At 42.2% G+C, this 72,089-nt stretch overlaps 4 protein-coding genes and 1 pseudogene across 4 annotated transcripts; 1 reads left to right on the top strand and 4 right to left on the bottom strand.

The window, feature by feature from the left end:
- Positions 1-18,393: 18,393 nt before the first annotated feature.
- LOC147444791 (uncharacterized) lies at positions 18,394-20,968 on the bottom strand. The gene is made up of 2 exons (XM_086527325.1): positions 19,391-20,968; positions 18,394-19,250 (listed from the first exon to the last, which is right to left on the bottom strand). The coding sequence occupies exons 1-2, from the start codon at positions 19,665-19,667 to the stop codon at positions 19,051-19,053; spliced, it is 477 nt and encodes a 158-aa protein (XP_086383451.1). The 5' UTR covers positions 19,668-20,968; the 3' UTR covers positions 18,394-19,050.
- Positions 20,969-22,065, bottom strand: LOC147444790 (uncharacterized). Its single transcript, XM_086527327.1, has 4 exons — positions 21,980-22,065; positions 21,525-21,613; positions 21,236-21,250; positions 20,969-21,171 (listed from the first exon to the last, which is right to left on the bottom strand). The coding sequence occupies exons 1-4, from the start codon at positions 22,063-22,065 to the stop codon at positions 20,969-20,971; spliced, it is 393 nt and encodes a 130-aa protein (XP_086383453.1).
- A 684-nt stretch (positions 22,066-22,749) lies between these two features.
- Positions 22,750-24,272, bottom strand: LOC147444789 (putative alpha,alpha-trehalose-phosphate synthase [UDP-forming] 7). Its single transcript, XM_086527326.1, has 3 exons — positions 23,400-24,272; positions 23,270-23,285; positions 22,750-23,111 (listed from the first exon to the last, which is right to left on the bottom strand). Exons 1-3 carry the CDS (start codon positions 23,472-23,474, stop codon positions 22,750-22,752), a joined length of 453 nt encoding a protein of 150 aa, XP_086383452.1. The 5' UTR covers positions 23,475-24,272.
- A 2,226-nt stretch (positions 24,273-26,498) lies between these two features.
- LOC147444788 (uncharacterized) lies at positions 26,499-28,406 on the top strand (annotated as a pseudogene).
- Positions 28,407-38,431: 10,025 nt separating this feature from the next.
- LOC147444787 (uncharacterized) lies at positions 38,432-39,608 on the bottom strand. The gene has a single exon (XM_086527942.1). It carries the CDS (start codon positions 39,606-39,608, stop codon positions 39,096-39,098), a length of 513 nt encoding a protein of 170 aa, XP_086384068.1. The 3' UTR covers positions 38,432-39,095.
- Between the last annotated feature and the right edge of the window lie 32,481 nt (positions 39,609-72,089).

Raw genomic sequence — 72,089 nt, 5'->3', positions numbered from 1 at the left:
GGGGTGTAGCCTAATTGTCTCCATCTTCAATGCTTGGTTCTTAGAGAGAGGTGGGACATAGGCTGGGGGGGGGGGGGGGGGGGGGAGGGTAAATAGGAGGAGAGAGATGTCATAAAAGAGGGAGGGACCCCCAAAAAAAAACGCGCATGCTTAAAAACCCAAAAAATTGAAAAATTTTTAAAAGTTCCAAAGTTGACCCATTTGCCTCCAAAACTGCCCCAAACATAAACTAACTTTAAAAAGTCAATTTTTCCCCCCAAAATCCACTTTTCTCTCTCTCCCTCATTACTTTTCTCTCCCACACTCTCCCTCCTCCCATTCTCTCTCTACAGTCAAGGCAGCCATAGCCAAAAGCTTTCCACCACTCTCTTCCTGTCTCTCCATAGCTCCCCCTTCTCTCACACCTCCATCAACCCTCTACAGTCCCACACTCCATAGCCCACAGCTCCACTATCCTCTCTACCTCTCACTCTTCTCTTTCTCTATCTCCACTGTCAAAGCCACCATAGCCACCATAGGCAGCTCACCTCACCCTCCCCTCAGCTCCTCATTCTCTCTCCACAGTACTCAACTCTTTCAAATCCCTTCCTAAGCCCAACTTCCCAAGCATGTCCACGCATAGACGGCCCAAACCAGAGATAGAGGAGATTGTGTTGCACAACACAAAAGACTCAGAGGGGGTATGGATCCCACAAGTGTTCAAGAAGGGTGCATGGATCTACATGCAACCGTCACGTGTTGGACCTCATCGCGTACGGTGTCGAGGCGTATTGGAACGTCATTGGAAGGGCCGGCTATTGACATTCAAAGAAACAAAGTCCGGAATGGTGGCCATCGTGCAACACGTCTACAGTGCAGCTGAGCTCCACCTCAAGAGAGCTTCTACTCAATTTGCACCTCATTGTAAGTTTTCATGGTTTAGCTATCCCATGCATATGTCATGTTTACGTTTATGTGATCATTATGTTGAACTAAGGACATTTGTAAAGATGTTTTTCCATCCATCTTAGTTGAGGAGCGGCCGCTTGAGTGCCTCTCAGGCACGTTCATGGTTGTGCATGCTCACATTGGGGAGCTTATGTTTCCTAATGTTTCATCGAAAAAACTTACCGAGCAGCGAATATTCATGTACTCCCACAAGTACGTGGTGCCGAAGTCAAGCCAAAGCTATGGTAGGTTAGAAGCCGTGGAGACACCCTCATTGCAGAGTGCAGAATGGCCAACTCCAGACCATTGGGCTTTGCTTTCTTTCAAGCACAAGGTGTTGCAAGATTTCCAAGGGTCCCTAAAGTTTGGTAAGGCAACCAGATCGGTGGGTCTCAGTTGGCATTGTCCCATTCATTTGTTTGTGCATGCATTCCGCTCTCTACCGATTGTAGAAACACCAACAATGTTTGTTTGCAAAGAAGTTGACATAGATGCAATGGACACCATTCTAGGTGTCAATTGGGGCTATGTTGACGGTTTGCATGATGGTGACCGTTATAAGTGCAATGTGTCCCCCACACAGCTTCGCCTTCGGTATTTGAAAGCAAGGTGCACCTTGTATGCACGGTTTAGCTATGAGAGGTGGATGCACAAACGTGGAAAATGGATACCCTTGCAGCTGACAGCCGAAGAGATTCAATCCTTTGAAATTCGTGTCCGCATGCCCAATAACGAGGTGGAGGTGGTTGCAGTGAATCCGCATTGGACTCTTGCCAATCTTCGGGAACACTTTGTCATAATGGGATTCGAGGATGTCGGTAATGCAAGTTTCAAACTAGAACAACGCAAGGTCTGCTTTGTGCTTCCTTAGCTACCTTTTCTTATTTTCTGTGGGTTTTTGTATTTTGATTGCCCATTTTTGGTTGTATAGATTGGAAGGCGGATGGAGGCCACTATGCTTGTTTACAAAGATTGGGCTACATACAAAATCATCTTGTCTAAGTGAATTGGCTTGTAACTTTAATCGTTTATATATTGGATATTTTATTAAAGATTTTGAAAAGTTTTAAGGTGTTGTACTTGATTTTGTACTTGAGTTTTAAGGTGGTGTAAATTTATTTTTTAAATCCATATTTTTTATTTTTTTTGAGATCGAATACGTCTATATAAGGAGGACCACCTCCTCATTTCACCATTTTCATCCCAGCATTGCAGAGAGACCTAGCATACCCAATCACGCAAAGAGAAGACATGGCTGCTACTAGTGCTTTAGATGCATTCCTTACTGAGGTTGGGCATGCAAATCGCCCTGAGCTTCAAGCATTTTTCACAACCCAACCCGATTTGGAAACCACCTTGACCCTCCACTCTCAATCTCTTGAGCACATTACTTCATACATTTCCACGTGCATGGGGAGATTCATTGTTGAGTTACCAAACCGACCAGGGCAATGGGTCCCTGAAGGCCTTCTCCACCACATCTACCAAGGGGACAGGCCATTTCATCAGCGGCTTGCACGCTTTGCCACCATAGCACAACCCGCCGGACAATATGTGCGGCTTGAAGCTGATGATGTGTGAGCAATGCGTAACGGAAGGATCGGAAACACTTTTTTCTCTGTTCAGGCCATAATGATCTTCCTCCTTCCTTAGTGCCCAGCAGGCCCTGACGTAGTGCTACTTCACTTGCAGATCGGCGGGGTACTGGCTGATGTGAAGGACCCCAAGCCCGCGGCCATTGACTCATCCGCAGAGGAGAGGACGCTTGCCTTGACCTACCCTGTAGGGATTCAAGGCCTCTTGGAGGCCTCTCCATCAGTCGGTTCATCCTCGGGACCGCCAGAAGGAACCACCACTCGGGATGCCATCCCTGAGGTAGAGATTACCGGCCCGCTTCTCCTCCATTGTGGTGGGTGGGGAGGAGTTTGTGTTTATGCACGATCTGGAGAAATCCTTTGAGCTTCGCATGGATGAGTGTTTCGCCATTCTCGATGCCCATGGAAAGTTTGAGCTTGATACCACCACCTCCCATGACGATGATCTCCTACTGCCCATGGGGAATACTTTGGCGGACACAGTGGCGATCGCACAAGCCGAGGTGGCAGCGGCCAAGCAGGCCAAGGTCTCTGAGGAGGATTTTGTGGCCGTGCAAGCCATGTGTTTGGCTAAACGCGCAAGAGTGGATTCACCACCACCTGCTGCAACACCTGTTTTGCTTGATCCAAAGGGGAAGTCAAGCGTGGATCTTTACTTGCACCCGGATGCCGATGAGGAGGATCGTAGACAAGAGGTATAGATGCTAACTTACATTTGATTGTTACAAATGATTTTGTTAATGTTATATCATAATTCTGTGCCATATCTCAGAAAACCTATGTTCTGCAGGATGTTCTGGAGGTTGACGCCTGGGCGCAACGGTCAGGGGGGAGGAGGACGCCGTTCGGACCTCAAGCGGCACTTTCTCACTACCTCGACACACTTCCCACTAGTGTCGTGGTGTTTGTCCATGCCGACTACTCTCCCAATGGTCGCTACAACATTTTTGCTCTTCGTTCACTCTCCAAGGCGTTGTGTTTAACAACACTTGCCCAAACGGCCAACCTTGTAGTGCTTGTAAAGAAAGATTTTGCAATATCCACTTTCGGTGTAAACTTTCGCGGGCGCCTTATTGCCCATGTCGGCATGAACCAAGCTGTAGGGGTTAATGACACCCAAGAAATCACAACCACTTTACTTAACAGGGAGCCACCCCAAAAGGCCAAGCGCCAGAAAATTGTAATTAGAAAGATCCTAAAGCAAAAGCCGGATATCATGTAAAGCATTGATTTCTTTAATGAAACTACTTTTTGTTATCTATGACTCTCTTTCTTGCAAGGTTTTGAATTTCTTATATGTTGGGCTTCCATTGTGTATGAGAAGCACCATAATTTTTGCTATGACTACTAAAGGGTTTGGCAGGCATTAAAATTTAAAAAATGTATACTTTGTTATTTCTAGGCTTCCAAAGTTATGTATATGCCTAGTAAAGGGCTTGGAAGTGCCTAAACAATGCTGCCACAAGGGCGCGCATTAGGGCTTGCCATCAGCAGATGAAGTGTGCAAATGCGCGCCCTTGTGGCAGATGAATTTGGACACATCTAAGAGCATACCCAAGTACAAAACAGAGTTTCAAGGCATTAATACCCAGTTGCAAAAGAGAAACACATGGATACCCAAGTAACCTTAAGCCCATCTTGCCCCAAATACCTAAAGATGTATTAACAAACCACAAAACTGTGGCAATATCTAAACCCTCATTGGAGAATAGGAGCATATCCAGTTACAAAACAGAGTGAGAAGACAATAATACCCAGCTGCAAAACAGGAAGACATGGATACCCAGGTAACCTTAAGCCCATCTTGCCCCAGATACCTAAAGTTGTATTAACAAACCACAAGAGTAAAATTTGTGGCAATATCTAAGCCCTTTCTGGAGTTTAGGACTGACATGGACTAAGGGGGGATGAATTCCAGCAGCATCTATGCTAATTGAAGCATTGAAGCAAACAAAACATACTTATTGCTTGTCAAAATTGTCTGGAAACCACTGGAGAGTGTCAGCAAAGCACTAGGAGAGGCTTCCACAAGGGCGCGCATTATGTCCATCCATAGGCCTCTGGAAGCCCCAAATGCGCGCCCTTGTGGCAGCCAACTTGGGGGCATTCCAAGCCATTTTGAACACTTTGTAGATGTTTTTGCCATGCAATAGTGAGTCACATAGCATGGATACATCAGGAAGTGCATGCCCCACTTAGCCAAGGTGCTAAACGTAGACAATTTTTCACAATAACAAGCTAATGGCTACATACATACAATAGAAGGTAGACAAAACTTGAACCACTGCTACATTGCATGGTGCAGAATTAAAACAATACATTGCGCACTGTGGTATACAATAAAAGACGCTTATATTCAAATTCTTCCCAATACAATGCACAGAGTGGGATATAGAATCAAAAGACGCTTGTATTCAAATTCTTCACAATCTTGGAGTTTTGTAAATACAAAAAGGTTGATGCCTAATTACAAGCTACTCCTCATGGCACAAACGGCGAGCAAGCTGCATATCCTTGGGCATAATGGTTACACGCTTTGCATGGATGGCACAGAGGTTAGAATCCTCGAATATGCCAGTTAAATATTGCTCTGCTGCCTCTTGGACTGCCTCTATGGCCACGGCGCCCATCCGAAACTAAGTGTTGTACAATTGCAAAACCTCCCTGCATAGCCTTGCAAAAGGGGCCCTCCGAATCAAGAGCTCAGTGCTCTTTTGATAGTGTTGAATCTCTGCAAAAGCACGGCTACGCTTTCGTACCTTCTGAGGTCGACGTGGAGGTGCATTTTTGGCACAAGTCAGGGCAGCTTGCTTCCTCTACTTGTAGACAATGCTCTTTCTCTTTTTTTTCTGCACAAGCACTTTCAACACCTCATAATCGGATTCCACCCACTCTCCATCTGATTCGTGCTCTTCACTATCAACCGGATGTGATGGTGTAGGTCCACTCCCTTTAGGAAGTGTCTTACCCCCAATAGACATGTGAGCCTGATAAGTTTGTATTTGGACGCCAACCCATGGGGCGTCTTCATCCGTTTGTGTCTCTTCGGAGCCTTCTGACGGCTGCTTTTGGATGTTTGTTTCTTTGCCATGGTCGCTCTCATCTTCCCTCTTGACATCAGAATCGTTGGAGTCCGATGAATAGACAACAAGACGATGCTTCCGTCTCTCTTTTGCTGTTGTAGAGGACTGGCCATGCTGATTTGAAGCTCCAGCTTCTTCTGTGTGGACTTCACCTTGAGCTTGTGAAGTTCCAGCTTCTGTTGCTGTACCTTTGAGTCCTTGGCCATCCGGCCCCTCTGGATATGCAATCCTAGCCGTTTGTTTTGTTCGTGCCATGGTTGCACCTAGTAGGGAAGATGACAAAATGAGCCCCTTCAACCTTTAAATAGGTTTTTTTGAGATTTGGGCGCTTTCACACTATGCGGCCAATTGAGTGAAACTCAAATAAAGCAATTGAATTGAACAACTAAACCAGGATCATGCGGATGGCTGACGCGACGCCCAAACGTTGCCTTTTTGATATTTAGTTGCACGCCAAGCTTCGTGGCCGAGGGACGCTCGCGAGCGTTTCCACTTCTCGGATGCTGCAGTACGGGAAGAGTTGCGTAACTGCTTTGCTAACATCTATTCTCTTGATTTCTCAATAGTACGAGTTATCCCAAAGATGTGCCTAAAAAACCAATTAAACATCTCTTGGAGGTAGTTGGAGTGTGAACTACCACCACCATGCCGAGTATTCTTGAAGTAGACTCCTTTTGCTCGATAGTGGGACTTCTCCATGCCTTGTGTACTCCATATATCAAGCGAACCATAGCGGTCCATGAAGTATGCACCATGCGCATAGAGAATGTGCTAAAACAACCAAAAAGGAGATAAGCGAATAGAAAAGTTACATTTTCAAACATTGCATATGTATTAAGTCCGTTAAACAAACCATGTAGTGTGTAATCTTGCTTTCAGACCATCCGTCCTTAGCGGCCTTTGTGAATTCATAAAGCACCTTCTTGAACTCCTCTCGCTGCTCAACAGTGGTGCTTGAAAGATTCATCAATTGCACAACATTTTGAAAGGATGACCATACTAGCTTACGTTGGTTAGCAACCTCCACATTGGGATCTTTGTCCATCGTGCATGAACACAAATCTTTCCACAACTCCCACCGCTTCTCACTTGCTAGATCGACACTTGCCTTGGATACCTGCATTGGAGACTTTGACATCTTCTTGAAAAATCGACATGCTTTGGCTCCATTCATGGAAACCTTCTGTGCCACCTCATATGTCTTCTCCCTACAAGTCTCTGCTACAATGTTCACCCTTGATCTGTGACACCCAATCTCATTAAGGAGCTTCTCCACCCCCTGCAAGGAGTCTTTTGACCGTTGAAGAGGCTTCATTGTGAAAGCATAATCAATGTGATGCTTTAAGATCCTATCAAATATTCGCATAAACGCATGCAATGTGCAAAAGTGAACATTGTTGAGGGAGAAGGGAATTATGGGGTTCCACCCAGGATCTTTGCTATCCCTATTGGGCACCTGCAACATATCACATGAAAGAACCGAACTTTGCCACTCCCTATTTATATGGTCATCATTATCATTGTCCTGACCTTCCACTTGAGTTTCTCGACTTGTCTTGTGCCCTTTCGTACAGAATGGACAGGGAAGTAAAGAATTTGCACCTTGTTTGCATCCAAGAATGCACTTTGTGGTCTTTAGATCACCACCTAAATGCCATTCAACATCAAACTCCCCACGTCCTGGAACCATGAGCTTCTCACCATTTATTTGAGCTTTAATGACCTCTGTGACCCATGGGATTCTACTGAAAATCCATGCAAGGACTTCATGTGTCTCTTTCGGAACTTCAATTTCACCAAGCCACCATATATCCTTCTCTGATTGCACACTAAAAGAGGGCTTTGTCGCTTCACTCGAACTGCAAGATTGCTTGGCATAAGCTAGGGCTTCATTCATAAGCGTGATGCTCATTCTCTCCAACTTTCTCCCTTTAACAATTACACACTCATCCAACTTCAGCACGAACACAAGCTTGCCTTCAAGAACTGCCAACAACATAAAGCCTTAGAATGCATGTTATGACACATCATAGAGCATGTAGGTAACTCTAAACTAACCTGCATCACTCAAATTGTAGAAAACAGCCATGGACTGCTGTAATCGTATCAAGTCCACAAAGATATTGTTGAATTTGGTGTAAACAAATCCTTCGGTCTGCAACACACTGTTAGAAACAGCACCGCTTCCCTTCCCGCGGCTTTTCCTTCCTTGTGATTTGTTACGGAGCGGCTGAAGAGGCATCGTGTCTTCAATATACAAGTAGTCCCCTAATCGGTGAACAACATCTTCATTTGACACCTTCTTGGCAATCTGCACTCTATGAGGAAGTGGGAATAGGTTTTTCGTGACTCCTCGACTTCTTAATGCATCTTTTAACACTTGATGTATTGCTTGATAGCCCTTGGTACTAATCCCAACAGCATCACAAATATCCTGAACATCTAGATCAGTGACAATATTAGAAAAATCTCTAAGAACTCTCTTAGTGATTGCGTCTTTCAAGTGTTTTGCCTCTGGAGCATCAAGCATCCCAATAAAATCCTCTTTGTTGAAACAAGAACGAAGTAAAGTAGCCCTAGCTGACGCATTGTCGCCGCCGCACGTTTCTGGGACGAAGTTCCTATTGCCCAAAACAACAATGATGAGCCGTATTAAACTTAAACAACATGAGGGATAGAACCTGTTACCTCATAGCTGTCACCCTTCGTTTTCTTGCACCTCCACGTGGTGCAAGAGTCTGAATTTCGGACAACTCTCGTTTCCTCACCCTACCTCCCATGGCAGTACTCTTCATGTGTGAAAGAGTATCCTCAAGCTTTTTAATTACATTTTCCTTGGTTCTGATGGTGCTCTTTGCCTCCTCAAGCGCACTAGTAGCTGTTTGCATCTGAGCTTGAAGATTGTGGAAACTCCCATTGAGCAGTAGCCCAACAAACCTTGCTCTCCATTTCCAACGTATTGCAACAGTGATGGAATGTTTGTAAAAGACGGATGAACATTGAGAGAAGGATCCTTTGGATACAAGCATCCGTCTGTCCAGAGATCCACATTCTTCTCCCCTTGAGCGCGGCGTTCGTTGGCTGAAGGTAATGTACCCAAGCATGTTTTCTTTGTTGGAACATACTCTTGAGGTAGGCGTAGGAAAAGCCCTGGAGACCTACCGCGTGAAGAGCTTGCTGGGACATTGGTCACGTCATCAAGAGGAATTGTAGGATGGAGAGATGGAGCTTGAAGGATGGAGAGATAGAGCTTGTAGGATGGAGAGATGGAGCTTGAAGGATGGAGAGATAGAGCTTGTAGGATGGAGAGATGGAGCTTGAAGGATGGAGAGATGGGTGCGTAGGTGCAGCAGCAGGTGCAGGTGCAAGGGGGATGGGTGTAGGAGAGGAGCTTAGATTAGGAGAGAGAGTTTTCAATTTTGGGGGGAATTTTCTAAAAGTTTGGAGGGAGTCAAAAAATGTTGAATTTTGAGTAATTTAACTTAAAAAACTTTTTTTTATTATGTGTATATGTTGGGGGTACTTTTTAGGGGGGAATAGATTTTTTTTGAAAGTTTTTGAAAAAAGTCATTTTTTTGACCTCTTTGACCCACGGATTTGCTTAGGTGGCATGGGAGAGTTAAGAGGCCACTTACAAGTTGGCCAAAAAGGTAGAGAGAGAAGACCCCCTACCCCCTACTTTTCAAATGGTTTACCCCTCCCTTCCCTACTTTTTAAATGGTTACCCCCCCCCCCCCCTTCCCCCTACCTTTTTAGGGGTCAAAGGTGGAGGAGACCCTACCAAAATAGCCCCATTCAAAGCCTTTGTCCCCCTTAATCTTGACAGGCTTCCTTTAAATTAGGGATTCTTACAAGGCCCATGGAGAGTCCATTTTTTTCCTAATGTAGTTGGTCAGTACCAAGCGAATAAGGTAAGGTCACCTGGTCCGATGTGCCCTATTCGCTTAGTACTGACCAAAAGAAGGGTTAAGTGATGTCTGCTAGTACAGAGGTCAATACTAAGCAAATAAGGGGAAGGTAACCCCTGCTTATTGCGGATTTAGGGCTTTCTTTTGCAAAATACGCCTTTTGATTTTATAAGAAAGAAACAAAATTACAACTGAACACCGGGTTTGAGTTAGAAAACACTTCAGACTTTACAAAGAGTGGCCTATTAATTTCCATGGGGTTTAGGGTTTAGGGGTTTAGGGGTTTAGGGTTCACAGCCAGCTTATCTCTTCGCAAAGCATGTTTGCAAAGTTAATGGCCTCCTCATATTTACTGGCTAGCTCAAGCACTTCATCCTTCATTTCTTGAAGCCAACTAATGATTGCCTCCATAGAGCCATTCTCGACGAGCAATCGCTGCATGTCTTCAGGCCTTCTTGCTTCCAGAGAGTTTTTAAGGATTGAGACCCTCTGCCTGACGATCAACATTTGCTGCAGCTTCAGGCTAGCATCCTGCACAGAGCATTTAGCAAGTAAGCTCTTCAAACTAGGAGCTTGGAAATTGGGAGCAGAAAGCAAAGAATTACTAGCAACTTACCTCAAGAATAGACTCCCATGTTGACAGCAGCCACTCCCGAGCTGTGTCAGTCGAGAACACTAAAGGTAACATCGGGGGAGGGCCAAGGGGGGACCTCATGAGGAGGGCCCGGATGCGGTGTTGCTGGCGCTGCGGGAGTATACCTTGGAAAGGCATCGCCACTATTCTAAGCTTCTTTTAGTTGTTTTACAAAACCCTGAGGGAGGTTCTGAAACAACTGCTTCTTAAATAGACTTTCAGACAAGCCTAAAAAGCAAAGCCTGGGCATGAGGTTTTATGAGAGGGTGGTACTGCCATGAGGTTTCATGAGAGGTGGACGTGGGAGAGAGAATCAATGGTATCATCCCCCCGATATTAGGGAAGGTGATCGGAGGGAACGACATGACAGTTAGAACCACATCGATTTAAGATCTCCTTCACATTGCTATTTTGTATAAGCGGATGCAAACCTGTTCGCTTGCTTGTACACTTTTCTGAGGTCACCACCCAGCGAATAAGGTTATTTTTTGCAAGGGCTGCAAACCTGTTCGCCTGGTAGTGATCTCAGAAAATGTAAGTGATATCTGCTATTACTATTTTTGAAGTCACTACCGAGCAAATAAGGCAAGACAAACTCTTTCCTATGCACCTATTCACTCGGTAGTGACCACAGAACATATAAGTCATGTCTACCATTACTATTTTCTGAGGTCACTACCGAGCGAATAAGGCAAGGCAACTCTTTCCTATCCATCTTTTCGCTTGGTACTGACCTTTCCTTAAATCTGAAGTCCCTTGTGCTGACAAATGAATTGTCTTTTGGTGTTATTGTATTTGTAGAGATGCCTCGTGTTAAGGCATGTGCTAGGAGGGCAACAGGTGAATATTTGAATGCTCAAGCAAGAAGACGCCGATATGAGGCGCACAGAGGTGTACTGCAAGAGCTGTGCAGGATAGAACGACACGTTCAACCTGCTATTCCACGTCTCCCTTTCCAGCGAGTAGTGCGGGATATTTGCGAGCAGTGGAGAGTCATCATGCGATGGGCCAGCAGTGCACTCCTCTGCCTTCAAGAAATTGTTGAGGACTACCTCGTGGAATTCTTCAGCGATGGATATATCATGGCTGCCCATGCAAACCGGGTCACTATCATGCTGTGGGATTTTGATACTCTTCGTAGGCTTCGTTTCCTACGATGGGCTGCTTCAGACAGTACCAATCCGGGATAGTAGAACCATGGATATTCTCAACATCCCCCCTCTCCATCCTCGTGCAAGACAGACAGAGCCATCTAGGGCTGAAACAAACAGCAGAAGGACCCGATCACGGGTCGAGAGAAACGACACAGATGGGCAGGCTGAGATAGCCGTAGAGGGCCAAGAGCAAGCCAGAGTGGACCCCGAGGCAGTCATGGAAGAAACAGAGACAGTTATCGAGGATCCAGCTAGACACCAAAATGAGCAAGTCATGGAGGATCCGCAGCCCACCGTGGATGATGAGGGACAAGAGCAGGTCAGGGTGGAGCTTGAGGCATCTATGGAGCAACCAATATTGAAGGAAAATGATCTAGAGCCTGAGGCAGCCAGGGAGCCAGCTCAAGAAAGGGAAGCGCAAGGCTCTGCATCAGAAGGGCCATCCAACATATCGGATGAGTCAATTATTTTAGAGCAAATCAACGAAGAGAATGAAGAGGAGTTGAGAATTTTGTTGAGCTCAGCGCCTCTGCATGCGCACATACAGCTGCCTACAAGGTCAGAGGAGGCCTGCATTACCAACCTCGATAGAGTAGACTTCATGTGCATGCGCAATTTCATCGACTCGCTCGCAACAAATGAGGTCGTCAATGTTGCTTTGTGGTAATTCTCATTCTCTTTAATTCTTATGCTCATTAAAGGGGTCTCTACCGAGACATGAGTCAATACCAAGCAAGACAGTGGGTAATGAAATTGAATTTTGGTACTACTCGCTCGGTATTGACCCATGTCTCTGTGGCCGGTGCCAAGTTTTTCTTTATAATGGTTCACTACCTTAAAGACATGGGTCAATACCAAGCGTGTCAGTTGTTTATGGAATTGGAATCCGTCGTTGACTCGCTCAGTATTGAACCATTTCTTTAAGGTTGTCGTCAAGTTCTTCATTTCAGCCAAGACAATGGTCAATACCAAGCGAATCAGTGTCGTATGGAATTCGATAGCTGTCCCACTCGCTCGGTATTGACTCACTTGGTGTTCAAGTCTAATTTTTGCCTTTTGTTCATGTTAGCCACGCTGTCTCGCTTCTGCCCCCTGAGGTTCAAGAGAAAGTATGCGTAATAGATCTGCTGATATCGCCTTATCTGCAGAACAACTCAGTTTTCTTTTTGAGTCTGATGAACTGGTTTAGCAGAGTCAACTTTGATCTAGCGCGCTTTCTGGTCACTGCGTACAATCAATCGTGAGTATTTTCTTGCCTTGTAAAAAACATCTTGCATTGCAAATCTCTCCTCATCTTTGATGGTGTCTTTGTAGTGATCATTGGAGTCTGATGTTATTTGACATGGAAGCTAAGATTGTTTACTACGTAAACTCCGGGCAAAGCAGGGCGTATCACGGTCGTGTAAAAACGTAAGGTCCATTTGGGTACATTTGGAAAGCAGTGTAGTGTCTCTTTGGAATGTGTTGCTGACTCAAGTGGTTATGTATGTAGTGCCGCGAAAAAACTTGTATGTTGTGTAGAGCATCTTTTGTTAGAACATGATCTAGGAAATGTAGTCAAGCACGAACCGGTAACCGTTCCCACGCAGACTGATGACTATAGCTATGGCTGACGAACCTGTTTAAATGTCGTGTTGCTCATCAGTCAAATTATGGATATACCGAACGTAAGTAATCTGTTGTTTTATTGTTTGCTACAACGTACGTATGAAGCAACAGATGTCTGTATCACGCTTCTACAGGAACTTCGATTACATAACTACACCAACAACGATATGCGACATTTTTATGTAACGGCCATCCAACATATTATAATATCGGTAAACAAACGCACAAGAGAGGAAGCGGCGAGAGCTGACGAGTTCGAAGAGGCTCGCATTAACGAAATGACCCAACGCCACAATCAGACTCAAGAAGAAGTTCGAAATATGCAAGAAGCAATATACCAATATTATGCGGACGCCGCAGAAGTAGAGGAATGGGCTGCACGTCAACGGCAAGAGCAAGAACAGCGGGAAGCTTCACAGGTGCAAGAAGCATGGGAAGCCATGGAAGAGACCCATGATTTCAAGCGACACGAAAGGATGCCCGAGACCAGTGTCCCCAGAGGCAGAGGTAGCAGCAACCGGAGCAGAGGGCAAGGGACGAGAGGCACAAATCGGGGGAGAGGACAGTGGACGAGTGGCACAAACCGGGGGAGAGGACAGTGGCTGGGAAAGGGAGCAAATTACTCTTGACAGATACAACACAATATGTAAAGTTTTGAAACATTGAAAATGTACATTTTTCAAACATTGTTTGACCGCCAAAAAATATCTCTGCATTAGTCATTTTGAAGAGTACATCATGGTTTGCATGGCATCAAAGCTCTTTGCGTGCACAAGGTATGTGACCTAGCTTCCGGTGGAAGCAATTAAGTGAAGTATATTTGTTATGGACTCCTTGCACAATGTTGTTTTCTCCTTGCGCCTTGGAATCTGAAAAGAAGAAAAAGTTAGATTCAATCATAGTGTATTAAAGACAATCAAAATTTATCGATTTAGTAAGCACCTTTCTATTGTTGAGACTGAATGCATACAATTCCAGCAAAAGTGGAAGTTCTTCACATGTAAGATCTATCCTGAGCTGTGCCAGAGTTGTGCTTGACATTGTCTCCATCACAGTAAGTAGGCTGTCTCGAAAGTAGAACTCCATTGATAAAGGTTTGTTCTCGAGGCTGTTCTCTGTATCTTGGTCGAGTGGAATAAGCTGCCCACTAAGAAGATGATATCTAATATAGTAAAACGATACTAAGAAATTTTGAGAGCTTATAATGAACTTGCAAATTATGGACTTCTTTTGCAAAATACAGATTTTGTTCTGTGATTGTTTCCTATCCCAGTTATCATCTAAAAAGTCCAAACAGCTCTCAGACTTGCAAATGAACATTGTTGCGGTAGTTCTTATTTGCTCATCGAAGAAAAAATCTGCAAACACTTCAAGAGGCATAAAAAGTGCGAGCCGAACTATTTTTGTGGCAATTGAATACTTGAGGGACTTTTGTATATCCTGAAACAACTTATTCATGAAGCTTTCACTAGTTTGCGAAGTAGGCAGGGACCAATCCTTGCTGTCAAAGGATGGAAGTGACAAAGGAGCTACACGACCCCAACCAATGGAAGTTCTCGGTTCCACATATGACATATCATAAAAGAAAATTCCATTATCTGCAAGTTCCTTGTGTTGTCTTCCTCGGTACATTTGCTCACCAATAAATGCATGGAAAGCATAAAAAATCCCAACTATACTCTCAACTGGTTGTCAATCTGTCCTATTCGATGGATAAATATCTGAAACATACCAAAGATGATATCCACCACTTAATATTCGAATATAATCATGCACTAAGCGAGATGCTAAAATAACTTACAGTTGGGTCGATGCCTTGGAAAACTTGGAGGAGATGTTTGCAACCTTAAGTCTGCAAGCTGGAAAGCATGTTGTATGAGGACCTCTTTCACCCGCTTGCTTTGTGCACACACTTTAAACTCTTTAACTTGACCCTTGAAAGCCTCCACGAAATCATTGCGTTGCCTCCTCTTCCTCCTCCTAGTTTGCAGTAGAACCCAACTTCCGATAGTTATACGAGATGGAATTCATGCTTGATCGTCTGTAGTATAACTGTTAAAAATGCTAACAGAGTCAATGGTAGTGCTAGGCCTTCGAGAAGTAGACATGGTTTGCAGTAGAATGAATACACAGAAAGGTTAGCGCAAATATAAAAAAGGGAAGAAGTTTTGAGAGGGAAGTACAGCTACTCAAAGTCATATTTGGGCAGTAACAAAGTACTAGATAGAGTCTTCAATGAAAGTTCTGAAATTCTTTGGTACATAGTTAGTACGACTTACGGCATTTATGCCTTGAAAGCGTGAAATTGTGCAATTTGATGAACCAAAATAAAATTTCCTCCCTTTTTTTAAAAAGAGCTTGACTCCAAAATGTCGATTTTCAACATAACGTTAGCCTGTTCCTCATTGGTCGAGCGCCACTCTCTCTCTAGAACTGAAAGGCCCAAAAGTGAGTCCAACTTTCTCCTAATGTATTACATTTATTATATCAAAGAGTCATGTTCTTGCCTAGATACCATATGCAGGCATTCGAAGAGGCATTTTATACAGGCATTTTCACCTACGACAGCAAGATATACGGCCCAACTATCACTCTGGGGAATGTAAGATATGAATCCTATCTTAAGTTGATAAAGCCACGAGGCTTCCATTAGCAATGGACATAAGAAGATAGCCGAGGTGGCGAGTCAAAGCAGACAAAGATCATGTCGGGGACGACCTGAACGCGGAAGCGGGGAGTGTTGACCTGCAAATCAACCGCATCCGAAATCCCATTTTTCTTGTATTATGTATACAATGAGCTTAATTGTAATTAATTCTTCAGGCTCCAGATAATTTTCGGATCATATGTCATTGTATTTGCTAGTTAGTCTGGCATGAACAATACTTGAAAAAGAGAGAGAAATAGAGAAATTGACAACAATTGACGACCAGATTTACATGGAGCAAGTCCCTCCTCCAAAAGGCTTTTGTATTATACCTTCTCCCATCAAGAGAGACTTTGTACAATACAATCTTTGTGTTCCTTGATAAAACCTCGTTGGTGCAATGAAGATGGAAAGCTTCATGCACCAATTTATGGTTGAAAACCACAATTACTTGTCCTATCCTCGGTCCCAAGACCTCACACACTTTCAAAAATGGTGAGAGCTAGCAGGGAATGAGGCAAATTGAAGAGGAAGAGTTGAAGATTGGTGATACAGATTTCTTAAATGAAGAAGAGATGGAATGTTTCCGAGAAATGTTGAAGAAGCATGGGAAGGCTTTTGCTTTTCAACCAGGTGAGATTGGGTGTGTGGACGCAAGTGTGGTAGCTCCGATGGTAGTATTCACTGTTCCACATCTACCTTGGAATTTGCGGCCTATTCCTGTTTCGAAAGCTCATCTTCCAAAACTGGTGGATTTTCTTAATGAAAAGATTAAGGTGGGTATTTTGGAACCTTCTTGTGCATGCATCGATATACAGTAATGGATGACATCGATATACTACGAAAGTATATCGATACGAAAGTATATCGATGAGGATCTTGCCAAGGGATTCATACGTCATTCAAATTCTGTGCTTTGTGTGCTCCAAGGACCCTAGGGTGCAGCACCTACTCTAAGCTTGTGAGATAGAAGCCTACATCGACACACTCTTGGACTATGGATGTAAATTCAACCAAGAGCCAAGCTCCAATGCATGCTCATCTCCTCTACCATGCTAATTACTAAGCTAAGCTATGCTAATAAGAGTGATTATGTGAGGAGAAATACTTATTTCTCGTAGTACTACTCCTTTTTCCTCTCAATCTTTATCTCCAACAATATCATGAGGTACTGCGAGACATGCCTAGCTAGGTATAGTGGGTATATATATACCGTCATGAATTTAGAAAGGTCTAAACTCACAAGCAAAAGAGGATGATGAAAGAAACAAACATAAAGATAACTCAATCAAAACAAAATATAAATACAAACATATGGAAATCAAATAGAAAAAAGGGTTATAAAACAAAATGAAATAATTAAAAACAAAAACAACAAAACAAAACCAAAACCAAAGAATAAATAAATTTACAACACAGAGCAAGTCAAACCAAGAGATTCTTATATAGTAAAAGCCAAACCAAATGAGACTAAAAAGAAAAAAGAAAAATTATTGATTAGTATTACTAACAATACACATACACAATATGACACTAGACCAAGCTATACAAATCTTTTCAAGAGTCTTTTGTTAATATGAATATCCTTAAACTGAATGTGTTGAAAGGTGATGAAAATTTTGACGTCAAGGCGTTAACGGGGAGGGAAGCTCTCAAGTACTCCGTACAGTAGTCGAAAGGCTTGGTCATCAAGGATTGATATATACATGATGGTTTATAATCTCAGATTTGTGTAATATTTAGGTTTCTATCAAGAAGGGAATCTCTCTCTCTCTCTCTCTCTCTCTCTCCATTAGCCTCGAAGAACTCGCCCATCCCGTAGAAGATCCTCGCTGCGAGAGCTTGCCGCGACCCGGATCGGCTCGGACAGTTTTCAACCATCACGATAGCCCATTCAATTTTAGATTTAGCCTCATTTCAGCATGCGACTTTGCATGCATTTACGGCCTTGGCGTCGGCAGGAGATCAGCCCTTCATAGCCATGCAGCAAATTACCATGCGCACAGTGAAATACCTAACATACTACAGGTAGGAGAGAATAAGAAAAAGAAGAAGAAAGACAAGAGACTGTTTGCAATATCTAAAGCACATACCTGCGAAACGCAGGACAAATCTTAAGAGAGATTCCAATAGACTATATGTTGATTCTAGTTTATCAGACCTTGGTTAACTCGGAGGTTTAAAACGGGGATACGCGAATTTTTGAATGCGTAATGGATGACAGTACTTACAATTCAATGATGGACTACGTATTTGGCAAGTTTGTCAACTGAAAGTAGGCTGCTCGGAGTTGTCCAAATCGGCGAAGCCCATCTCAATATCAGTTCAAAAGCTAAATAATCATCGCAAGATACCCATGGTTGAGAATGTAGCATCTTTTCATGCAATACATATATAGTCCAAGGATACTGTGACTCCTCAGGGGAAGCGTGTTCTATAGCATATTATAGCACTAATTAACAGTGCGGTTTCAAAACATTTTGACGCGTTCTTTTCAAGAAGATTCCTCAATAGGATTAAATTGACATAATGATAGTTGTATCAAAGCAATATGAAATCCATTTTGCCAACTTTCCTTACCTACAGTACTCTACTGACCAAAGGTTGTGTAACTTGGCAGACCTAATGCGGTTACGAGCACCATCTCAAGGAGAAAACCGCACGTTACTTTGCAAGCATTTACAAGAATGTGATTTATCATCTCTTCCAAACTGATTGGTATCAGATTGCAGTTGAACCTCCAACTACGCATTCAAAAGCACCAAGACAAACATCTAAAAGCGCTGTACGGCCGTTTGATCATACTTGCGGGCACGCAAACATATTTAAAAAACATCCTATGTGTAAATAAACAATCAAGTTCACTACATTACATTTTTATTCTCATTTATACATACAGCATAGTATATCAAAATCAAATACATCGTCAAAGTGAGGTTATTCTATACTAAGCCTGAAGCATAATAATATAATGTAATATGTGGGCACCATAAGATCCCCCATGTGTACTATATTATCCGATATTGGGTAGCGTCTATACAACACCAATCACAAGGTTCTCTTGACACAAATACGTATTGTATAGGAAAAAATACGTGTAGGAAAAACACAGCATGGCTTTTTGCATAGAAGCTAGTTCCTATTTGAGAGCGGTTGTCTGTTCCTCACGTTCATGGCAAGGTTTTGCCGTTGCCAGTGTCCCGAAGGATCAAAATCGCTACTCCTCATCTGCAACGCTGATAATGAGCTTTTGTGAATTCTCTTTGGCAGACAAGCTCTTCACAAACACCGTTGAATTGTAGGAGAGCCAATGGCCATTCATATCACCCTCACCACACATGTTCTGTGGATTCACTTCACAAACATCATCGGCATCATTAATGTTGGTGTTACACGCATTTGAAAGCTCGGCTATTATCTAAGGGCCTCCACCACCATCAACATCAATCTTTGCATGAACATAATCCTGCTTACTGCATGAATCAGTTGTGCAGTTACTTTCTCCGTGAATTTTCAATATTGGTGTCCCCAAGCTTCTCAACACCGTTGCTGATTTCTGCATCATCGACCAAAATTGCATCCTCTTTACCATCATTGCGGAAATGAGCTGAAACATTCGCATTCATAATAAGCTGATGCTGGCCATCTTTACCAAACACATCTTGCACTGTGTGATCATGGTCGTTGACATAAGCTGAAAAGTTAACGCCCTTGTGAGTTCAGTATTCAAATGTTCATTAGCAGGAAGCTGGTCTGCTGACGCACTATCATCATCCCAACCTGGTAAGTTCCCAAGAACATTGTCAGCAAAGCTTGAAATGTATTGACTATTACCTGTAACATCTGCTACAAAGTTCTCATTGTCCGCCGTATAATCATCAGCTAGATAGAGTGTTGCCGAAGCTTGATCCATAGGTGTAGCACCCTCCACTTCACCCTCATGATTGGCCAGCTCCATGAATGCCTCATGTTGCTGATCCTCTCTTTCCAATGCTTGGTCACAAGCTTGTTGCTCTTCTTGATCGACACGAGATTGCTCTAAACTAGCCTGCTTCACGGGTTCCTGATTCGTTTGTGATTGATCGTCATCAGCCCCCATTAGCAGTAACATATTGGTGAAAGAGGTATCATGTTGTTCCGCATTTGCAACAGAGCTTGAAAGCGCCTGAAGTGCATGACAATGCACCAATGGCAGTATGGGTATGCCACCCTCCCTCCTTTAGCTTATTAAATGAAGGTGGACGAGACAAAGCAAGTAGCCCATGCTGCTGATGTATGTCTACTACGATCTCCATTATCATGGTTATGGGGATGGCCATTCATGCTTAACTAGTTTGTCGCACTCGATGAAGCTCGAGGATACTCTTTTTTTTTTTTGGCTGATTATGTCATTTGCTTCTGTGGCTGCGATGAGAGTTTTCCTTTTTGTAACCTTTCTTTACGGGGATCTGATTGGCAAGTGCTTTTACTTAACCTTGTGATATCACAGAAAGGCCAGCAACAACGACATGCCCGATCCAACACCTTGAGAGATTGTGTAGCCATATGATGGTCCAGATTGTGGAGCCGATGCTTTTCGTGTTGCATCTAAATAATGCCCACCGAGCTTATCATTGCCAAGTATATTTACTGGCGGAATATTTAAATTCTAGGGAGCAGCCCTACAGAGGGCTGCACACCATATAGAATGCCGAGATATGTGTTGCTCACGACAGATGAAATGAGCCATAAACAGCGCATCACTTCATCCTGGAGCTGGTGATAAAATGGGACCATGTGGAAGCTGCATGGAAGAGTGTGCTGCTTTTACATCTAAGCCTGGATTTGGCAATGGGGCTTGTGCAGCCGATGGAGATGCTCCTGGACCATAATACCCGCGTTGAGGTAATGCACCCATCCACCGAGCCAAAGCTTATACAGGAGCACAACTTGAACTGGTGGAAGAAAATGAGGTGTTGCTGCATTATCTGGCACCTCCTTCTGAGGCCTGGACAAAGTTTTAGAAGACAACTCATTTTCTCGCTCTTCATCCTCTCTGCTAATATGAGTAGCTACATGCTCTTTTTGCAAACGATCATGCACCTGCAGCTCTCCATCTTCATCCTCTCTGCTAATATGAGTAGCTACATGCTCCTTTTGCAAACGATCATGCACCTGCTGCTCCCCATCTTCATTCACTTCTTGCTTTTACCCATCTAATTTCTTTGTAAGCTTTAATGAAAACCCCCTTGCAACATCCATTGCCTTAACAGCAACTTCCAACTTTAAATTTTGTTTCGAGTGTTTTTCCACATGGTTCTACCCAATATGCACTGTGGACGTAATCGAAGAGTTGTCGCTCAATGTGAACGAAAGTCGCCCATTGCTGCATCAAAGACATGCGCAACAGCGCAATGGTGAAATGTTGGCATCTCAATGGGGATAAGCCTTGCAAGCCCCTAATTTCTTCCACCCTTGGGACTCAAATGGCCGAGAATTGCTGACGATCTCACTCTGGGCGATGTGAATGGGAGGGGGGATGGCATTGAGGGTCTGCCTGCTTCCTCCAGTCCGAATGGACAAGCACTCCGAATGTAGCCTTGGGAGCACAACACCCTTACAACGGCATTGCGTGTCTACAAAAATTAGCTCATCATGATGCAGCTAACTATGGCTGAATTAAATATTAGACAGGCTAACCTGATGTTTGCTGCCCTGCAAAGAATTGGTTATAGCTTCTGATCATTGTCATCAGTTGAGCTGGAGTTCACGGAACTTTGCCCTGGGCTTGGCCATGTCACGCTGTATGGATGTGTCAACACTTTGCAGATCATTAGGAGCTGTCAGAGCTTGCAACATCTTCACCACCTCCACTGTGCCTTCAAGGTAGTACTTAGCTATGCTTGGTTTTTGTCCGACTGTACATGCGAAGACCTCAGCCAATGGTATTTGTGGGAAGCTTTCCATGGCATGCGCAATGCTTTCAAACATGTCCTCATCTGATCTATCATCTCCAATGCACCAAACTCAGGTGGCTTCCCACGCTTTGCCATAGAGAGCAACAGCTCTTCGGCCACCCTACACAAAAGCGAGCCGTAAGTAATCTTATACAGAACAAATGCAAGGTGTTTTTCTTATTGCCTGAGGCTTCATGTCCACAATGTGAAGACTACTTTTCACAGCTACAGGCTTGTTTGCAAGCATGCTCTCTAAATGATTGCAAAGCTCCTTTGCTTGCCATGTCCCAAAATCGGAATCAGCATCTTGATAGTGCAATACCAAAGCACTTTCTTTGGCCTCTAACTAGACTCATTTGTGCTCTCCGTGTATCGTTTTAATACAGGTACGCAAATTGGAAGCCTCTATTCTCCATCTTGACGCTGTCTGCATAAATTACACATCTCCACAATGAAAGCACCTTATTCTACCCTTCTAAAGACATACCTGCTGAAATATCCATGCTCTGCAGATAAGCTAGACAAATTGGCACGGAGAGAACCAATCATGCAGGACATGCCAGCTTCGTCCATTGGCTATAAACACTAGATTATTGGGGTCCGAGCATAGAGCATTAAGCACGGCTATGATCTCTGAGCTGGGGGTTTTACCATAGAGTTGCAAGGAACCATTGTGCCATCATAATCTAGTAATACCACTCAATTTGTTGTCCTCTTGTATGCCGATATGATGTGCTCAACTGAGAGCTTTCGGAAGCTTGACCCAGTGCGACGATCCTAAAGCCAAAGCCAAGCCCAATGTCATAGCACTGATGCTGTGCATGGCCCTTGCATGTCCTCTCTAGGTCAGTCATGAAACTGCGAACCCAATATGCCATGCCATGAGTGCTTACATATCTGTAGTGCGTCTAGTGCGGCATTTCCTTTCCTGTAGCGGGCATCATAAGAGCTGATTGTATACCCTCTGCAGAATCATTTACGTTCCATGGGTTAACCCTTATGGCTCCAGCTAGGGAAGGGAAGCATCCAATAAATTCTGATGTAGCTAGAGCACTCTGTCTGAAAAAGGAGGAGGTGTCGTCGGTATGGCTGTCTTGTCTACACAGTATATTCGTAAGGGACGAGATTCAATCCGTCCCTTACGGCCGTAACAATACAACCCTTGGCAACAGTGTAATATGCAATCCTCTCCGTATGTGTCGACTTGTCGCACGATCAGGACCACAGGCTTGTAATCATCAACACCAAACTTTTCATTTAAGCGGCGTAAATTTCCACTTGGATTTCAAAAGTTTCGTGTCCATTCGCAGGATTTGGGACCTGCACGAGCACCAGCTTCCTCCTCCAAGATGGATTTTGCATAAGAAGTTGCTCCACTGCAAGAAGCTTCAAATTGATGCCTTGAAAGATGTCAAGGTCATCCATCCTAAGAATCACCGTCTTGCCATTGAGCTGTACCTTGAGCTCGCATATCTTGGCCTTTGTTTCGGCCACTTCTGGTGTGCCCATGCGTCTCTCCATGTGGATGCCCACGGGCATAATCCTTATACTGACAGTTCTGTCAAAATACTCCAAAGCTATGCAACCCCTCTTGCGTCTTGAAATGAAGACCCAGCATTCTACTACAGCAAGAGAGAAAATGTCACACATAGTCGAATGTGTGGAAACCAATCAAATCTGAATTGAGAAGTCCCCTTAAGATCTCTTTCCTCAGATGGAGAGTTCTATAGATTTCTGAAGAAGGAGATGGTGTATGCAAAAAAAAGACAAGATTCACCTTGTAGGATCTTTTCCTCATAAAAGTAGGTAGGGCCATGAGATGGTAGTCATGGACCCAAATAAAACTTTATTCAGGGTTGACCACTTCCATCACTTTGTCTGCAAACATCTTGTTCATAGAGACATACGTTTGCCACAGGGTGCGATCGAAACGGAGACCGTGCTCTGATGCGATGGGCAACATATAGTGGAAAAGAGGCCATAGCTGGTGTTTGTAGAACCCATCAAAATAGTTGTGTTTGAGATCCAAGGGCACAAACACAGGCAAACAACTGAACGTTTCAAGCAATGTGGACGCAGCCTCCGCTTGATGAGTGAGCTCAATGTCTACATGCAGGCAGCCAATATAAAGAAGCTCTGAACTCTTGGGCAGCCATTTCCGAGCTGCAAATAGAGGGAGCTCTCATCCCATGTGAATGACCACGATCTGGTTGTGGCGCCTTTTGAGCGTGCACAGGGAGTGTGTTGGTGACAACGATGGTTTGGTCTTGCGGTACTCTTGGCGAAGAGGGGAAGGGGAGATGTGTGCCATTGGAGGTGGCATTCACATCACTCATATCTGAGAGAACTCCTGCCTTGGCCATCACTTTGGGGAAGCTCTTCATACTTGAGAGAGCAATGGAGTGGCTTGCTGTCAAATCCAGAAAGCTTACGATTCAAAAGATCTCTTTTGCTCTTTTCTCAATGTATTCTTGGATTGTACATGCTGCGCGTATACAGCAGTCAAAGACTTCAGTAGATCCCATCTTAGATAGGACACCATGCTTAGCCTGCATGCTGTCCAAAGCTTTGCGGAGGACAGTGTCTTTTCTCTTGCAGCCGGACTGACAATCTTATTGCGGAGAAAAAGGTATTTACCCACATCCGTATCTTGCCTAATGCGCCATGCCTCAAAATGCAAGCATGAGATACTAAATTACACTGGAGAAATTTCACAGGGGCGTGGATGCTACGCCAATGAGCCTTGCTCACAGTGTTCGGGAAAAATGTGTCTTAGTTCACATTCGTGCCGTTTGGCAAAGTGATTTTGCCCTTTGGAGTGGTCTCCTAAAGGAAGATGGTAGAGGTGAATATTTGGTCAAAAAGGAGGTATGCGTTAATGCCTAGCAAGAAGTAGGAAAATCCCCTTATTAAATCTCTGCAGAAAAGAGATTTCCCTTTTTGTATATAAGTGAAGAGGAAGTGTGATTTTATATATATATATATATATATATATATATATATATATATATATATATATATATATATGTGAGTGTGTGTGCACCATGTATAATGTCACATGTGAGAAAGACAAAGGCCTCTGGAGAATTGAGATTGAAGGGTCGGGACTCGCCGCTCAGATTCAAATTTCAGAGATAAACAAAATTTTATCAAATTCAAATATGTATTGTCAATTTGTCCATCATCCATGCCACAATGCACATGGACTGAAAATTACAACTCACATCTGGTGAGTGTTAATATTGTCATTAAGTTATGGCGCTACCTTACAGCCCAAATTTCAAAATGAAAATAACTTTTAACTTTTTCGTTAATTCACACCATCGCCAAAGCCTGCAGCCCAACTTCCCATCGCCCATCTGCTCCTCATCATCACAATCAGCCTCTCTGTGCAGGCGTTTAGCTTTCACAGTTTACTCATCTCCGAAGCTCTCTCTCTTACACACACACACATGAGTCCACATGACAATCATCCACGTAGCGAACGGTGGAGCGAAACCTGAACTGCGAACGGTGGACCGTGGAGCGAGCTCAATCTAGAGTCTAGACATCTCGACTCTCAGCCTCTCAGGAGTCAGGAGTCAACTCGAGCCTGCTGCAGCCTGCCTCGCATACATACACACAGAGAGAGAGAGAGAGAGAGAGAGCTAATAACTAGCTGTAGCCTGCTATCATCACGATTCACGACCACCGTCCTGGGTCCGTCCACAGATTACTGCTCGAAGCTCAGTGCTTAACCGTAACAGTACGACAGCCAACTACACGCCATCGTGAGTATTGACTCTCAGCCACCAGCGTTTTTGGCCAGTGCTGCATGCTGCATCAAGTCACGGGAAGAGCTAGGAGTGCTCACTGCTCAGCACGAGGCGGAGCCGGAGGAGCAACTGCGTACAACGTTGAGCCTTGAGGGCAGCAGGCGGAGGCGGAGGACTCAGGAGGCAAGTCAGGACTCAGGCGAGCTGCTTCAGTGCTCCAGCTTTTGTAAAACGGGTTCGGCAGATTCCAGAAGGTGCAATTTTGCAAAGTTCAAACAATGAAATTTTATATTTTCTTGAATTTGTCGAGAGAAAATTTTAGAAAATTAAATTTATGTTTTGGATTTTTGCGCTATTCTACAAAATTTCTTTTCTTGAATTTGTAGAGAGGCATTTTGGGACGGCTTTTCTCTATTTTGGGACGGCATTTCTCTTTTTTCCCTTGCCTTCAATCGGCAAATTTTCAAAATTGAAAACCACACGTCGCATGATATTACATTTTTTCCGAACATTGTAGGTATCCTATGTGGCTACCCTCTTCTCCTTAGTGAACTTTAGCATTTTGTCAAGCTTGACAACACCACAATTTACAAAGGAAAAAATCTAAGTGTCTGTTCTTGTCAAGCTTGACAACACCTCAAAGAAAAAACATGCCCTCTTTTGCTAAAACTATCAAAATGCTAAATAATATTATAGATTTGCATACATATTACACAAATTTTGGTCTATATTAAGTATTCATTTTTAGATGGTTTATTAGTTTTGATTTTATTCAAATTTTAATCTCTTCAAATGTGAAATTTTAATTGTTTTACAAGTGGAGCAAGATGTTTATAAACTAAATGATTTGTTGTGGTGCTTTTGTATAGTGCCATGGATCGAAAGAGTAATCAACGTTCTTTGGTGCAATATGGAACCTTGACAAAGATAGCTTCAAAAAAGGCAAGAATTGATGAGAAAGCCGGTAAGAAATCTTCCACCATTGTTATTGATGTTGATAAGGAGTCGGATAAGAAAAAGGTTCGTAGAAAGCTATGGCAAGATGAATGGTTGGACCGATTTAAACCTTGGCTTGTGTATGATGATAAAAAGGTAAGGCTTTTTTGCACGTATTGCTCGGAGTATCCACATGCTCGATGTAGTTATTCTAAGAAAGGATCTAAAAATTTCAAAACAAGAAACCTTCTTAGCCATGCACGCACACAATGCCATAGGAATGCACGAAATGCATTAGTGTTTGGAAAATCGGCTATGCAAAAGGGTTTGAAGAAGATGCATGCAACTCAAGAAGACTCCTTGCTTAACTTGTTCAAAGCGGCTTACTTTATTGGGAGAAACAATTTGCCAATTTTATTATATCCTTCTTTGCTTGCTTTAATGAAGGATTTGGATGTGAAATCGATGACAAGCCTCTATAATGATGATAAAGCTTGCTCTGAAATGTTGCAATGTATTGCAAATTCCATAATGCATGAATCATTAGAAAAGGTACGGGAGAGTCCATGGTTTGGAGTGGTGGTGGATGAGTCCATGGATATTTCCATTCATCACCATTTGTTTATGTACCTTTCTTATTTAGAGAATGGATCTATGCCTTGCAATGCATTTTATGGCATTATTCACACCAATGATAGCACCGCAAAGGGGATTTTGATACCATCATGCTTGAATTAGAGAAGTCTAATTTGGACCTCTCAAAATTAATTGCATTTGGATCCGATGGTTGCAACACAATGGTGGGTAGAAAAAAAGGAGTGGCTACACTCCTTAAAAAGGTGAGTCCAATGTTAGCGTCTATACATTGCGTTGCGCACCGCACAAATCTAGCCACATCCGACACAAGTAAGAAAATTGCTTTTGCAAAAAGAATTGATGTTCTTGTGAATGGCATAGCTAACTATTTTATAAGTAGTTCTAATCGAATGGATGCCTTGAAATGTTTACAAGAGAAATTTGATTGTGAGGTAATTAAAATGCAACGTATCTTTGAGATACGTTGGCTTAGTCGTCATGCTTGCATTACAGAAATTTGTAAGTCAATGGATGCTTTGCTTGTCGCTTTGGAGAAGAAACGCAAAGATTTGTATGATTTTTTGAGCACTTTTGAATGCTTGTATGCTATGCATTTTCTTGCTGATATCTTGCAAAAGGTAACGGACTTGAGCTTGAGATTTCAAAAGGACTATGTAGATGTGACCACCATTCATGGAATAGTCACAAGCACAATCCTATGTATTAAGGATGAGTACTTGGATGAGCGTGTCATAGACTTGAATGCGGCTCAAAGAGGTATTGGTGGATACCCTATCATGCCTGATTATGGTGCAAGCAATGGTTATATGCATGCTTTGAGGACCTCCTTGAAGGGAGACATGTTCTTTGGTCAAAAAATCACAAGGGATGTTGAAGGTGTGGATTTGCATAAAGCTTTAGATTTTCAATTCAAGTATGCAAAAAACTTTGTGAATGCCTTGAAAAGCGCTTTGTTGATAATTCCATTTTGAATGCAATCAAAATATTGGTTCCATCTCAACATCCTATGCATGAGAGATTGCTCAAGGATTACGGGAATGATGAATGTGATAAGATTTCTTTATTCTATGGTTTTGCCAAAAGGGTTGGAAGTGTGTCATTTGCTCCTATTCTTGATGGGGAGGCTTTCAAGGTTGAGTTTAGGAAATTCAAACGCCAAGCCGGCATTCATTTTTCCAAAATGAGCCTTGTTGAAATGGCTTCTTTGCTTGCAAATAATGCCACTTGGAAAGATGTTTTCCCTAATATATTAAAGCTTTCTCATATTGCTCTTGTACAATGTTGTAGTAGTGCAATTTGTGAGAGGGGATTTAGTGCTCGCACTAAAATCAAAACAACATGGAGGAATCGACTAGAGATAGAGAGCTTGAATGCATTGATGACAATTGCCATTGAAGGTAGAGATGATTTGGACCTTTCAAATGCAATGGAGCTTTGGAAAAGTGATACAAATAGACATCTCTTCACTCAAGGAGGGATGTCAACCATTGATGTATGACTTGATGTGGATGCAAGACTCCTTTTTGTGCAAGCACATGTATGGGCATGGTTATGTCTTTTTGGCCAACGAACACCTTGAAATTTTGTGGATGGTAGTATTTTTGATGTGGATGCTTTGAGACTCCTTTTTGTGGAAGCACATGTATGAGCTTGGTTATGTCTTTTTGTCGACCAAATGATGTTCAAGCACCCTTTTGTGGAAGATAGTATTGTTTCGAAGAGAACCTTTTGGAGGTATTGGTATTTTGAGCCTCTTTCATGACTAGAAGGCTTGGAACATTTTGAACCTCTCTTGGAATACTCTCCATCTTTTCAAGAGGTTTTTCTACTTCTCAAGCCCACCCTTGATAATGTTATCTTTCTTTTATAAAGTTGATTTTGGTTGTGCTAACACTTTTTGTGATTGTCATGTTTCATCTTGATGAGTTTTTGTTGAAAGTCTTTTTGAAAGTCATTACAGGGATGAAAATAAGGTAGCTCTTTGCTACAAGGGAAAAAGCTTGGAAACAAGGTGTACTACTTATTTTATATCAAATGGATTTTCAAAGGACTTCAAAACTCAAGTAAGCTTTTGAAAATGTTATGTTACTAAAGTCAATTTTTAAACTTTCTTCAGAGAACTTTTTGATTAGTATCTTTGAGTACTATTGTCTTGTCTTGTCACTTACATTTTAGGTTACATTTTCCTTTCCTTCTTTAAGTATTTAACTCAAAATTTAGAGAATGAAACATATACTTTTTGTCACTTACTTTTTAGGTTACATTTTCCTTTCCTTGTTTAAGTATTTAACTCAAAATTAGAGAATGAAACATAAACTTTTTGTTGGTTTTCCTAGTCCAGAACCACTAGATCACTTATGATATCATGTTATACATATTTTTAGGTTTAATTTTGCTCTTGTAAAGCCCTAAACCTTGGGAAATTCTTAAAAGTAAGAAGAAAGGAAATATGCCCTTTCACTTTTGGTCCAAGAGGAAAAGGAACCCTCATTTTTTGAGCCAAAGGGAAGCTTCCCTTTCAAATTTACAAATGCCTCTTTGAAAAATTTGGGTAGGGAAATTTGTCATGTTGGGAATTTGGTTTTTCCCGAACACTGCTTGCTCATTACCTCTATTAGCCACTACAAGTAGGTACGAGCACTTCTTTCATGTGTGAATGGTACGACTAACGGCATATTGCTACTGCTGATTATATTGGGTTCCCACTACACCTCAATTCAATAACTCGTAGTTTGAACCTCTTTCTCTACCAAAAAAAAACCACTGCGCTATCCTTTGATCCAGAGTTGCATTTTTGAAAGAGATTTTTACTTCGCATACATCGTACAGCTGTGCTACCCTTTGACCCATGGTTGTACTTGGAAAGCAACCTTTCCTCCTTATATGTCGGCAATAGCCTAAAGCTCAAGACTTTGCTACGTATACGGTGAAAGCAACCCTGAGCTTTTTCGGTGTGGCCATGTTGGATATGTTGCAATCAATGTCCTCAAAGAGACAATATACACTCTCTTTGCTAAGCCAATGCTTTAACACTCCCTCTCTGAGACATTTTGGACAAAAAGCTAATTGGAAATTCAGCATATGCATTGGTCCCCCATGTAGAAAGCTCATGTACATATCAATCAAAGTACCATCCACACCAGGTGACTTTACATTGGTAGTACCACGTTTTCCCTCAACATTACTAAGATTCTTCGTTGCGCAACTCCTTAACTCATGATTGCGTTTGCAAAGAGACTTTCACTCCGCATATGTTGGCGCTAGCGAGAGGGAACCTCGTTAACCGGGCGATTGCTCAGATACTTTGTATATTTCGGGCTTTTGGAGTATTTGATCGTTCGGTTAGGGTAGGTGCCAATCCACAATTGGCGTGGGTGCCTTGGTTTGTTGAGATCTCTCATTAGAAACTTGATTGGTCTTCTACCGATTCCTCGGAAGGAACTCCCTGTTGGAATTTCTGTTGTTTTCCTTTGTTCTCTCGTTGGGACTAGAGCACTCTTCACCTTCTTGGAATTAGATCATTGGCGGAACACTAGTTCCCCTGTTGTATTTAGTACTAGTGACCATGTGGGATGCAAGAAAAGAACTAGGCTCTTCGTTGCAAGCTACAACATGCCTCGACTAACAACCCCATGGTGAATTTTTCACTCCCTTCTGTCAATGTCTTGCGCAAAGTCGAAGATCTCCAAAGAGCAGGAGAAGTGACTCTATTTGAAAACAACATTTCCTCCAAGCCATCTAACAATAGCATTTGCTTCGTGTCATCTGAAAGTAGCCTACAACTTTTTCGTCGTGGCCATATTAGGCATATCTTGTAGTCAAAGTGTTTCAAGAGATGGTACTTTGTACAAAAAGGGCATAAAGAATTGTGGACTTTTTTCATAGGGGCATTGCATTTGGTATATATACCAGCTAAGGTGCTTCGAAGGAAAGGCAACCTCTTGTAACAAGCTCTGGTTGGCAATCTCTGTAATATGCAGCAGAAGTGTTTGATGGTGAATGCTCAGGATGAGTGTTGAATGCGTTATCAAGGTCCCTTTTATTTCATGAGAGACGTGCAAAGACTACAGCGAGACGAGAGAATGATACTGTGAGTGATAGAGAGAAGACTTAACACCAGATGGGGTCCCAAATCCCCGTTCCAAGGGGGGCCCCTCTCTATCACTAGAGAGGTATTTTCTTTAGATTGCACAAATGCTGATACAATGGTCCTAGATGCTAAGATTCTGATGGGATCTTGCGGTAGAAGCTTGGTTTTGGAAGGCTAAGGGCTGAAATACAAAAAAAATGCTAGGATAACTGATGGGATCTGCAATCGACAACGAGGCTATGGGCCAATTTGCTAATGCTAATGTTGACGAAAGCTAAAAACTGAAACACGCTAGCTGATCTGAGCGTTGGATCTCAAAAGGCCGGTTGATCTGACGCTAAATCTGAAAATGCTAGCTGATCTGACGTTGAATTTGAAAACGCTTGTTGATATGATGTCTTGGTGAAAAACTGAAAAATGCTAGCTGGTATGAGACTGAAATCTGAAAACGCTGGGTTGAATTTAAAACGCTAGCTGGTTTGAGATTAAAATCTAAAAATGCTGGGCTAACTGATACCTGGGTTGAATTTTGAAAACGTTGGTTGAACTAGTGTAAAAACGCTAGATGGTGCTGAGGTGCTGCAGGTACTTGGTATTGGTATTGCGGATACTAGCTTATGTTCGAGAAGTGACCCCTAGGGTTGCTTATATGGGGAATTAAAGTTGGACCGGGCAATCTCATAGCAAATCCCACAATTTCTAAAAATGTTACTAATGAGTTAATAAACTCACTTATAAGAGGTTCTTCACATGGAGATAAATCCCTAGGCTAGGTGCTAGTGCAACTATATGGGAATACTCCCCAATGCCTATTCCTAGTAGACACTGGCTGTGATCATTTTGTTGTGCTACTAATTGCTCTTTGCTTGTTTTGGTGTCCTTGACCGCTTTGAGTGATCCCTCCCCGAGCTAGTAGGGTGGTAACTCGGCTAGTTTTCTTCTGATAGACTGTTTCTTTGGATCTGCCAACTATATGGGAATACTCCCCAATGCCTATTCCTAGTAGACACTGGCTGTGATCATTTTGTTGTGCTACTAATTGCTCTTTGCTTGTTTTGGTGTCCTTGACCGCTTTGAGTGATCCCTCCCCGAGCTAGTAGGGTGGTAACTCGGCTAGTTTTCTTCTGATAGACTGTTTCTTTGGATCTGCCAACAAAGATGACATAGCTTCTGCATGAAGTGTAAGTTGGAGAATGATTAGTCGAAAAGTATTATTTTGCAAGAAAGGTTTACAAAATACTTGAGCCGGTTCGTGGTGCTTCTTCTCCTTTTTTGCAACAGGGAACGTAGATGCAACTCACTAGAGAAAGTAGCTACAACTATTTTCTGTTTGTGCTTCAGTCTAGTAAACGCTAGAGTGTCTAGGCTCTGCCACTATGTCAAAGTGCACCGACTTGTGTGGCGACAAAAGAATAAGGATTACTTGGGAAGCTCGGTTTCCTTCAAACTGCTACGAGAAATTGGAAAAAAAGCATATATTATAGTATAACAAAATGACATATTAAACTGCACGGTGAATTGCAAGCGTGTCTTTTAAGCTGATTAATGTAATTTTCTTTCTCTATTGATTTCATTGGACAATGTTATTTTTTGTTGTTGCGAAGGTAATATAATAGGTTATTGCCCTTTGTGTCTTGTTTGTGAGAAGGGGAAGGAGAAAAAGGAGATTTACGCATTGGTAGAGCTATTTCACTTGCGATGGCTACATCGAGCTCCACAAAAGTAAGAGAAGAAAAAGAAAAGGCCATTGACTTTAGCATATTAAGTTTTGTTACACATCTAAAATTTGGGAACTGAGGAATTTACTCTTTGCCAATAAATACAAAATCTCTCTTTCACTATGAGCATATTAGTTAGTTAGTTGAATGCTTTTTGGCTCAAGATGTATGTTCATGATTTCCTTTGGAGTATTGATAGCTTGATCGATGAAATAACTTATTTGATCATGACTTTCTCTAGAAGCATCGATAGATTGATTGATCATGATTTTTTCTGGAAGTATCAATATATTGATTGATCAAATGATTTGTTGGACAATTGAATAGATTATGCTCCAATCTTTCTTCCTTTCTTCTTCTTGTTAATATTTGATGGAGTACCTGTTAATATTTGATGGAGGTACTCGCAAGGTTGAGTACGTCATCACATTATTTCAATGCAAGAACTCAAAGTGTGAGTCTGACGCTAGAAGTGTGAGAGGTACAATACGTTGATTTCTTTTAAAGTTGTGAAAATGTAAGCTACATGGATGTAATTAGCTTATGGTTTTCCCATTTTCTCTGGGGTAGTAGGAGCAAGAATTGTGATGGAAGATCTTGTAGTTGGTCAGTAGTGTCGCGATCAACTCGTTGACAAAGTGACTGCCTCGATCACTAGTGATCTCAAGGGGGCACCCAAACCTGTAAAATATTGGTATCCTGAACGAAGATCTATCTTTGTGTAATATCGTGCCCCGTGGAGTTGATCAAACAACTCATCCACTCAAGGTAGAGGATACTTGTTCTTGATGGTTATCGCGTTTAATCCCCGATAATCTACGCACATGCGCATTGAACCTTCCTTTTATCGTAGCTTAACTAAAAAGTCTTCTACGTATATCCTTTAGTCAGCCCTCAAACATGAAATACTTTGCTCTCGCGATTAAACATCTTAATTGACTGGAGAGAATTGAGAAGCTTGCCCATGGTATTAATAGTTGACCTCTAGTGCCTCTTCACCATTAAACTAGCTACCCCATATGTGTTTATTTTTTTACCTTCACAATTGCTTATGCGTTTGACTATATTCCAGTTTAATGTTTTGCTGCTAACAAATTGTTTAATATTCTGTTACCAATCAATTTGTGGGCCTACAACTGTCGATGCTTTTTAATTGTATATGAGAATGCAATTACTGTGCCAATTTTGGTTGATCTTGCAGTGATTGAAGAAGGCAAGGGACATTCAATTTCAAATGCGCTTCCACCTCGACGAACGGGCTTCATCTCGATAGCTTCCGAGGACGGAATCTACATCAACAAGGGGGACACGTTAACCCTCACGGGCACCCTATCACCATCGATGGACGTCTTTTATTTAATTGGTTGAGTCATGGACCGAGCTTGTCGGTCCAATAGGTGTATAGGTGATCGCTGATGAGAGGTGCACCACGTATCTTGTTTTTACATTAGTTTTACAATGACCGACCACGGTGGACGCCCATGTGTGAATGGGTCAGACTTGTATAAAAGGTCCATTTTGACCTAAAAACCTCATTCTTTGAGGTGCATGCTAAGAAGTGCTCTTGCTCCATCTTTTGTTTTCTTCTCTTTCGTGTGCTCATGTGTGTTTGTGTATGTGTGTATGCTTGAGAGAGAGAGAGAGAGAGAGAGAGAGAGAGAGGGAGAGGGAGAGAGTGTGTGCCATTGAGCATTGCGGCGGCATCGACGACGGTGAGACGGTTGAGTACGGCGAGGTGGCGGCTCCTTCTTCTTCACGACGAGGAATCCATCACGAAGGCGAGAGTAGAGCGGTGAGTGACACACCCTTGCTTTCTTGAGCTTGTTAGATTAATTTAGTTGTGTGTTTGTAGCCATTTGTTGTTCGCACACAGTGTACGGCAAGTCCCTTGCTTTGACAGTGCGACAGATATGCACATTTTTCATGTTAACCCTCACGGACACCCTATCACCATCGGCGGATGTCTTTTATTTAATATGTTGAGTCATGGACCGGGCTTGTTGGTCCAATAGGTGTGTAGGTGATCGCCGATGAGAGGCGCACCATGTATCTTGTTTTTACATTAGTTTTACGATGACCTGCCACGGTGGGCGTCCATGTGTGAATGGGTCAGACTTGTATAAAAGGTCCATTTTGACTTAAAAACCTCATTCTTTGAGGTGCATGCTAAGAAGTGCTCTTGCTCCATCTCTTGTCTTCTTCTCTTTCGTGTGCTCATGTGTGTTTGTGTGTGTGTGTGTATGCTTGAGAGAGAGAGAGAGAGAGAGAGAGAGAGAGAGAGAGAGAGAGAGAGAGTGTGCGTGCGATTGAACATTGCGGCGGCATCGACGGCGGTGAAGTGGTTGGGCGCGGCTAGGAGGCGGCTCCTTCTTCTTCATGGCGAGGAATCCATCACAAAGGCAAGCGTAGAGCGGTGAGTGACACACCCTTGCTTTCTTGAGCTTGCTAGATTAGTTTAGTTGTGTGCTTCTAGCCATTTGTGGCTCACACACAGTGTACGGCAAGTCCCTTTACAACTAATTATGCGTTTGATTATATTGCAATTTAATGTTTTGCTGCTAACAAATTGTTTAATATTCTGTTACCAATCAATTTGTGGGCCTACAACTGCCTATGCTTTTTAATTTTATATGAGAATGCAATTACTATGCCAATTTTGGTTGATCTTGCAGTGATTGAAGAAAGCAAAGGACATTCAATCTCAAATGTGCTTCCACCTCGACGAACGGGCTTCATCTCGATACTTCCGAGGACGGAATCTACATCAGGAAGGGGGGCATGTTAACCCTCACGGACACCCTATCACCTTCCACGGACGTCTTTTAATTAATTGGTTGAGTCATGGACCGGGCTTGTCGGTCCAATAGGTGTGTAGGTGATCGCCAATGAGAGGCGCACCACGTATCTTGTTTTTACATTAGTTTTACAATGATCGGCCACGGTGGGCGCCCATGTGTGAATGGGTCAGACTTGTATAAAAGGTCCATTTTGACCTAAAAACCTCATTCTTTGAGGTGCATGCTAAGAAGTGCTCTTGCTCCATCTCTTGTCTTCTTCTCTTTCGTGTACTCATGTGTGTTTGTGTATGTGTGTATGCTTGAGAGAGAGAGTGTGTGTGTGCGCGTGTGCGCGATTGAGCATTGCGACGACATCGACGGTGGTGAGGCGGTTGAGCGTGGCGAGGCGGTGTCTCCTTTTTCTTCACGACAAGGAATCCATCACGAAGGCGAGCATAGAGCGGTGAGTGACACACCCTTGCTCTCTTGAGCTTGCTAGATTAGTTTAGTTGTGTGCTTGCAGCCATTTGTGGCTCGCACACAGTGTATGGAAAGTCCCTTGATTTGACAGTGCGACAGATGTGCACAGCTAGGATGAAAATGGAAACAAAAGGAAAATGAATGTCACGCTTCCTCGAGTATCAGGTTTTTTCCATTATATATCCCAACTAGGGCAAAAATAAATTTGATCCGAATATATTTTGTCTCAATTTTGGACCCCATCATGCTAATGGCTCTTATACGGTAAACAAAAAATATAATCTTTGCTTCCCCTTCCACCCTAAACACACACAAATCTTCAATTCTTGAAATAGTATACTCCAGCTAAAACTTTAAATAGTCATGCATAGAGTCGTCCTAATAACATTATCTATGAAGAGAAGAGGAATATGAAAGTCTTTACTGCTCTTCAAAAATATGCTCAAACTCTCATTAGGATCTTGCATGATCGGCATTTACCATCTGGTATATTTTGTTGCTTTTGGTCTTTTACTATCTCTAGTTTGACTCTTCCCTTGGTATACTTTGCTGAAATGAAAGGTTTTAACTGCTATGACCTACGTTCGATAAGAAGGAGTGGCTTAGGTTCTTTTTGCTTAGTGATACATTGCTTGGGTAACTACGATAGTTTAAATTATCTTCCCATTCATAACATGCGAGCTTAATGCATGAATAGAGTTTTTCATGGATTTCCCTATAGATATATTTTACCAATATTATTCACATGGCCACTTTTTCTAGTTGAACATATTGAGCTAAGGGATGGGATGTTTATTTGTGTATTGGTTTTTTATTATTCCTTTCAGCTCTAAATTCTAAATAACGTTCAAAATTGACCTTAACATTGGCTTTTATACAACTAACTTGGTCATGCATTTCTGGGTTCTTTGATGACATTCGAATTTTAGGCTTTGAAATTGAGGTAGATAAAATTGAATTCACTATTTTCAATTTTCTTTTTGCGAAACCAGATGCTTACCAACCTTGGTTGATGGATTGTATAGGTATTTTCCGCCTTAAAACAAAGGTATAGCTTGATGAAAACCGTGATTTACTCACAGAAAGGATAAAAGAAGAGAGATGCTTCATTAAAAAATCCTAATTTTGTTTTAAGAAAACTATGATATAAATTTCTAGAAAATTGAATCATTCTTGACCTTGGTTAAATAATTTGGTTTTTCATTGTCTTCCTAGAGATGGAGTCACATGATAGCAATATATTTCTAATGAATACATATGTCGACATTAATTTGGAAATGAGCATACATGTTGTCATTTTCTTACATAAGTGACTGAGAGGAATTTGAACATCTGATTTTCTCTAAGCTCCATGAGGATCAAAAAAAATTTAGGGGATTCCTATTATGATAGATCTTGTTACTACTCTGAGAGCAATGGAACCTCGTTGATGATCAATTTCACTATCTTCTAGAAAAATAAAATTAGTTCCAAGAATATTCTTTTAAAAAATATATACAAAAAAGAGAGGGAAGGATGTAGAGGCCCTCTAAAGAGATTTCAAAGACTCATGAATTCACTTCATACATTGTTTTAAACTTTTAAGATAGCATCTAGTTTAATTATTATTAAGTAGAACAAAGATAACAAATGATAAGTTCTTTGACACTTGTAATATATATATATAATTGTAGATGAGGATCTATCTTTGCTTTAAAAAGTTGCAGATAGTTACAGTCCGTCTTTGAAGATGAAGACCTATTTCATTCTTAGTCTATTTTGAATATCCTAATGTATATGATGATTGAAATGAGTTCTCATTCTAACTATTTTGTACAAGAATGATTCATATACTGAAGATTTTTTTGTGCAAACTCTTTCCAGATATCTAGAGCTTGTTATCTTTTGAACATAGTGTTCTTTTTTGTACATGTATTATCTTAAACGGCAAAACACTCTCTCTCTCTCTCTCTCTCTCTCTCTCTCTCTCTCTCTCTGTGCAACAACTAAACACTTCACTCAGTGCTCTATGAGAATCCCTTATGTTTTTTAGAAAGAAAAAGAGACTACACACAACAACTATGCACTATAACTATATTTACTCAAACAAGCGTAATTACAAAAACTGTGGTTAGGGTACACTTAATCATATTGTACGTGTCAAAACTGTTAACAAAAAAAAGTGGAGCATGTGCCCAATGGCATTCCCCTTTTGAAATAAAAAAGGCAAAAGTATATGCAATTAGAGTGACTAGTCTATTCTAGCTACGCATGTGTTTGTTGTGTGCCATGTAGAATGAAAAAGGTAGGAGCTTCGTCTTACGTCTTGTTGTGTGCCATGTCTTGCTTCATCCTATGCTTGTAGCATCTATCTTCTTACTACCCTGGTAGTTGCTTGTGACAACTTTCTTACCTATTATTGTCTGATGGACGACTCACTCTAGCACCATTGCTATGACATTGGCACAACAATATTCACCAAGCTACTAATTAAATGCCTTCTTAGTTCATCATATTTGACATGAAAGAGAAGAGATTTTCTAAAATCAAGAACAATCCCAAGCAACCTCAAAAGATCTTTACTACAAAGCTTGAGCTCAAGGACCTATTGCTAAAGAGGAAGAGATAGAGTTGACATTGAAAAAGATGCGTAACAGCGAGGTTTGTTACAAACTCATGCCAGAAATGATCCAACGATCCAAATGCTATTCACAAGATCTCAAGGTGATTCGGACTACACCGCAAGTAACTTGTAACAAAACAATATTCAACAAGTCATGCAATATTTGATAGGTCTCAGGCTGCAAGATGACCCCATCTACACTGAAAGTTCCTTGCAACAACACTATATTTGGCACATCATTTATCCTATGGTGAAACACACAAATGACCGAGAGGATGTTCTGAACACGGTTCAGACTGCCCATAAAGAAAAAGTGGTAGGGGTGTTCATCCCCCTTGGCAAGCAAAGATTGGTGGAAAGCAAAGTTGCTCATATCCGGACCCACCAAAAGATCAATGGGCGACATCTCCCCCCCGGAAACATCGTGTGTCCGCCTACTTTTGTAGGAACAAATGAGGGCTACACTTGGATCGCTGACACGCTTGAGGAAAGCGAGGCTGTAGCCGGAGAATCCTACGAAGTCCAGACTATTCAGGGTTGGGAGTACCTTCCACCTTTACTATGCACTTGCGCAGTCTGCTGAATGCAGCCTTATATACATCTCCAGGAGCAATCCAGATTTGATGCTATCCTTTCTTCAATGTGGGTCTACCATCGCACTGGAATGCTCAAAGCTTGTTTTTTGTAAGCAGCAGAAAGCATCGACTTCGGGACTATTTTTAAGGGCTCAATGATTCTATTCAAGACCTGTGAGGGTATCTTAGAAAGGTCAAGACAGACCTCAGCCAAGCAGCTTGAGACTGGGTATTTTAAGAGGCTCATTCCTTTGCACGTACTTGAAGTTGAAACACGCCTGATTTCATCTGTTGTCATTGCCACACGCTTGCGGACATCAGCTAAAGTCCATGGCAAGGCTATATCGATGTCATTCATGAGTGTTTGGTTAGTTATGGATGGTTCGCCTGGCAGAAGCAATACCTGGGACAAGCACCACTGAACAACAAGATGAAAGACACAATACTCTTGAAGGGTAAATCGAGATCTGTCTAAATTTTGCACAAGATGAATGAAGGCCAGCTCTGAAAGATGCATGTAACATTCCAAAGACAAGTGTGAATCATGGACAATCCAATTGCTAAGTCGCTGCATCAAGCATCTCATGCTAGGATGGCAAAGCTGTTGATCCACAGCACAAGTGTAGGCCCTGGCTATGTCGCCCCCGTCATCCAGATCTTTGTACACAAACGAGAAATGGCAAGCTCCTCTAATTTAGGGTTAAGGAAAAACCTTCCTGCAGAGACGACCTTCATGATGGAGAAGAGCCCAGTGAAGCTGCTATCTTGGAAAGTCCCCGTGTAGAAGAACTCCATACAGATGCGCATGGTTGAAGAATCAATCGCAGGAAGGGAGACGCGCGACAGCTTGGTTTCGGCCATGCCGGATGTAAGGAGCATGCTCTGCAGCGTCGTCGGGGAGCGGGCGGCAACCAGCATGCGCAAAGCAGGTACCTCTTCCTCTTCCTCCCCGCACACGAACACCATGTCGGAAAACCTCTCGTCTCTCAGCATCCTGCGCATATCTTCCTCCAGCGAACCCATGGCCTCTCTCTGCACAAAAAAAGAATCTATAGCCCAATTTATACAGGACCGTTGATTGTGGGTTCAATTGCTCTCCGCTGCCCTCAAAGAGTGTATAGCTGAATAAAAAACAACGGAAAATTACAAAAATACCCCTGTAATTTGTGGAAATTCCCAAAGTACCCTTAAATTTGAAAAATTCCCACAATACCCCCCATATTTCGTCAAAAATTCCCAAAATGCCTTTCGAATTTTCCAAAATTCCCAAAATACTCCCGGATAGGAGACTAAACATCTCCAAAGACAAAAAAATTTGTAGCTCTTCATAAGAAGATTGATTGTCTATCATTGTAAGATGTTAAAACTAGAATTTGAGCCGGTTATGTAGGCTTTGACGATGAATCGCTTCATTATTTTTAGAAAAAAATGCCTTTTTTTGCTATTTAATTCATGAGAGATTATGTGTTAAGCAGTCAAAAATGGATCTCCATTGTCAAAAGGAATAAACTCTAAAATATCCAGAGCAATCCACCCAAACCAGACACAAGGGTATTTTGGGAATTTTTGAAATTTGAGAGGTATTTCCACAAATTAGAGGGGTATTTTGGTAATTTTTCCAAAAAACAACTAGTACGTGACCCGCTCGTTGCTACGGGTCACTTGTGTCTCTTGTGTCCTCTCCCTCTCCCTCTCTTTTGCTAACCATGAGCTTGCTCTTCAAGCCTTAATCTGATGCATCAGAATGCATACTTGCATAGCCCGGTCTTGCAGTGCACCACGATGTATATAGTATGTGATTCATCCTTCACATGGAGAAGAGAAGCATTAGTAGCTCTATTCAAACCACACTTGGCATATATGTCGACCACAGATTCACCAAGCCAGGTGTTACATTTCAATTGTACCCGTATATTAATCTCATCATGAAATCAACTTCTTGTATTGTGTCACATGCCTTCAAAATGCAAGTGAAGGTGATCACATGTGGAGAGAGGTCACGACTCTGTGTACACTAAAAACATCCCAAAGGTGCCTACCTTTAAACATAACCTGCAATAACTTCACTCCAAGAGACAACATTCCTAGATAGGAAGCTCATAAGAAAGTTGATGTGTTTTGCAAATCACACTACTTGGCATAGACTTCAAGCAAAGCTGAATCAAGCCCAACGTGAATTGAATACTACGCTTTTATTGTCGATTCGTTAAAAACTATGCTCATATTGCTGTTCCCATGACAGATCAACTGAAAGCCAAGGAGGAGACCTTTCAGTGGGGACTAGAACAATAACAAAGTTTTGACAAGCTTAAGGACACATTAGCCACAGCTCCTGTTTTGGCTATTGTGGATCCCTTAAAGCCATTCGTTTTGGAAATGGATGCTAGTAATCGTGCTATTGGAGCAGTTCTTCTGTATGAGGGAAGACCAATTGCATTTGAAAGCAAGAAGCTTGATTCAACACAACAAAACTATTTGGCTTATGAAAGAGAGCTCTATGCAATAGTGTCTGCTTTAAAGACGTGGCGACATTATTTGTATGGTGCACAGTTTGAGATTGTGTTTGACCATGAAAGCATTAAGTGGTTCACACAACAAACTGATTTGAAGGGTCAAAAGGCCAGGTGGGCTGAGATTATTCAGGAGTATGATGCCAAGCTACGATATCGCAAAGGGCGGTACAATGTGGTGGCAGATGCTCTCAGCCAAATGCCAGAGATCAACTCTCTTCTTTTTACGGAATTACGGAGTGAGTTTCTGGAATCTCTCAAAGGCAAGTGCAAGCATGATACTGCATACTCCAAGGTGTGGAGCTATGTTCAAAAGAGGGATCCTTCTCACTCCAATGCTGGTAGTGGTTTTGTTTCCTCCACACCCAGTTCTCCTCTTTCGAGTGATGAATTGCAGAGATGGAAGAATTTTTCCATAGACAATGGGTACCTACTCCACAAGGGGAGAGTATGTGTACCGAGGGACGAAGACATTCGGCACCAAATTCTTTATGAATGTCATGATAGTCCAAGTGCAGGGCACCCGGGAATTAAGAAAATGTATGTTCTCGTAAGACGACAGTTTTACTGGCCAGGTTTACATGGATATGTTCAAGACTATGTCTTGCATTGCCAAAAATGTCAAGTTAATAAAGCAGAGCGCCTGAAAGCAGGAGGACTCTCACATCCTTTAGAGATTCTCAATGGTAAATGGGAAAGTATCTCTATGGATTTTATTGTGGGTTTACCAACCACTATTCGAGGACATAACTCAGTATGGGTGATCGTAGACCGATTGACTAAACTTTGTCGGTTTATTCCAACCAAGTCAACCATTAAGACTCCAGAGTTAGCTAAGTTATTTGTGGACAATCTTTACAGGTTGTATGGATTGCCAAGTAACATTGTGAGTGACCGTGATCCCAAGTTTAACAGACATTTTTGGAGGGCTGTTTTTAAACGATTGGATACACAACTCAACTTAAGTACGACTGATCATCCTGAAACAGATGGTCAGACTGAATGAGTCAACCAAGTGCTAGAGGTTATGCTACGAGCATACGTTAGCAAGAAGCAATCAGATTGGGAAGATTATCTTCCTATTCTTGAGTTTGCTTATAGCATGTTACAACAGGCTTTAGTTTGTTCATGCTTATGTATGGTTTTCAACCTAGATCACCCGTTATGGTGGGGTTGGCAACTAAGAAGCTCCAATAGGTCAAGGATTTTCTCCAAGATCACATGGAAATGCTGAGACTTGCTTGTCAAAATGTTCGGCAAGCACAAGATCGGTATAAGAAGCATGCTGATGAGAAGCGTCGGCAAGTTACCTTCACGAAAGGGGAAGAGGTATTTTTGCGTGTGCCAGAGCATTCAGAAAGTCTGAAGACTGGGCCTACACCCAAATTATCTCCACGTTATTGTGGGCCATTCAAGATACTCAAGCGAGTTGGTGATAGGGCCTACAAACTTTCGTTACCTGCGCACTCTCGTATCCATCCAGTATTTCATGTAAGTCATTTACGTAAACGCTTACATGGGGACGACAATGTTATCGACCAATAGATATTGGTTGATTTCACTGAACCTCCCACCCAACCGCATGAACCTGAACGCATTTTGGATTTTCATGAACTGCGCACTCGTCATCGTGTACGTAGCCAAGCTTTAGTCAAGTGGAAATATTGACCTGAGGAAGGTGCCAGTTGGGAAAACATTAGTGTTCTTAAGAAGAAATTACCCACTTTTGTTTTCGAGGACGGAAATGCTTCTCCAAGGGGGGAGTAATGTCACGCCAAGGGCCAAACCATGGAGTCAGGGACTTGGGGCTGCCAGTGGGAAGGGGTTCAAAGGGGCAGGTTGCCTATTAAAAGGGAGGTTGGGCGGTGGACTCAGTATCAGGCAGTCCCATGGTTCTACACAAAACATCTTGCATACGCTGTCGCCAAATAGCAAAGTTTGTGCCATCAAACTTTTTGATGTAGTACTCTTCTTTTTCAGAAGCACTACTTGCAGCCATGATTTGAGAATGTAGCCAAAAAACTTTATGACGAATATCCTGGGATAATTTCGGAAGAGTTTCCCCTAGAACATGAGCAAAAACCCAAACCAAAAGTAGTAGATCACTATGTAAGAATAGCCAAATATGCCAAGAACGCATAAAATGGACTCATGGGAAAAATTCGGAAGAGTCTCCTTTGTACGGAGAGTAAAATCTCAAACCCAAGAGACCAAAAGTAAGCACATAAACTACTGAAAAACAATCGGTGGGCATAAACTGCTCAAAACTACTGCTGTGTGACCGCCAACTCGGCATCAAAAGCATAAAAAACCGTCCAATTACATATCCTATGGTGAGGGTACCGTAAGTGGGGAACTCTAGCTACTTGTATAACCGAAGGTATCTCAACATTTGAGAATACCCCAGTTCAAAGAAAACCTTATGCAAACGACCCTCCAAAAGGCTAAGCACAAGCCTCTCTATCTTATTGCAGTGATAGCGAGAACCATGTACATAAATGTCCTACCATGGGACAGAGTCGACTCGACTAGTGCATGGAGGCTACAAGAGGTTGTCAAGCTCTTGGAAAACACACTCAATCCTTACCTACTCAAAACTACACTCAACTGCATGTCAGGCAACAAAAGCTAGTAGTTACACCGCAAGCAAATCGCATCATTTCACCAAGCAAACGAAGTCTAAACACAACCAAACTTATAGAAAGGATAGAGAATAGCTAATAGCATATCTCTATGGTCTCAAATCCACCTTTTGACCACTTACCAAAAATGCGATTATTATCTACAGAGCAGATTTGACCTAACTATTTCCGGTCCCGAATACACTCATAAGCTTAGCGGTGCAGCTCTAATACCCCTCCTATACTTAAAATGCACTTTAGATTCTTAAAACTTGAGTTATGATTAGATTAAGAAGAGGATTAGTCACAACAAAACCATTGATTTATCGCGAGAAACTTACAATGTCATAGAGAGCTTTCACCTGCAAACGCAATGGAATAGACGACACTCCAAACAGACCATTCGCGAGGGAGATACGAGCTCGAGAAGAAGTAGGAGAGTACACAGTACACAGAGACAGCAACGTGATTATTATCCAAAAGAACTCTGTAGGTTTTTACAAAAAAAATGGCTTTTATACCTTAGCCAAGGTCTAAAAATGTCACTCTAGCTCATCTCTAGGTAGAAAGGGACTAGGGAAACTTAATTGTATTGATAAACTGGAAGCTCATAGCCCCGACTACTGATTTTACAATCACGTGAAGGAGTATCAAAATTACATGTGGCTCAAGACGGGATTTGTTAAAAAATAAAAGTCATTACAATATGTAGACTCAATGGGCGGTTTGATAATTTGTTAGCCTTGCCGCTAACATTCCCCCCCTCCTATTGTGGGTCGTCCGTGACACAGCTAACTTATGGCGAGGTAGTGCTCGGGTTTGCAGCTTCAACGCTTTGAGGGCTTCATAATATTTATTGCGCATCTTCTTGTCCGCCTCTATCAAAAATTGCATGTTAATTGGGTGGCTGAGCTCCACGGCTGTGTAGGCCACAAACCTAGCACGAAGGTTACTCAAACCATGGGACCAAAAATGTTGGATCTCAATGTGAAGAATCCAGTGTAAAATGCTTCCTCAAAAGTTTGCATGTAGTAGGACGGAAGAAACATGACTCTGGCAAAAATTCCATAGAGCACTTCATCACTTGGTTGGCTAGATAGGTCATAGCATAAACCTTGATTATCTTCCAGGAATGCCATCCAAGGTGCATCACTTTGCTCTGCTTGATGAAAGGTTTGTATGCATGTGAGTAGCATCTTGGCAATTTTGACAAGCATTATACATGCCAGATCTGGAATTCTCTTGAACATTTCCATTGCATCTTTCAGTGTCTTGATCAAGTAATCTTCATTTGGCTGATCTTTAGGTGGAGCAAGCCTAGGGTAGTTGAGCCACGTTGGATGTTCTGGTGGCTACCCCAGCTTCTGACTCTCGGCATAGGACACAGGCAAGCTTTGCATTGAACCTGGGTGTGTTCACGCACAATTGTGTCCATTAGTACATTTTAGAGAGAAAATGCATCTGATTGTTGTGTTTGACTTTTGATGAGCCAAATTCAACTTCTGAAACCAAATTATCACAACTAGAAGCCATACATACCATATGCAATAAAAAAAGTCACTTTGGCAAAAATTTGCAAGCTGGGATAATAATCGCGATTATTATCTATTTGGGCTTTTTGGCAGTTTTTTGGCATTTTGGCAGTGCAACTAGGTTCTAGGCCTTGAAAATAAGTAGGATTTGGCTTTTGAAGAAATTTGGATGCAAAATGACCGAGTTTCAATCACTTTTCGGCTTTAACGCCTTGAAAATGACCAAGTGATGGTGAGGATTATATTTTGTCCCAAACTTGGTGTATGGGCTTGTGTCATCATGCTAGAGGTATCTGGATGCAAAAATTTGCAAGTTGACCCCATTTTGATCATGGAGATAATAATCGCGATTATTATCTATTGACGGATTTTATCAAGTTTTTTGCAATTTTTGGTCATAGAGTGGTTGTACATGATGTTCTCATGCCCTGAATTCATTGGTATCACTTTTTGAAAAAATGGTTCTATTATATTCACATAATCCTACTGGCTCGTATTATATTTTATTCATTACTGCACTAGATTCCTTGGAATCCTGTCATTTGCTCCTAAGGACCTTGCCTATATCAACGACTTTTAAAAGGCATAGAGGGATTCAATCACGACCACCTAGGAGTTCTAACCAAACAAATGCTCCCGTAACTATGTGACTCAACGCACGTTGCTGACTTCAGAGGGGATTCGGCTATCAAAATAAAAAAGAAGTTGGACTCTCGTTGCTGCCTCCTGCTTCGTCCCCATCCCCGCCTTTGATTGTTGCTTCGTCTCCATCCTCGCCTCCGCCTCCGGATTCTTCCTTGCCTTCGACCCTGCTTCGTCCCCCCTCCTCTTCAATTTTTTTTGGTTTCAGTGCCGACCGAGTACAGCATCGCCCCGCCACAAAGATCTCTCTAGATTCTCTTTACTTTTTTATTTTTTCGAGCAGGGTATTCCCTACTTGAACCAATTTTTGGTTTTGTGCAGAAAGTTAGCGTTTTTTGGCCCCAAGAGTAAAGAAAAAGTGATTTTTCCATCTAAAGTGGATATAAGGGCTTTATACAACATGTGCAAGTGATGTATGATGAAAAAATGTGAGTTTGGTCAAAATTTGGGCTCGGAGATAATAATCGCGATTATTATTTAGGCTTACAATTTTTCACCTAATCAACTTTTTTATGATCTACATATGTTTAATAGCTCTAGAAAGTAATATTTGGGTCTTGGTGATATCCTTTCCCGCTGTCGAGTAGCCTTCTTTCCACCGGTTGTTTGACATTGACTGTTTTTGTCTCTGACACTTGTGATGGTCTTCTTCCCCTCATTTTTTGATATGAGTAGGTCCCATAGGTTGTCCCTAGCTCCCCTGTCAAGCTCTATTGAATTTTGTGCCCATTTGTGATTGTATGCCAAAAATGACGCTTTGTAGTCCTCCGAGCCGTTTTTGATTGCCATAGGCATCAAACCTAGAGTTTGTTGATTTCCACCATAGTACATTGTTTATTTGACCTATGGGGAAGCTTTTTGTGAAGTCAAAACTCAATTCCGACAGCGGGCCAAAACCTAGATTATTATCTATAGACCTCCCTGGACCTCTATCAAACAGTCATTTGACCATATGGGAATGTTCTATAGGCCTTCGCTAGAGTCCCATTGAATTTTGGTTCGCTTTGGTGCAACGGGCTGGTCGTTATGATAAATTTTCTGTCGCTTTGTTTCGGGAAGGTTCTACTAACCTAGGGTTTTTCTCGACTCCCTAAACCTCGAATGCATGATTAGAAATGCTCATTAGTATGTTAGGAACTTACTCCTCATGTCTCGTGTGAGAGTGTGTAGTGTGTAGGTCGCTAGAAGCTGCAGAAGTCACTCACCAAGAAGGTCTCGTAGGCTCTCTCCAAAGTGGGCAAGTGAAAATGAGACTACTTTTGGCCTAGTTGGTTTATACATGCCCAAACTTCTCGACTCAATTTCTCTCAAACCTCATAGTTAGTCCTACTAGATTGTGAAGTATACTTTTCTTTCGAAAATTTCTCAATTCAGATTCCATTTGCTCCTTTTGCAACGATTTTGCGAAATCAGCCTTTGTAGGCCTAACTTGGGCTTCCCGTCATCATCCCCCGCATTTTTTGAGATTTGACATACTTGTGCGTCTTTCCTTCTTGATCATGAAAGTATCTTCCATTTCTTGATCTGAGCTTGTTTGACATTTATTTATTATTTTTAACCCTTTTATTAGGTAAATTAAAAGAAAATTACAAAATCAACTTAAAAAATAGAAATCCCATCCCAAAAATATCCAAACACTTCTAAATACTTGACTTCGCCATATTTTTGTGGATTTCTCCATTTTCATCACTTATTTGGCCGAAAAACACACAAAAATAGCAAAAATTGCAGTCTCTTTTGGTATTTCTTTGATATTTACATTATTTACACACACCTAGGGGTTATCATATTGCAATGTCCCCATTCTTACAAACATAAGAGCGTTTTCAATGGTATTTCACAGAAAAATCATACGTTAACATTCAAAACTTCCAAACATTGCCCTTTTCTAGGAGTCCTCGTACTCTTGGGTCCGCATTTAGAATGCCCCCCCCCCCCTTCTTCTAACTGGAGTCCACCGGAACGACTGTGTATACGTCCAAAGTATGTTGTGCATTGGTTAAGAAGTCGTGACTATGCAAAGCCCTGATTGGCTCTACCATGCTATTGATGTCAATGCATGTCAAAACAATATGCTGTGCAAAAGAAGGGTCTTGAGCAGATTGCTCAAAGGTGTTTGATGGTGAGGTTTCAAACCTCATCACTTGAGGTAATTGGACTCCAAAAATCTTACGAGTTCTTCTCTCTCTCCTGCGTTAGCTGCTCTCTCTGTCTCTCTGCACACGACTTGCGTGCACACACGTCTACTATCGCTCACCGAACCTGGGTTCGCGAACCTCCTCTTCAACTAGTATTAGAGCCTCATGCAAATTCCTCGCTAGTTGTTCGTCGCAAATAGCTGAATATTTTAGCCCTATATCCTTGAGAAGCCTTCTTTCACATTTTGGGAAGTTTTCATCGCGGGAAGTCTCTCCGGCAAGCGAGTTTCCTCTCCAACTCTCTTATTACAGTTCGTTTCTTCACATCAAGTGCATTTTAGAAATTGCACCTCTAAGTATGCTTCACTCTTGACTAGGAGCATGGTTTTTATGTAAAAGAATTGTGGAAATTACCGGAAATTTGCGAATAGCAAGTGTTTTTGGTCCAATTTTTGTACAAATTTGGGTATTAGCAAGTCAAATATTAGTAGTGAAAATTGGGCATTTTCATGCACTTAGCTTCCCCATGTATCAATTTGTGGTTTGCACCTTGAAATTGTAAAAATCCCCAAAATTTGGGCAAAAAATTCGAAAATTCAGCGTGCTGTAATTTTTTGCAGAAAATTTCAGAAATTAATAATTTTTTTCAGAATTTTACAAAATTTAAAGGGGAGCCTTTAAAAGGCTTGTATTACCTTTGTGGCACGCGTTTTTGCAAAAATTTTGCAAAAATCATTGAAAATTTAATTCTAGTTTCTTTTTACAGAAATTCAATTTTCCGTTTTTTTTGTGCGCAAAAGTGATACAATGGCCTCTTCCTCTTTGGACGTGAAGAATCTCTTCGAAATCAAGAGACTCGAGGGCACTGTATTCAATTTGTGGAAAAAAAGAATGCAGGGTATTCTTTTCTTTAAAGATTGCGATGGTGCACTGCAAGATGCAAAACTTGAAGCTATGATAGATTAATCTAACAAGAATGCCATTGTGTATGTAAAAATGGCTGTTTTGGATCAAATTTTGGTAGACCTCAAGGGTTTTAACACTGCCTATGCTCAGTATTTTAGATAATCCTATGCACGGTGTAGAGGATCCCTATTTTACCCTACGACACCGTTCCAGAATGGATGACTAATCCATTTGGCACTTGAGAGCCTTAGCTACCGCAAGCATGTCTACGCATTAGTCCGTATCAATCTTCCATAGTAGAGTGACAAGCTCTATCTGGTGTTCGGGAGACGTCGTCTCCGCAAACATGATCCTAAGCATGCATACTTATTAACATTTGTGCATAATAAAGAAAAAAAAGATTTCCAAAGGTGACAAGAGAGCCATTCGCTCACGCATATGAAAAAAACTTTGTTGGCATTTTTCTTTTAACTATGTTCTTCCCAGATCATGTAACTACTATAATGGCATGTATCTTTGCAGATATTTATAATGGAGAAACACTTTTTGTGTACATGATGTCTCTGTGCAATAATTCAATAGTTTTTGGTTGTGGTCCACAAAAGGGCTACATGAGTCACAATTACCACGCTACTGGTTTGAAGGTTTAGATGAGCTACACCCATCTAAACCTCTCAATGCAGCAACAAAGAAGAGAGAGAGAGAGAGAGAGGGAGAGAGGTAGAGAGGGAGAGAGGTAGAGAGGGAGAGAAAGAGGGAGGGAGAATGGGGGAAGAGAGGGAGAATAGAGGGAGAGAGAGAGAGAGAGAGGTAGAGAGGGAGAATGGGGGAAAGAGAGAGGGAGGGAGAATGGGGGAAGAGAGGGAGAGAGAGAGAAAGAGGGAATAGAGGGAGAGAAAGAGAGGGAAGAGAGATAGAGAGGGAATATATATATATATATATATATATATATATATATATATATATATATATATATATATATATATATATATATATATATAGAGAGAGAGAGAGAGAGAGAATAGAGAGGGTAAGAGGGAATAGAGGGAGAGAGGGATAGAGAGATAGATAGGGAATAGAGGGAGAAAGGGAGAGGGAGAGAGAGAGAGAGAGAGAGAGAGAGAGAGAGAGAGAGAGAGAGAATAGAGGGAGAGAGAGATAGATAGGGAATAGAGAGAGAGAGAGAGAGAGAGAGAGAGAGAGAGAGGGTGGGAATAGAGGGAGAGAGGGATAGAGAGATAGATAGGGAATAGAGAGAGAGAGAGAGAGAGAGAGAGAGAGGTGGGAAAGAGAGAGGGAGAGAGAGAGAGAGGGAATAGAGGAAGAGAGAATAGGGAAAGAGAGAGGGAGGGAGAATAGGGAAAGAGAGGGAGAGAAAGAGGGTGGGAGATAGAGGGAGAGAAAGAGGGTGGGAAAGAGAGAGGGAAAGAAAGAGGGAATAGAGGAGAGAGGGAGAGAGAATAGGGAAGGAGAGAGGGAGGGAGAATAGGGAAAGAGAGGGAGAATAGAGGGAGAGAAAGAGGGTGGGAAAGAAAGAGGGAATAAAGGGAGAGAGAGAGAGGGAATAGAGGGAGAGAGAATAGGGAAAGAGAGAGGGAGGGAGAATAGGGAAAGAGAGGGAAAGACAAGATGTATATTAAGTCCAAAGGCTTTCCCCAGCTATTTGGTCTGACGGTCTACATTCGAAGAACTTGCAAAGAACAGATCAAAGAAGCGACACTGCCATTGTGTTCATTTTGATGATGACACTCGCCCGCCTGCTTCGTCTTCTCCCACTTCAAGCAAGAAAGATCGACGGGAGTCAAGGAAGCGGAAATATCAAAAGAATAGATCCAAACGAGGTAGAAAGAGCTACCGACGCTCAGACTTTGACACTACCTCTTTTGGTGACTCTGATTCTAAACGTGGCAGAAAGAGCTACCGACGCTTAGACATTGACCCTACCTCTTTTGAAGATTCTGATTCCTATTCTTTTGGTAATTTCTTTGACAAGAAAAGGAATCACATGACTCAAGAACCTAAGTATGACGGAGAAGGGGGCAGAATGAATTCAAGGATGGGGATCACAACATCAAGTTCAACACTTTTTTTTGACATAAGGATACCCTTTCTTTTATTCAATAGTTTGATACCACCGCTTCCGCCACCCTTTGTGAACCCAGCCTAAGTAGAGCTCTCCCCATGCCACAATGCATCTTCCATACTCCTTAAGCTATAAAAACAAGAGAAATTGTGCAAATTTTTTGAATTTTTCTTTAACTTCCTAAATTGGATCTTTTTTTTAGCCTTGTAATCATGCTAAATCTCATTTGTGTTTGTAGGAGATCACGTTGGTGGACAAGAGATGGATGAAATGAAATCTATTGCTGTGGGGGCTATGTGCATAAACGATGTGGACGAGATGTATGGATCTCTATGTTGATGCATCAGGGAAGCAAAAGGTACAAATAAAGCACTATTTAAAGAGTGCTCTTTGAAATCAGACCATGCTTACCTTTTACAATGTTATGTCACATGGGTTCCTCGTAACAGTGACCAAGAAGTATCCTAGATTTTATTTGCTTTGAATCCATGTGCAATAAGTATCATGCTTTTGAATTCTATAAGACTAATAACGATCTAAAATTAGCAGTTTACTTGAAGGCAAACTTAGAATCTAGCTAGGATTTTGCAATTTTAGATCGTTAAAAATATACTAAACCTCACTTTTTATTGAACACCAGTTTTGAATAGTCCCAAAATGGAAGGGGGTGTGTGTGTGTGTGTGAGAGAGAGAGAGAGAGAGAGAGAGAGAGAGAGAGAGAGAGTCTCAAAGAGGGTACCAACTCTTTTTTTTTAATCGAAATAATTCTTGATTATAACTTCGCTACCAAGACCAAGCATGTCCCCGTTGCAGGTAATTGCCCCCTCAAGATCAAGGTCCCTCGCCTTCAACTAAATCGAGATCCCCTCCAAAATTGGCCTTCCACTGCCTCGTACATCTCTCTCTCTCTCTCTCTCTCTCTCTCTCTCTCTCTCTCTCTCTCTCTCTCTCTCTCTCTCTCTCTCTCTCTCTCTCTCTCTCCCCCCAGGAGAGGATGTGTTCGCAGGTTTAGTTCCAGGAACCTTGGACAAAGTTATGGCTTTTTGATACTCTGGTAGCCTTAACTATGCTATATGGGGTGCAGGTTTGGGGACCTTCTGTAAGCCAAGATGGTTGGAAAAGTATGGAGAGGCCCTTGGTATCTATGATCTCTCGATTGATTAGATCCAAGGCCTCCGTACCACACGATATCATTCAAGCGGAGCTAGCTGCCCCCCTATGGAGATTGAGACGCTTACCAGATCAGTCTCCTTCATACACAGCCTATGGGATACTACTAGATTTCCCTTGAGTCTTCCAGACAATTAGCTCTACAGGGGGACACATCATGCTGGTATTCACAGATGACATCATGGTTTCAGACACATGGCTTCACCATGGACAGGCTGCCTCCTTTCCAGTACTCTCTTCAGGCACCCTCGATGTCTGTGACACAGGTGGAGATTACTAGACTCATTCGTCAGGACCTGATTCAGCTTGACACCAGGAGGACATGGATAGAGCGGGCACAGGAATTGGGCACGAAGATGGATTTCTATAGAGAGCATCTTCTCCACCTCACAGGAGATGGGTTTGTGATTTGACCCAGCTATATGGACACACATCTATCTCATGGTCTGCGTTGTGCCATTGGTCAGATATGCACATCCTCACATTAGCTCGAGATTGAGACTGGTAGATTCAGAGGGATACCAAAAAATAGCAGGATCTGCCGCTTATGTCATCTAGAGCCAGAGACAAAGCTACATTACATATGTCAGTGCACAGTGTACTATGAGATACGAGGCCTTTTCCATTGTCTATTCAGAGAGCGTTTCGGGCCTCTATCTAGGGTCATGAGTTATGAGGATTAGAGATGTCTTGGACTGTATCTACTTGAGTTGCACAGGCATAGAGACACTTTACTGAGGAGAGCTGGAGAGAGACAGTCCTAGAGACAGATTACAAATATCTTTACACTAGACATTGGACAACCAGAAGAGCATCCACCATTGTAGAGCTCTGCATGGACTCACACTACCACTACTAGCACTCTCTTAGACCGAGCATCGGAGCTAGGGAGATCCAGACGACCACGAGTGAGGAAAGGAGCTACACAGCATCGACGGAGACTACAGTAGAGGATTTGAGCCATACTTTCTCGACATCGAGAGTGCAGATGAGGATGGATCTTCACCATATGCCCCCCTTCTGCCATTGTACTACACCTTTTGTATTAGCTGGCACATCCATACAGTCCCAGCTTATAGTAGTTGTATTTTTGTTTTTAGTATTTTTGTATCCGTACATGGTATCAGATTCACTATGTTGTAACAGCTTGGTCTCATAGGTCATTTTGGCCTTTTGAAGACATTAATATATCATTTCATTTCATTTCTCTCTCTCTCTCTCTCTCTCTCTCTCTCTCTCTCTCTCTCTCTCTCTCTCTCTCTCTCTCTCTCTCTCTCTCTCTCTCTCCCCCCGACAAGGTTACGCACTCGTATCTCTCTATATATTAAATGATGGCAAGCCGCCAAAAAATGGTTAGGGACTCAACGTTCATCACGTGTCCCTCTCTTTCTCTCCCGTCCGGAAGATGAGTTATGCACTCATATACTAAATGACAGTGAGCCGTTAAAAAACCGATGGGAGCTCACCATTCACCACATGTCCCCCCCCCCCCCTCTCTCTCTCGTCTGGAGGACAGGTCACGTACTTGTATTAAATGAGCTTATAAAGTTGTACCCAACTTATGGAATCCGGTTGAGGGGCCTAAACCCTTTAAAAATAAAGCAGGACCCACAATCGCGTAGAGCATGCTGACATGGCACAACGTATGGACTGGCCAGAAATCGCACCGCGATTTCTGTTGACATGCTGACGTGGCAGTACAGATAGCCCACGTTTTACGACAGCCCATGGGACGCATGCGTTTGGGGGTCCAGTGCTTTTGGGAATTGAAGCTTTTGATGTAACTGCATTTGGTTAGGCCTAGTGCCGTTATAAGTGTGCCAGGTTCTCTGCTCTATGACAATTTTGCGTGAGTGCTGCCAAGAGAGGGGCGCCAGTCTTTGGGGCCACTGCATCTGGGTGCGGAACTTCGCCGTGCCGTGTCGACTCTCCTCTTCTCTCTCTCTCTCTCTCATTGAAGTTATTTTGGTGTATCTCAAGTGTGTTGCATTAGATCTTTGGCTTGGAGTGTCCAAGTCTGTCATACTTGGCCTGGCAATACGTATTGGCTCTACATGTTGTTTCATTAGCCAGAAACTCCCGGGATACCCACGAGAGATTCTCTTTGTTGCTAGTGAAGACTAGAACTTTCAAAGCAAGGACGACTGCAAGTCAAGGCATCGAATGTGCATGGATGCTTTTGAGTGCACGAAAGAGCTTGGCATAAGCCAATTGACTCACACCATTTGGTTGCTGCACGGGTCCCCTTCAAACTAACAAAAAGCACCCTCGGCTCTCCCGCTCATCAGAGCCGAGTCGCACCCAAGGTTAACAGGGGCAGTGGGGATAAAGCTGAAACTTGGTCGCACCCACAGGCGAAGAAGCTGGAGATGATGGCTGACGAGAGGAATGTGCTGAAAAGTGAATAGGCGTTGACGTTCCATTGGCCAGAGGCTTCAGCCATGTGCGCTGCTTTGCTTTTCTTCCTGAATTATAGCCTAATACCTTCATTTTTGAGTGGATTAGTGGAACGATTGCAGGGCTACAGGAATTCAGCGAGTTTACTATCAATGGCGTTTACGACTGCTCCTTCCCCCTGCTGTCCCCGAGTGCGACACAGCACTTAGGCTTGTGTCACACTGGGGCGGGTGCACCAGTGATCTTTTTGCTGGCGACTCTCCTTTCATGTCACACTGGGGCGGCAACGAAAAGTAGACCATGACTGTGGCAGCGAATTAGAGCGAATCAGGTCTACGCTTCTGCTGACAGCCAAGGCTCAACACCAACGGCGTGCAGTCCCGCCATGCTTTTGGCAGATGGCCTCCGGGCTTAAAAGTTGGCCAAAGGGTTGAAGCCGTCCCTCTGACACGCTCGCAAGACCAAGAAACCTTTTTGCTGCAACGAATGGCTGGCTGCCACCTTGACATGGCCAGCCCTTGAGTGCCCCAGTGTGACATGGGCCTTAGCTCACTGCCTGTGCCTGCCTTTGGTTTCGGGTCCATCACACCATGTGTCCAGGGCACAATGTAAACAAAGTCCTCACTTTGAAGTATTCACTTTTTCAATCCAACAAACTCTTAATTAATGAAATACTGGCTTTTCAACAATCAAACAAACTTTTAACTTTTCCTTTTAGCGTGCTTTTTGGATCCAAATACTATTAGTATTAAGGAAGATCCCCCCCTCCTCTCTCTCTCTCTCTCTCTCTCTGTGTGTGTGTGTGTGTGTGTGTGTGTGTGTTGGCCTCCCCCCCCCTCAAGCTCCATGGTGGTAGCCCCCTGCTCTGCAAGGGAAGAAGATGGAGCTACAGCGCCTTGTACAAGCCGTTTTGGCATGTGCTCAAGAAGGGAAACTTGATGCCCTTGCTATGGCAAACAAATCCGGTCCAATTCCCGACCTGTTTGGTGTAGGTTGCCATGGCCTACTTCTCTCTCGCAAACGGCCGCTCCCACGACCTTATCGTCTGTTGACTTGGCCTCGCCACTGAAACTGAGAGAGAGAGAGAGAGAGAGAGAGAGAGAGAGAGAGAGAGAGAGAGAGAGAGAGAGAGAGAGAGAGAGAGAGAGAGAGAAGCCATGCAAAGCTCATGCACCACGACCCTCCTCCTTTCTAGAGGATTCTCCACCGCTCTGAGACCAGTGTAAGACTCTCGGGTATAGCACACATGAATAACCACCCAACCGTACTATATATAGGCCCCTGGCCCTCTTGCTCTTAGCTATATATAGAGCCCTGTACTGCATGTGTGTCTGGCACTTTGCTAGGGCCGTGCCCTCCTAGCCCTACCCTTGGCCTGACAATACTGGCTCTACATGCTGTTTCATTAGCCAGAATCTCTCGAGATACCCACGAGAGATTCTCTTTGTTGCCAGTCAAGACAAACTTTCGAAGCAAGGACATCTGCAAGTCCAGGCATCGAGATGCTTTTTGAGTGCACGAGAGAGCTTGACATAAGCCAATCGAATCACACCATTTGGTTGCTGCACGAGTCCCCTTCAAACTAAAAAAAAAGCACCCTCAGCTCTCCTGCTCATTAGCTCACTGCCCGTGCTTGCCTTTGGTTTCGAGTCCATCACGCCATGTGTCCAGGGCACAATGTAAACAAAGTCCTTACTTTGAAGGATTCACTTTTTCAATCCAACAAACTCTTAATTAATGAAATGCTGGCTTTTCAACAATCGAACAAACTGTTAACTTTCCCTTTTAGCGTGCTTTTTGGATCCCAATACTATTAGTATTAAGAAAGAACAACACCACCCACCCCCAAACCAAAACACACACACCCCCCCCCCCCCCCCCCCCCCCCCCCCCCCCCCCAACACACAAAAAAATAAAATAAAAAAATCTCTCTCCTTATGCCACTTGGTGGGGCCCACCAAAGTGCATTAGATATACTTGAGATGAGAAGTTGAGATTGAGAAGACTTCAAATGAAAGTCCTTGAGAAGTTTAAACTTTTATTGGAGTGTGTTGATGCTTTTTTATTTGTTTGTAAGGACTTTATAGATATGATCACCTTGGTTTCTACAATAAAGCTTTTAATGTTTTCCTTCTGCAAGATCATGAAGCCATATTCTCCCAAAACGAGGACCGCAAGGTCGTCTTGGAATGGGAGGACATACACAAAATGAAGTGTACATGGATGGTGATTCAAGAGAGCATGCGACGGATGCCACCTGTCTTTGGTGGTCTACAAGAAGCCATGCAGGACCTCAATTTTGATGGATATCAAATTTCAAAAGGGTGGAAGGTAAGTTGGAAGATTACCTTAAATGTGTTATCATTCTTGTTTACCATGGTATTGATTTCCAATGTGGATCTTAAAACACCTAGGAAAACACACGTTGACAAGCCATCGCATGTACTATTTAATTAGTGTAGTGCAAGAAGTCATCTTAATACACAACTTTGCATAAACATGAAGAGATCTATTAGAGACCACTAGTCTCTCTCTCTCTCTCTCTCTCTCTCTCTCTCTCTCTCTCTCGCGTGCGCGTTGTGTCGCATGTGCGATCATTGGGTGCAGGGTTCATTGACCGGAGCGTGGAGCTTTCGATATGTGGCAAGGGGGGCCAGAATCTCTTCCCCCTTTATATATAGAGTAAAGGGGCTGATTAGTAGATGGTCCCCTTTATTACCCTGTACATCCCCCAGTAAGCAAGCGAAGTGGGTTGGGTTATTGGCTTACAAAAGCAGATGTGCTACCATCTTATTGGCTATTTCGTGTGTTCAAACCCTGTTCGGGAACGCCTCTACACATATGCAACTGCACCTCTAATGCTTCGTGTAATGCTTTTTGCATTGGGAAGTGTAAAAACAGATCGATTTTTTTTTTTGCAGCACAACGTTGGGAACCGCCAACATCCCCAAATAGCCCTATGCAAGGCGCATCATCCCTCCTTCTTCTCGCTCGGATCTCTACACCATAGTAATTCCCTGTACAATCTCACCGTCTATATATCACCCCCCATCGGCCCCTTTACCCTAGTATAGATAACTTACACAAAATTATAGAGCAAAAGGCACAAAGGGATATCCCAGTAGGCAAATAGGTTGCTTCAATCCTCAAAATTGGGTTCAATTCTTTTTTTTTTTGTAGCAGACCGAGCATTCCCACCCGGGGTGGTACAAGAGGACGTCCGTGAGCACTAACAAGTCGTCTAGCTGCATTCAAATCGATGACCCTGGTCACAGAAGACGAATGCTCAACCAGACAAGCTAGCTCCTTGAGACAAAACTCGGTTCGCTTTTTTTTTTTTTGCCGAACTCACTCAAAACGAGTGAGTGAAAATAGATTGAAACTTAACCAAAAAGTTTACATAAACCCCATGTTCAGAGCGAGCCATGGGGGAACCAACAACCACAGAGACCATACCGACACACATAATAGTAGAAAGATCCGGGCTTTTTACAAGGAAGCCCATAACCCTTACAATATACAAACGACCAAAACATCGATATGAAAAGATCCGCGTCATGTGTTAGTCGCTAGGATTGCAAGCATCGAATCAAGAAGGGGGACACTCAACAGCTTTAATTGGAGGATCTTTCAAGAAGGTGTTGCACTTGTCTTAGAGCGCATCTGCACGCAGACGGAGATGCGTTGCTGCTGATGTATGCAATCTCAAAGTATTTTCCAGAGACGTTTGTCTCCATCTGTTGCAATCCGTCAAGAGGATGAGGGAGAGTAGAGAGAGAAGGGCAGAGTTTTGCTAATTTTGCCAATTTTGGCGGAGTTGAGTGAAACCGGCCCGTAGACTCGCTAGAGGGCGGTAGACTTTAGCTTTCACCCGATCTTTACACTTGAACTTTACGACACAAAGAAAATACTCAAATTAACCTGTGACCGGAATTAACACTTCAAACAAACCACGGCTTGGTAGCTAGAGTGCTCCCAAGCAGACAATGACACCCTTGAGACCCCAAAGGTTGGCGCCCCTTTCGGTATTTCTTTATTCCAATAATCTTTAGAGGATAAACCTGTGAATCTCTACGAGCTGTCCCACTTTTATTGGGCTGAAAATGGCCTACTCTAACCCAATTTTAGTAGCATAACGGCAGCAGAAGGCTTCGCAGACAAAATCCCCGCATACTAGGTGACTTTCCACGCGTATTGGAGCACTTTGACAAACCTGGGGAGAAATTACAGCACGCTGAATTCTCTGTTTTCTGCCCCTAAAATGCACCAAAACACCTGTTCTAGGATTCTCAAGCTTCCCCAAAGCTCCTGGGACTGTCACGCATAAAAAACGGCCAAAACCTTAAACCTGCGAAAATACCGAGCATGCTTTAATTTCCTGTTTAGGGCTTCGTTTTGCGTCCTGATAGCATCTATAGGTAGCCCTCGGTACATGCCCTTTGATTCGGATGAGTTACTTCGCGAGAAATCTCGTCGAATCGATATGTACCTGCTTTGGATTAGCAGTTAGCTAATATAATCCGGTACCTGCGCAAGAGGCTCTTCCCTCGGCAATCACCCATAAACCACACAACTCTACATACAGATGAACAGCCCTTGAGTTGGGCATCATGATTCTGTATTCAAAGGGGGAGAGAGGTGCACGTGAGCGGAATCATCTTGCTACATGAGACAGAGGAGAAGGCAAGCTTTCCATTAAAGATGTGATCACCTGCACCAACTACTCTCACACACACACACTGTATTCACTTACTTAAAACTAAGCTCCCTCTCTCATTTTGGGCGTCCTCTCTTCTGGTTGACTTCTGGAGAGCTGAGGTGTCATGTAGAATGCTCTCCTTTTACCAAGTATCCACTTTACTCCTTTTGGTTTAATTTCCTAGTACCCACCAACTTATAAAGTCCTGCCGAGGGGCCTAAATGACTTCAACTGAGCATAGTCGCTTCTTCATTAGTCGGATTTCAATGCCGGTCGGCCCAACCAACTCGTGGCTGCCTGGCCTCGACAACTGCAGGTGAAACTGTAAAAGACTTGGACACTCCAAGCTGAATATGAATAGCAACACACGAACAAATCTTCAAAACAACTGGACAAATATTTAATAGAGAGAGGGAGTGAGAAGAGGAAGAGTTGACACGGCACGGCGTAGTTCCGCACCCAACAACATTGGCCCCAAAGACTGGCGCCCCTTTTGGTATTTCTTTATTATTACTTCTCCAAAGTACAACTCCCGAGGGCTCTCCTCTCTGAGACTCTGTATCCAGATGCTTTGCAGAGTGAGAGGCCCAAGGGCTCTTATAAATTACAATTGGATAATCTTCTCACACCGTCTATCTGACCACATGCCCTTATTGCCAAGTCCATTGCTCCACTCCGAATGAGTACGTTAGGGCTGTAAAGCCAATTCAATTTTAGTTGGCACTCTACCCATAAACCCAAACACTACAGTAGAGCTGGCAAATGTGGTGACTCAATCTCTTGATTAAAGCTAGGTCAATAGCCATAATATATATATATATATATACACACACACACACACACACACACACACACACACACACACACACACACACTAGCTCGCGCGACCCGCCTACCGGTGGGTCTTGGTCGCTCTTATTATGACACACACACACAATCAACACTATCACCAATAATCTACGGATACTTTTTTACCCATTGTTCAAATGCAATTTTTTGTCTCATCACTCTGTCTTTGGCCCCTTAAGACTACTCCTGCTACGTACAATTAACCTTTTTGCATCTTTCTCTTCTCCTTCCCCCTTTTGCAGAGAGAGAGAGAGAGAGAGAGAGAGAGAGAGAGAGAGAGAGAGAGAGAGAGAGAGAGAGAGAGAGAGAGAGAGAGAGAGAGAGAGAGAGAGAGAGAGAGAGAGAGAGAGAGACAGAGAGAGAAATGAAATGAAATGAAATGTTATATTAACGTCTTCAGAAGGCCATAGTGACCTATGAGACCAGAAAGTTACAAGGTGGTGGATCTGATACAAAGTCAGAGTAACAAAATAACAACAGTACAAAACAAAGATATATACTATGGGATCCTAGGTTGGTCGATGTGAACTAAGCAAAAATGGGCGGCTTGCCGGGATAGCTGAATCACAGGAGATCTAGCATCGGTTGTTGGCGGATCTCATCAATCTCCTCCATGGTAAGTAGTCTGATCGGGCATCGTGCATGCCTGGCCAGCGTGCTCTAAATCTTCTGACGCAGCCTCCGTCGATGCTGTGTAGTCCTTCGCAGTCGTGGGCGCCTGGATTTCCCCAGTTCAATCGCTCGGTCGATCAGTGTGCCTCTAGTGTGAGACGAGGGGGAGCTCTGTTGTGGGTGTGGCTCTTGCGGCTGTCCCATGTCTTCTCTGAAGAAGTCTGTGATCCATCTTTGAGACTGGCTAGCCTCGCCATTCATCAAGCTATCTTTGTGTCTGCGCAGCTCGAGCAAGAACAGACCCAGGCATCTCTGATCTTCGTATCCCATGATTCTTGAGAGTGGTCCAAAACCCTCTCCGAACAAGCAATGGAAGCAGCCTCGTATCTCGTAGTAGACGGGGCAGCGGCATGCATAATGCAGTTCTGTCTCTGGCTCCATGTACACAAGGGGCATGTCCTGGCCTCTGCTGGTACTCCACTGTATCTCCCAGTCTTGATCCGCAGCTGGTGAGAAGATGTGCGTAACTGGCCAATAGCACATCGTATCCCATGAGACAAGTGGGTGTCCATGTATCTGGGTCTCATCACAAAACCATCTTCCGTAAGCTAGAGAAGGTGGTCTCTGCAGAAAGCCATCTTCGTGCCCAATTCCTGTGTTGTTGGTTGTATCCATGTCCTCCTGGTGTCTAGCTGGGTCAGGTCTTCGCTAATGAGCTTGGTGATCTCTGACTGTGTAAGAGTGAGAGATGGTGCATTCAATGAGTATTGGAATGGTGGCAGTCTGTCTATGCTGAACCCATGTGCCTGAAACCATGATGTCATCTCCCCGTACCATTATGTTGTATCTCCTTGTATGGCTAACTATCGAGAGGACTCCATTGCTATGCGAGCATATCTGTCTCTAGGAAGTTCCCATGTGCGGTTTATGAAGGAGACTAATCTGGTGAGCGCCTCCACCACTAGTGGGGGGGGCGCTAGCTCTGCTCGGATAATGGCCCGTGGTACTTATGCCTTGGCTCTAATGAGCCGCGAGATCATAGAGACGAGAGGTTTTTCCATGTTCCCCCATCCATCTGTGCGACCGGCCTCCCGTGGTGATCCAATGAAGGTCCCCATATCTCCGCTCCATAGAGCAATGCTAAAGCCACCAAAGTGTCAAAGAGTCAGAGCTTTGTCCAGGGCTCCTGAAACTGAACCTGCGAACACATCTTCTCTAATCTTCCCAGTGTTGCATGGGCTCTAGTGAGTCTGGTCTCTGCTGCTCTTCTGAGTGAGAAAGCAGGTCCGCTAAAAACCACTCCAAGGTAAGTGTAAGCATCTGTGTACTCCACAGTCTCCTGGCCGTATGTGAATGTAGGTGCTGACCTCCTGATCCACTGTGGGGTGGTATTAAACACCATAACCTTGGTTTTACCAAGGTTGACAGACAAACCACTTTCGTGGGCAAACCTATGCAAAGCATCCACTTGACGTTGCATTCCCTCTAGAGATTCGGATATCAACACTACATCATCAACATACAACAAAAGTGGAATCCATGTCCCTGCAAACTGTGCACCTCTATCACCATCGCTCTCAATGTAGTCATAAACCTCATCTACATACATACCGAAAAGAGTAGGAGAGAGCGGGAAACCCTACTTCACCCCAATAGTGGAGTGAACCGGTGTAGAAAGTCCCTCATGGGTGCATACATGCCCTATTACTGATCTATACAATGCCATGATCCCCCAAATGAGCTCTGTGGGTACTCCCATTTCCTGTAATCTGCGCATCAATCTAGCTCTGGGTACTGTGTCAAAAGCTTTGCGGAAGTCCACAAAGCTACAATAGATCCGTCTCCCATGAGATATGCCTTCCTTGATGATGGCCCGGAGTGTCAAGATATGGTCAAGAGTAGAGAAGCCTCTCCTGAACCCTACCTGCCCAGCTGCATGCATTCCTTCCTTCTCTGCCCATCTACTCAGCTGTTGCTCAAGAATGGATGCATACAACCATGCCAGTGTGTGTCCAATCATGATAGTGCGATAATTCCCAAGCTCCATGGGGTCTCTTGACTTGAAGATAGGTACGATCATAGATAGGCTCCAAGTGTCCGGTAGGCCCTCACACATGGCATGGTTAAACATAACTGCTAGAAGCTCTGCTAATAGGTCTTTGGCATGCATGAAATGCTCAGCAACTAAGCCATCATGATCGTATGCTCTCCCAGTCCTCATCCTGTCAATAGCTTTCTTCACCATCTCAACGGTGAAAAAGGCACATGTGCGTGGGCATGGATCGGGGGGGTTGGGGAGGGGCGACTGTTCAGGTACTGTGTACAAAGATGATACGTACTGACCCTAGGTCTCTGTGGAGGAAATAGCAAGGGGGGGGACTGCTCATGAAAGAGACGCCACGCCTCACGCGAGTCCTAACTCAAGAATAGCTGGTATAGATCCTGCTCGAGTCGAGCCCAAGAAAGCCAGAGAGAGAGAGCGAGAGAGAGAGAGAGAGAGAGAGAGAGAGAGAGAGAGAGAGAGAGAGAGAGAGAGAGAGAGAGAGAGAGAGAGAGAGAGAGAGAGAGAGAGAGAGATGACATAAAAGAACATCACAAAAGAGACATTTCAAACAATAAAAGTTTTTGTTTACATTATTTCCAAAAAGGCTCATGAATATATCTGCATAGCACTCTTAATCGTGCTATTTCAACAGGATCAAGATATTGAGCTGGAGCTCTACACACTTCTTTTAAATCTATTTTTTGAACCCAACTTAAGTAAATCTTGTAATGACGAATCAACCCAAGCTCTTTCTTTAAGAGAATGAGCCTAAGATTGGGAAAGAAACAGGGATCAAGCAACCTGATGTAAATCGTGTCCAACTCTTCATCTACATAAGACCCCCATGCAGTGTAGTTTTTCTCAATAACTTCCCATGGCCATTGCCATCCCCATTCAGCAGGTAACAAACCCTCTTCAAAGGCATCAACATTAAGATTTTTTACACTTGGAAAAATATTCACAATTTCGTGGGCCATTTGTTTGGCTGCAAGAAAAGAGGACAACATTAGTACTCAAAGCTTAAAATTATGGAGAGAGAGAGAGAGAGAGAGAGAGAGAGAGAGAGAGAGAGAGAGAGAGAGAGAGAGAGATGATCAACATTGCCACTTTTTAAACGTGCACTTCAAATGCTTTCAAAAAGTATAAGCACAATACAAACACTTCAATTACTCAAAGTCATGCCAAAATAAAGATGCATTGCCAAAAAGTATCAAGAGATCGATTAGGTTTGTCAAAAAGTGTCAAGTGTCAAAACCTCATTGGTTTTGTTTACAACGACTCATATTCTACTCTATAGTTAGACGGCTGAGGATCACTCCAATATATCCCATTGATAAACTTCACAATTAATTTCAAAACTTCAAACTCTTCATCTGAAATATAAGATTTATGATTGTGATATATCTGTCACAATTGAATATCACAACCACAAACATTGACATAATAAATATCAACCATATGTAGTTCTTGTAGAACACTCATTAATTTTATCTCACTCACTACTTGAGACACTTTGCAAAGTGAAATGCTTAAGCGTCCACAATTTCCATACCACCCATCTGCATATGAATACACCCAATGATGCCACCAGCACCATGTACCATTTCTTTGACAAATGTACTCATCCTTAACTTTCAAATAAATAGCCATCTTTATATGTATTGGGAGAACAACCAATACATCATGACCCATGTTAACCTACATTAGCAATTAGCAAAGTTCTCTCTCTCTCTCTCTCTCTCTCTCTCTCTCTCTCTCTCTCATTAACCCATGTAGTAGTTAGAAACCCACTTGAATAAACCAACAGGGATACCAAATAGTTGCAATGTAAGTAAAAATAATATGGTTCTTAGAATGCATAGACAATGGATCAGAGTGTTCGATCATCTAGAGAAGTTGAGCCTATGACACACTCTACTTGGAACTCTCAAGATCCAAGGTCCAACACGTCAAACACTGCGACCGAGGCGTCGAGGTGAGTAACCCAAAGAATAGATTCTAAACATCCATTCATTCACTCCATAGGGACCGTATGAAAAGTTGCAATTGAGAGGCCGATGCATACCTAACTCTCGTACAGTGACTCCCATATAATCTATATCAAACTCTATGTGAATAGCCTACAACACTTCTAAAATATCGAGCTTTATGTAATGCCAAGACATAATGTTTGCAATAATACTGAACCTTGCAATGAAGATAACAACCAACCATTCAGACATAAAAAGTAACAAATTATTTAGCGTCATATGGATTCAAGTTCAAGCTATACGCACCGAAGGATTTCAAACTCCTTGATAATACGAACAATATTTTCAGCATGTGCAGGATCCCTCCACAATGGAGGATCTAAAAAAAATGTCACACATGTAAATACACAAAATAAAGAACATACTTTTTTCAGTCATGGTAAAAGTAAATATCAAAGATACGTTTTTTCATACCTCTAATATATGAAGGTACATCATTGAGGGTGTAAGAAACCATGTTGTATCGTGCCATCCTTGATCTGCTCTAACAACGGAGATTTAAAATTTTAAGAGGAAGAGAGATGAAATCAAATAAAGAAGACTTTGACGATCATACCGTAGAGTATCGAGTATTGAGAGAGAGAGAGAGAGAGAGAGAGAGAGAGAGAGAGAGAGAGAGAGAGAGAGAGAGAGAGAGAGAGGAATGAAAGCAAGTCAAAAGACTTGGAAATTTCATAATTTCACAAAGATGCGTTGAATATTTTGAATATAGTAGAGACAATACAAAAGTATTAGTCAAAGTGTAGCCTTCGAGAGACCACATTAGGGATTCTATAAGTCCAAGAATCTATGTTATATACATTTTGCAAGATATGGGGGGTGTTTCAACCTCGTTTCAACTTGAGTGAATATCCTCAATCGATACGGTGTAGTGCGGTCTCCAACAACCCCCACCTGTTGTGCATTGACTAGCCTTTCATCACTCACAAATCAAATATTAACTTGAATTTGATGAAGCTCGTGGTCCAAAGAAAAGGCAACATAGTAGTATCCAAGAACTTCCATAAACATATCTCTACCTAAGTATAGCATTTCATAAACACCTACAATCATAAATCCTCGATGGTAGTGATCTCTGCAAAGGCATCCATGAATTATGTAGAACAAGAAAAGCTTTAAAACTACCAAAATACCACATAAAAACTCTTACATAATAATATGAGTCGTGTCAAATAAGATCACCAAAAACATAGCAGGAACTCTTCCCCTCCATGGACCTTCACAAAAGTAAGTCAATGTATAAGCCAATCTTCTCAACAAAATAATGGGTCAAGTCAAAACTCTAATTTAAAAAAGAAGATGAATACCTCGAATGAATTCAGTGATGCGACCAACTACATAGGATGCACTGCGTTGAGGATCCATTTGTGGCCAATACTTTGATCTAAGAGATATTAATAGAATTTAATATCAAGCGTGTCTAACTTTGAGTGAGAGCCACAATATCAATTTGAACTTATTGTTATGAGTTTGCTAGTTGTAATACTTCCTTGAATACAATGTTTGGAGTGTAGTAATACTCCTCTTCAGTGTTTTCAGTATTGACAACAATCCTCATAGCAGATGCACTTCGCACACGTGACATCACAACATATAATTGTCCGTGAGAGAAGATCGATGATGCAAGATATAGACCGAGAATTCTCAGTGTTTGCCCTTGTGCTTTGTTGATAGTCATCCCAAAAGCTAGCCTAATTGGAAACTGGTGACGCTTCATTTGAAATGGAAGCCCCTAATGGTTTCCAACAATAAAGTCGATCCTTGGAATAAAAACTCTCTCTCCAATATTTGATCTTGTGACCTATCTCTCCCTCAAGTACCTTATGATGAAATTGTTTGCGTATCAATTTGGTTCCGTTACACAATCCACGTCTTGGATCCAAATTCCACAGCAAAATGATAGGAGCATTTTCTTTCAAGACTAAAGCATGAGGTGGAAGACTACCACCAAGAGTAAGGCTATTTAGATATTCAATTGTGTACAAATGTGTGTTTTCCTCTGACATACAAATTGAATCTGCACTAAGATACTCTTTGCAAACTCCATGCATTCTTTGCAATGCATAGTCATTGATTAAATCCACCTCTTTATTTCCTGGGGCAAGTATTGTTCGATCTCTAAAAAAACTTGCATGATTTTACACGACACAAATCTCCATATATAAATCTTAGAAGATCCGCCAAACTATGTCCCTTTCTGGTTCGGTTCTTTCTCGCGAGCGAACGCAATATCGAGGACAATATCCGAAGTAAATGCAATAAACACAATTATGGTTCCACTAAAGGGGCTTCTAAAGTAAAAATTAGGTAAGCATATGTTTGATTTATCAAGTCCTTTAAACATCAAGAACCATAACACCACAAGAAACTAAGGATTATTAGCTTGGGCACAATATGAAAGTTAGAAGAAATGTATGGATTTCTTAAAGTGAAAATATCTTTGAGACAATCCTCCTCTCAAATTGGTGAAATCCAGAGGGAGGCCATTTGGAGAACATTAAACGCAAGGCAAGTGACCTCTCTCATTTTTAGAATATAAGCAAGGCACTCCATAAACAAAAGTGTTATCTTTCACTCCCCTTTATTGTCTGCTTGTGAGGCGTGCACTCACACTCACTCTCTCTCTCTCTCTCTCTCTCTCTCTCTCCTCTCTCTCTCTCTCTCTCTCTCTCACACACACACACACACACACACACACACACACAATCTTAGTGAACGCCTTCATCAGATGCTGTATTGTTCTCTCTCTTGCGCACCCATTCTAGTTCTTGTTCTCTTTCTCACATCCTCATACCCGCCTCTCACCTATCATACTCTTGCATGATGCTGGCTCATGCTCACATTCCTTCTATGTGATCATGTGCAGTCACACTGGCATGCCTTTTGTGACACACACACACACACACACACACACACACACACACACACACACACACACACACACACACATATTCATTGGCAATCGATGGAAGTAATGATACCATACCTATTTGGAGGAGTGGGAACAATGATCCTGGGTGAAAAAACACTTTTTGTAACCTATGCTTTGACAGACGTATCAAATGCTTGGCAAGTAAGAACACTTGCAAATATATGGCTTCTTTGTTGCCTTTTATATGATATTCATGCACAAGATGAGGCTTATTGTTTGTTTGTGAACATACTGATTCCTCGTCACCTCACTTGATATTCATGCACACACTCTGGCTCCTCTTTTTGACATACGCATTTCCACATGTGCGGACATGCACACATCTGATCTAGAAAAGGCTATAGATTATGCCTCTTTTGTGGGTGATATCAAAACATCTTTGAATGTATTATACATTGGAAACTTTTTAGATCTACTACTAGCAACATAAAACATCTCTCTTACTAGATGCTTACTACAGATGGAATCACCTGGCTATGACCCGATCTCACAAAATTTCACAAAGCTAGGAGTGCAACAACTTCTATTTACTTTGCAGTGGTAATCTTGTTTATCTTGGAAGTGGACGAAATTGTACACAGGTAGGTGCATCTGCACCTATCAGTATATCATGGCTTGTCTTGAAAAAAATAAAATGATCTTTTGGTACACATTGAGTGGTATTCGAGTGCTCCTCATAGAACTCTATGTTAATTGTTTCACAGCTACGTAGTGTTATGAATACTTCATTTGCAAAACATGTGAATAGTGGTTTGGACTTCAAGCTAGTTAGCTTTTAAGCTAAAAATCATGTATTTTGTCACTAAGATTTGGAGGTATTTTCAAGCTGAACATTCTTCTTCTTTTTTGAGTTTCATATTGTTGGGAACAGAGATACTAAGGAATGAAGACCATATTAGGTAAAGTGGGAAAATCCCAATTCCCAGGTTGGACAACTTTCAATATATCATGTATAAAATATAGAGATTTTGTCAAAAATTTGAGTTTTCTTAAGGTCTCATTCCATTATGCACATAAAATACACAATGAAAACAACTAAAATATCATGGTTTCAATCAATTGGATTATTAGGAGAGGAGTATATTGCATCCATTATCGTTGTCTATGTTCTACTGTCCTACCTACAACTTATCTCAACATGGAGAGCTTGGTTTCTAGGTCCACCACTTGTCCAAGTTAATGTAAAAGTGACTCAAGGTTCACAACTTGTGAAAGCAAGGATCCATTGAGGAATACAATCCACTTGGCTATTTTTCCTTAATTTATTGCATGTGACATTTAAGCAAGGTCCACTTCTAATCTATAACTTCTTAATTTGAGGCATGGGGCATACATAAAATATGTAGCATATGCTCTATTGCCTCATAGGAAGGTTGGTTTCAAGGTGCACTTATCCATGCTAGCCTATCTTGGAGAAATGATGGAGCTTGCTTCTCTCCTTGTTTCAATGGAGACTAGCTTGGACAAGTGGTGGACCTTTGCTTCTCTCTATGTTTCAATAGAGTTAGCTTGGACAAGTGGTGATCTTGGAACAAAACCCCCATGTAAAACATATCATGGGTATTCCAAGTGATTAGAAAGATTACCATTTAAGATATAACCTTATAGGTTGGACAACTAGATCTTGGCTTGGAGAAATGGTGGACCTTTGGTTCTCTCCATGTTTCAATGGAGTCTATCTTGGAGAAATGGTGGAGCTTGCTTCTGTCCATGTTTCAATGGAGCCTAGCTTGAACAGTTGGTGGACCTTTGCTTCTCTCTATGTTTCAATAGAGTTAGCTTAGACACGTGGTGGATCTTCAAAATAAACCAACTACTATCAATGTTGCCTAGCTTGGACAAGTGGTGGAGTGTTTCTCTACTCCATGTTTCAATGGATCTTAGCTTGGACAAGTGTTGGACCTTAAAACAAAAACCCCATGTACAACATAGAATGGATTTTCTAGATTTCAATGGAGTCTAGCTTTAACAAATGGTGGAGCTTGTCTTCATCCATGTTTCAAGGAAACTAGCTTGGACAAGTGGTGGACCTTGTAACAAACCCTCCCATGTACAACATATCATTGGTTTTCTAAGTGATGGAAAGGAATACCATTCAAGATATAAACTTATAGCTTGGATAAGTAGTTGACTTTAAAACCAAATTGATCATAATACAATGAAATACAGGTCAGCCAATTCCTAAATCTTGAGACCAAACCTCCCATGCTATTAGAGATAATATATTGGATAAGTGGTGGACCTTCTATTATTTTCCCATGCCTAGTTTAGACAACCGGTACACTTCGCAGCTATAAAGGTTGGACGAGTTGTGGAGCCTTGTTTCTATCCATGTTTTAATGGATCCTAGCTTGGACAAGTGGTGGACCTTGGAAAAAAGCTTCCATGTACAACATATATGAGGTTTTCCATGTTTTAATGGAACCTATCTTGGACAAATGGTGAAGCTTTCTTCTCTCCATGTTGATTTTGGAACTACCTTAGACAAGTGGTGGAGCTTTTCTTTTCTACTCTTCATAATACAATGAAGTATATGTTGGTTACATGGTGAATCTTAAGGCCAAACCTCCCATTTTACTAGAGATGATAGGTTGGACAAGTGGATCAACCTTCTATCATTTCTCCATGACTATATTGGACAATTAGTAGACATAACATCTCTCTATGTTGTCTAGAGATGAGCTTGGACAAGTGATGGACCCTGCTTCTCTCTTCCCTTGGTTTACTAGTTTGAAGACTCAGTATATATACTTTCTTAGATCTAGCTTGAACAAGTGGTGGACCTTGCATCCACAATCTTAATTCAGTACAAAAAAGTATATGAAAAAATAATATAGGAATTTTGGTTTGAAGGTCAAGCAATTAGGTTCCAAATGCACATAATAATATATTTTCCACCCATATTAAAAGAAAGTTAAATATGTTATTACCAAATTGACAAAGGTAACGTCCAAGAATTATATCTTTCCATCTTGTCAGATCTAAATCTTCATCAAGGCGACATGCAATACATCAACTTTCAAGCCATTCAAGAATACATGCACTTAGATTCCATAGTTTTGTTTTCAAAGTCTTTTAGGTTCTAAAACTCTTTCACATAAAGTATGTAATGACAAAATTCTTGAAGCAAACATTTGTGCCCAAGAAAAAGATCCCTCTCACATATTTAAAGTCCATGAATTCTCTGATCCACACTTACAAGTTTTATTTTGACATCAAACATTAATTCTTTCATAGTTCCAAATAAATGCAACCTCGATATGAATTGACAAAAAATGAATTTCTTTTACTATATGACCCAACATAGGCCCCAATCAAATAAAAAATGAGTCCCCAAAAATTTGGGTGCACTCTAGCAATACATCAGAGTCCCCTTACAATAGGATGCACTCCAATAGTACATTGAAGTCCCCTTAGAGTAGGGTGCACTCCATTCAAGTGTTCATAAAATTGACACACCTTAAAAAAAAAAAAAAGACTATATCAAATTATAAAAATGTTGAAAAGATACACACTAGAATAAAAAAAGCATCTTATAGCCATATTTATTCAATGCTTCGTGTTGACAAGTACACACCAAGGACATAATTTGTCTCAGAATCACTATACTGATTACAATTGTGGTTGTATGTATAGACTCTCTTTCTCTTGCATACAACCATCCTACCAACCATGGAATATGGTTCTCTGCAAGAAGTTTGAAGTTGCTCTGGAAGTTTGCCTCCACATCTTTGGAAATATAAGATATGTCCCTGGCATGTTCCACATCACCCTATATGGAGTGTCATAAAAAATTAAGGTATTGTTTGCATCCAAATCCTCAAATATCTTCCAAATATCACTCAGATTTTTGTGATAAACCCTTGTAAATCCTAACATGATATTTGGATTTTGGCAATTTT

Source organism: Adiantum capillus-veneris, chromosome 13 (assembly GCF_014529385.1).
Source record: "Adiantum capillus-veneris isolate H3 chromosome 13, ASM1452938v2, whole genome shotgun sequence".
Classification (NCBI taxonomy): Eukaryota; Viridiplantae; Streptophyta; class Polypodiopsida; order Polypodiales; family Pteridaceae; genus Adiantum; species Adiantum capillus-veneris.
This window is presented reverse-complemented; position numbering and strand designations above follow the sequence as displayed.

Coding starts and splice junctions, on each gene's coding strand:
- LOC147444791 (XM_086527325.1), bottom strand. CDS start 19,667: ATGTTACTGCTAATGGGGGCTGATGACGATCAATCACAAACGAATCAG. Junction 19,251..19,390: donor CTTTGTAGCAGATGTTACAG/GTAATAGTCAAT, acceptor TTAACTTTTCAG/CTTATGTCAACGACCATGAT.
- LOC147444790 (XM_086527327.1), bottom strand. CDS start 22,065: ATGGACGAAGCTGGCATGTCCTGCATGATTGGTTCTCTCCGTGCCAAT. Junction 21,614..21,979: donor GAGCATGGATATTTCAGCAG/GTATGTCTTTAG, acceptor GCTTTTGTGTAG/GGTGGCCGAAGAGCTGTTGC.
- LOC147444789 (XM_086527326.1), bottom strand. CDS start 23,474: ATGGCCTCTTTTCCACTATATGTTGCCCATCGCATCAGAGCACGGTCT.
- LOC147444787 (XM_086527942.1), bottom strand. CDS start 39,608: ATGAGATGCTTGATGCAGCGACTTAGCAATTGGATTGTCCATGATTCA.